General features: G+C 51.8%; 2 protein-coding genes across 6 annotated transcripts; one reads left to right on the top strand and one right to left on the bottom strand.

The window, feature by feature from the left end:
* Positions 1 to 21,872: 21,872 nt before the first annotated feature.
* Positions 21,873 to 29,918, bottom strand: Neurl3 (neuralized E3 ubiquitin protein ligase 3). Of its 2 annotated transcripts, none has more exons than XM_046420110.2 (5): positions 29,770 to 29,918; positions 28,452 to 28,701; positions 23,500 to 23,985; positions 23,291 to 23,362; positions 21,873 to 22,199 (listed from the first exon to the last, which is right to left on the bottom strand). In XM_046420110.2, the coding sequence occupies exons 2-5, from the start codon at positions 28,477 to 28,479 to the stop codon at positions 22,006 to 22,008; spliced, it is 780 nt and encodes a 259-aa protein (XP_046276066.1). In that variant the 5' UTR covers positions 28,480 to 28,701; positions 29,770 to 29,918; the 3' UTR covers positions 21,873 to 22,005. The 2 variants fall into 2 exon arrangements, with proteins under 2 accessions (XP_046276066.1, XP_046276067.1); XM_046420111.2 differs by having other exon boundaries at positions 28,452 to 28,571; positions 29,770 to 29,902.
* Positions 29,919 to 53,862: 23,944 nt separating this feature from the next.
* Arid5a (AT-rich interaction domain 5A) lies at positions 53,863 to 66,725 on the top strand. 4 transcript variants are annotated; one of them, XM_046420084.2, is made up of 7 exons: positions 53,863 to 53,982; positions 61,428 to 61,543; positions 62,258 to 62,378; positions 62,671 to 62,723; positions 63,156 to 63,253; positions 63,547 to 63,706; positions 64,081 to 66,725. In XM_046420084.2, exons 1-7 carry the CDS (start codon positions 53,979 to 53,981, stop codon positions 65,293 to 65,295), a joined length of 1,767 nt encoding a protein of 588 aa, XP_046276040.1. In that variant the 5' UTR covers positions 53,863 to 53,978; the 3' UTR covers positions 65,296 to 66,725. The 4 variants fall into 4 exon arrangements, with proteins under 4 accessions (XP_046276040.1, XP_058427375.1, XP_046276039.1 ...); XM_046420083.2 differs by having other exon boundaries at positions 53,866 to 53,982; positions 61,425 to 61,543; XM_058571392.1 differs by lacking the exons at positions 62,258 to 62,378; positions 62,671 to 62,723.
* The last annotated feature ends 3,052 nt before the right edge of the window (positions 66,726 to 69,777 follow it).

Here is a 69,777-nt window from a genome sequence, read left to right as displayed (position 1 = left end):
AAGAACAAAGCCTCCAAGGGGCTCCCATTAGACCCCACTTCTCAAAAATTCTGTCAGTTCCCAGGTTGTCACCATAATGGGGACCAAGCTCCCAAAGCATGGCCTCTTGGGAGACAAGCCCATCCAAGCCACAGCACCCTGCATGTCCTCAAGCGAGTCCCCCACAAATTCCCTTGTCCTTGTTAGCTTTATAACTTTAAAAGGTCCTTACTCCACCCGGAATGCAGCTTCTATATATGGTGTGAGACAGGAATTCAGTCTTTTTTCCTACAGAGCCAACGTCTCATCACCAAATGCCACAGTCAGTTCTAAGGGCTCCTACGAGCACTGTCTCTATATCTTGACGGGTGTTCTGTTTGACTTCTTGCTCCAACACCAACCTCTTGATGGGTGTGCATCTCACAGGGTGTTTAGCTGTTGGCGGACCTGTGGTCTCTCGGATGAACTTCAGAGTTGCTGTGTTAGTTTCCTAGGCTGCTGTGAAAAGTACCACAAAGGTACCGGCTGAAGTCCACAGGAACGTGTTCCGTGTCGGCCGGGCTGTGCTCCCTCCCAGGCTCTAAGGAAAGACTTCTTGCCTCCTCCTAGCTCTGGTGGCTGGTGACAATTCCTAGTCTTCCTTGGTTTGTAACTGTGTCTCTCCCATCTCTGCCCCCATGTCCCCACAGTCTCCTTCTCTGGGTGGCCTCATAGGGTCTCTTACAAGGACACCAGTTATGGGATCTTGTGCCTCCCAAACCCAACATGACCTCAACCGCTTACATTGGCAAAGACCCTATTTCCTAAAAAGGTCATTCTCTGAGGTTCTAGATGGACTTTTTTTTTTTTTTCATCAGGGTGGGAGGAAACTACCCATTTAGTTTTATCAAGCTCTTAAAGGATCCAACTGGATCTGGATCTGATGGCACACGCCTGTAATCCCAGCTGTTTGGGAGGCTGAGGCAGAAGGATTGCAAGTTTGAGACCAGCCTCAGCAACTTAGTAAAATCCTGTCTAAAATAAAAGGATCAGGATGTAGCCCAGTGGTAGAGCACCCCTGGGTTCAATTCCCAATACCAAAAAAAAAGAAGAAGAAGGCTGGGGATGTGGCTCAGTGGTAGAGCACCTGCTTAGCATGCACAAGGCCTGGGTTCAAGCCCCAGTATCAGGAGGAAAACATCAGCTGGAATTTGCATTGAATTTTATAGATTAATTTGTGAGAATTTTTGTTTCATGATTCTGGGGATGGAAAATGGGACCATGTACATACTAGACACCATACTACCAATGAGCTACGGCCCCAGCCAGTTTTTGAGGGCTGATGTTTTATAATATTAAACCATCCCATTCCAGAGGGGTGTATGTTTCTTCATTGATTCTGATCATCCTTACTATATGTCTTAGTACTGGGGTTAACCCAAGGTCCCTTCCACTGAGATACAAGGTCTGGCCTTGAACTTGCCATCCTCCTGCTCCATATGCCTTGTATTAAAACTCTAAAGTGGGCTGGGGATGTGGCTCAAGCGGTAGAGCGCTCGCCGGGCATGCGTGCGGCCCGGGTTCGACCCTCAGCACCACAAACAAACAAAGACGTTGTGTCCGCCGAAAACTAAAAAATAAATATTAAAAAAAAAAAAACTCTAAAGTATTTTCCATACACTTCCCCTCCCCCTTCTCATGATTCTGGGATCCTACCCGGGACCTTGTACACACTCTACCACTGAGCTACACCCATACCCCAAATTTTGTATGTTATTGATTAATTCTTTGATTGTTTATGACTTTGTGACTATTAATTATATTTGTGAAAATGACATCTTTTAGTTGACTATTGCCAATACAGGTTGACCTTGAATTCACCAGGTTTCATAATAGTTGCTAAAAAAAATTTTGTGAATCATTCTAGACTTGGACTTGAACTTGAACTTCTAGCCTCAGCTGTACCAACCTATGCAGCTATCATTGTGCCAATGCACAGCCTTGATGACTGTAGTTTTGTAATAAGTTTTGAAATCAGAAAGTGGGAGTTCCCCAGTTTATTTCTTCCTTTTTTTTTTTTTAGTTGTTGTTGGGTACCGGGGATTGAACTCAGGGGCACTTGACCACTGAGCCACATCCCCAGCCCTATTTTGTATTTTATTTAGAGACAGCGTCTCACTGAGCTGCCTCACTTTTATTGAGGCTGGCTTTGAACTTACGATCCTTCTTTCTCAGCCTCCCTAGCTGCTGGGATTAACAGGCGTGTGCCACCACACCTGGCTTTTGTTCTCCCTTTTAAGACAGTTACTGATGCCCTGTGTCCCCGGGATTTCTGTATGGATTTCAGAAATTAATTTATTGATTTCTGCAAGGATAGCCAGCTGGGACATTGATAGAAATCTGCTGAATCTGTAGATCATTTGAGAAGTATTGCCTTTGTAGCAATATTAAGTCTTCCAGTCCAAGAACAGGGCATCTCTCTCCATTTATTGAGGTCTTTTTTATTAAGTCTTTCAGTGATGTTTTGTGGTTTTCAAGTGTATAATTCTTGCATTCTTGCTACATTTATTCCTACGTATTTTATTTATTTTTATTGATTCTTTTTAGTTATATATAACATCAGGATAGATTTTGACAAATCACAAATGCATGGATTATGCTCTAATTCAATCCCTAGTATTTCCCCCAATTCCCCCTGCTCCCCTAGAATGTATTTATTTTTTTAAAAATTAGTGTCTAGTGGATATACTTGATGTCGAGGTTTGCTATGGTTTATTCCTGTATGCTCATATGAAAGTTCTATCAGATTCATTCCACTGGTCCTCCCTTATCCATTCCTCCTTCCTCTCCTTCAATCCTCTTCTTCTACGCTACTAATCTCTCCTCTCTTTTTATAGAATTCCCTCCCCCAGCCATGCATGGTGGCACACGCCTGTAATCCTAGCGGCTCCAGAGACTGAGGCAGGAGAATCACCAGCCTCAGCAAAAGCAAGGCACTAAGCAACTCAGTGAGACCCTGTCTCTAAATAAAGTACAAAATAGGGCTGGGGATATGGCTCAGTGGTCATGTGCCCCTGAGTTTAATCCCCTGTACCCTCCCCCCCAAAAAAAAAGGGAATTTCCCTCCCTTTTCCCCCCAGCCTGTTCCAAAAAAGTCAAAGGTCTTTATTTTATTTTTATGTGGTGCTGAGGATCGAACACAGTGCCCCACATATGCTAGGCGAGCACTCTACCACTGAGCCACAACCCCAGCCCCCCCAGAAGCTTTTTAATTCGATGCCATTCCATTTATTGATTCTTGGTTTTACTTCTTGCACTCTAAGAGTCTCTTCAGGGAAGTCACTTCCTGAGGTGACATGTTGGCCTGTTGGGCATATATTTTCTTGTAGCAGTTGCAGGGTCTCTAGCCTAATTCCTAGGTCTTTGATCCACTTTGTGTTGACTTTTTGCACAGAGTGAGAGAAGTCAAATTTCATTTTGCTCTCTATGGACTTCCAGTTTTCCCAGCACTGTTTGTTGAAGAGTCTCTTTTCTCCAATGTGTGTCTTTGGCGCCTTCGTCTAGTATCGGATCACTGTGTGTATGTGAGTTTGTCTCCAAGTCTTCTATTGTTTTCTTAATTTCATTTTCAGATAGTTCATTACTAATGTCTGTAAATGAATTTTATTTTTTGTATTTTTTTTGGTTGTAGATGGACATAATACCTTTATTTATTTATTTTTGGGCAGTGCTGGGGGTTGAACCTGGTGTGCCTCACACATGCTAGGCAAGTGCTCCACCACTGAACCACAACTGAAGCCCTAAATTTGCAAAACCACTTTGTTTAATTAACACATTTGTTTTAAGAGATTTTTTTAAATATTTTTTTTAGTTGTTGATAGAACTTTATTTTATTTATTTATATGTGGTGCTGAGAATTGAACCCAGTGCCTCACAACTGCGCTACTGCTGAGCCACAACCCCAGCCCTTAAGAGATTTTTTTTTTTTTTGGAGAGAGAGAGAATTTTGTTATTTATTTTTTGGTGGACACACACCTTTGTTTGTATGTGGTGGTGAGGATCGAACCCGGGCCGCACGCATGCCAGGTGAGCGCGCTACCGCTTGAGCCACATCCCCAGCCCCCCTTAAGAGATTTTTAAAAATAAACTTCTTAGGATTTTCTGAGGAAAAAAGACAGTTTTATTATTTCTTTCCAATAACATTGCCTCTTGTTTTTCTTTCTTTCTCTTTTTCCTTTCTTGCTTGTTTGGGTTCTTGCATGGGTTAGGACTCCCCCTAATGCAGACAATGTTGAATAGAAATGATCTCTCAGGCTATCATCATTCATTCTGAAGTTAGCTATAATTTTTCTCCGCAAAGATATCTCCTCTCAGATGGAAGTTTCTTTCTATTTCCAATTTTCTGGCAGTTTCTTTTTCATGAATACATATGGAGGTTTGTTAATTATATTTCTTTCTTTCTATCTTTTATTTTATTTTTTGGTTTTAGATGAACACTTTATTTTTTTATGTGGTGCCAAGAATTGAACCCAGTGCCTCACACATGCTAGGCAAGTGCTCTACCACTGAGACACAACCCCAGCCCCACGTTAATTATATTTTTATGCATTGCTTGAGTTCACCAGTACTGCTTTTGTGTGTGTGTGTGTGGTACTGGGAATTGAACCCAGAGTCAATTCTACCTTTGACCTACTTCCCCAATTCATCATTTTGGGGGTGTGGGGGTGTTACCAGGAATTGAACTCAGAGGCAGTCAACAACTGAGCCACATCCCCAGCCCTATTTTGTATTTTATTTGGAGACAGGGTCTCACTGAGTTGCTTGGGGCCTCACTGTTGCTGAGGCTGGCTTTGAACTCTCCATCCTCCGGTCTCAGCCTCCAGAGCCTCTGGGATTACAGGCCTGTGCTACCTTTTTGTTTTGGTAGTGGGTATTGAACCCAGGGACACTTCACCACTGAGTCAACTCCCCAGCCCTTTTCACTTTTTTATTTTGAGATAGTCTTGCTGAGTTGCCCAGGCTAGCCTGGAACTTGTGATCCTCTTGCCTTAGCCTCCTGAGTCTCTGGGATTACAGGTGTGCGCCACCATTCCTGATACCATTACTGCTTATTAATATGCTGATCTGGGTGGGCATCTGGAATCCTGTTTGTTCCGTAGGGAGATGGAAGTGGTGACCCAGGTTTGTTAACATAACTACTTAAAGAGGGAGGGACGTGGAGGTCACATGGATAGAAAAGCAGATGTGGACACTTGGAGCCCAAGGTATTAGAAGCACAGGAAGGAAACAGGTCCCCTAGGTGGCTGCACGGCTGAGCAGAAGGGATTTGGCTGCCGTGAGGCTGGGGCGAAGGGGTGCAGGACACTCTGGGACAGGTTCTGGCATCTTGCATGGGATGTGCATCTCTCACCCAAGCTTTAGGGATGGGCTCTTTCTAGAGCAATCTGGAAAAGCAACAAGTCCTACTGAAAAACCAGCATAGAATAAAAAGACAGGTTTCCTGAGGGAGTTACACAGAAACTGCACATCATACAGATGTGCATTTTGTCATTTAGGATAGTGACATTCCCCACGGTGCTTCCTCCTAGTCTTTGTTAATCAGAACCTGGTTAAGTTCGGATATGGAAATTCCTAGAAATAAGATCATCAAGCAAATAATGTTTTATTCAAAAAGAGCCCCTCAAATATCTGCAGTTCCAGAGTGAGCAAGCAGACCCAGGGGGCCTTAGGGAACGGCCGCTCTTCTTCTGGTCCCGACTTCCAATGCAGAGTGGGGTTAGATCAAGAAGGACCCAGTGAATGTGCCCAGGGAGCGCCCTGGGCCAGGTGACCAGCTTCTAGTCACTGGGCAGGAACCGGAGCCTCACTGGGAGCCAGCTGAGCTGGAGTCCAACCATGGCTCCTCCAGCTCCTGGTGGCCTTAGGATGACACCAGAGTGCTGGAGAAAGGGGCTGGCATGCAGGAGGGGCTGGGCTGCCATTTCTTCCCGCCTGCTGTCTCCAAGCTCAAGAACAGGCACATGTGATCCCCAGCCACAGGCAGCTGCACCCCCTGCCCTCCTCACGCAGAGATTCCCAAGAGCAAGATCTCAGCCCGAGAGGACACAATCTCTGACATCGATCTGACGGTGGGATTCACCACTTGGTTCCGCTCCCACCCAGACACCCTGTGCCTTCCGTGGCCTGTACTAGCTGCTGTGGCTTCAGAACACAGGGCATCCCTCAGAGGTCTGTATGTAAAGCTGGGGCTCAAGAATGGTGGTTTTGGGAGCTTTAGGAGATAGGGCCTTAGATTACCTGGACATGCCAGGATGAAGGGGATGATGTGACCCCGCTTCTCAGTCTCTCTCTGCTTCCTGGCTCATGGGATGAGCAGTTTGCTCTGTCACGTCCTCCCGCCATGATGTGCCATCCTCACCAGAGGCCCAAAGCTATAGGCTGGCTGATCTTGAACTAGAAACCCTCTAGAACCATGAGACCAAATCAGCATCTCTCTGTCGCTGTCTCTGTCTCTCTCTGGGCTGAGGATTAAGCACAGGACCTGTGCATGCCAGGCAGGCCTTCTACCACTGAGCTACACCCCCAGCACAACCTTTCCTCTTTATAAGTTAATGACTTCAGGTATTTCTTTACAGTATCACAAAGCTGACCAATACAACAGCTTGTGTTGACATGAAGGAACTCAGAGGCAGAGAAAACCACAAGAAATACAGACACCAAGACAATATCAATTAAATATCAAGGAGGAAATGTGACCTTCTAGGCAGGAAAACAGAATCAATCAGTAAATGCAAAGAAGGGTGACTGAAAAAAGCTAACGATGTGGTGGGCAAAATACTCACTGTTTTATACACATTCAGCTCACAGTATCCACTGGGGAAGGCATTGCTATCGACCCACTCCAGCCACACCCCATCCGCCTGAAGGCTCTCATAATCCAATCAATTCACCTCTAAAATGTCCTGCATTGTCTCACACATGAGCTCTTGCAGGGACACCTCAAATCCAAACCAGAACACAGATGAAATCCAGGCAAGGCAAAGTGATCGACCTCCATTTTTCTATCTGCAAAACGGACACCAACACTCTATTGGAGCGTTGGTGTGAGCATCAATGCACAGAAACCCTCAGGGCAGCTGGAGGGCTTATTTAAAAGCCAAACATCCTTCCGAAATGCACTTTTCCCAGTCACCTTGAGGTCTGTGAGATGTATGCGACACTCATTCACTGTGCGACCACGCTGTAGTCATCCATTCTCCTGCTGAGGGTCTGGGGGAGGCGGGTCCTCCCAGGTGCAGATACCAAGACACCATTAGACACCATGCTTGACACTGAGGGGAGGCGGGGGGGCATGGCCACGAAGGGTAAGGGGGAGAAATGGAGAAGGTGGGGGAGCCATCGGATGTTGGGGAAGGGAGAGAGGAAGGGAGGAGGGTCGGATGAGAAGAGGCCAGGATCCCAGGACAGTTCTAAGGAACGTCTGGACAGGTTGATGAGGGGTCCTCCAACCAAAGTCACCTTTCCAGCAGCCCCTCATCCCAAGGAAAGGGCTTGTCCCGGAACCCCTACATGAAAAGCTGGCTCTGCCAAGAACAAGATGGTGGGTGTGGAGGGGAGGCTGGGCTGTGGGTCAGCTGCACTCTCCACAGCAGAGGCCTGAGCAGGGTTAGGCCTGGGGGATGCTCCATGATCATCTCTGTTGCCTTTACCCTGAGGTGTGGTGGTGACCTGGGCGCCCTGCTGGGGTGGCAGCACCCAACGCCCATGACGGAACTGGATTTCTGTGCCACATAAATTCACTGAGGAGAAAAATTCAGCCTCGGGCCTCCCAGGGCTCAGCCCCCATCTGTCCCCCTAAGGGGACACATGCTCCCCACATGGGTGTGGGAAATCCTTCTCACAAACGTTAGAAGGCTCCTGTCTCCAGGTAACCAAGACCTGCTTTCCCAGGTTTAGCTGAGGTCCTGAGTCTTCAGTCTCCATCTGGGGAACCTCCAAGATAATTCTTGGTTCCCCCCTTTTAGGGAGCTCGGGGCTCTCCAAGTAATCAAGCTCTTGTCATCCCAGGACCACACCACTGTGAGGGGACAGGTGAGAAGCCATCATTTCTCCCATCTGCAGAATCCAGGAGGGCCAGAGAGGTCAGGAGGTTGTCCTGGAGAGGAAGGTGGTCGGCCATGCAGGGAGACCAGGAGGGCTCTCCACTTGGGGCCCCCCTTCCATCCGAATTTGTCTCCAAGTTGTCCCCTTTTAGTTGGAAATTCTATGGGGGCTGGGGACCATCCAGATGACCCATGTCCATGTCAAACCATGGCTCAACCGGAGACAAAAGAGTCTCTTGGATGGGGTTCAGGAATTCCAGATTTAGTAGCAGCAGACCACAGACGGCTGTGGGTCCTTGGGCATGTCAGACACAGCTTGAGGCCTCAGTTTTCCAGGCTGTCAAATGGGAACATGACAACCCCCCACCCCTGTTCTGTCCCCTTGCTTCATGCAGAGCTGAAAGGGACAGGCTGGTTGTACCGGAGGACCCCAGAGGCACCACTCTAGGCTCATGAGGGGATCCCCACCGCTCCCCTTCAAAAGAAGAGAGGTTGGGGAGCAGGGCAGCTGGAAGTGGGCACTGATCTGGCATCCAGGTCTGGGAGGTTGGCAGGGCCCAGCTCCCTGCCCTCAGCCACCAGGTTTAGGAATCATCCAGTTCTCTGTGGACTTCCTCCAAGTGGAATTGTCTAGACAGCTTCTGGGCAGCAGTCAGGGTCTCTCATGAAGTGCTGGTGGAGGGGGTAATCTCCCAGGCCCCACTGGACACAGTTTGGCCCTCTATGTGAACCCACATGTGTGCATGGGTGTGTGTGATGAGGGGCAGGTGACATGGTCCTGGGGGAAGGCCTGCTATTCCTCACACTGAGGTCTGGCCCCAGGTGGTTTCCAGGAAGGTCTGGAAGTCACCTGAGCAGGGAATTTCCCCGCCCCCCAGCCTCTCGGAAAGCCCCGGAGCAGGTCACTGGATCCCGCCCAGCTGGCTTCCTGAGGCCTTCTTGGTGACAGCTTTCCTTTCCTTTTACCCTGCACGTGGTGCCCTCGTGATACCGAGGAGTCGCCAGCTCTCCCAGTTTCCGCCTTCCATCACAGCGACCTAGAAACTGGGGATTCCAGGAAAGGGGCATTTGGCAGCCTGCCTGTCCCCTGTGCCTTCCAGGCAGGCGCAGCGCCCCGCGGCCGGGCTGGGGGACACCCTGAGTAGCTCTCGGTGGCGCGGCCAGCCCCTCCCTGCGACCCGCAGCCACCTCCCCCGCCCGGTCACTCCCTGCTGCTCACTGTCCCCCCAGCTGCCCTGCGCTCTGCCCCCGCCCACTGCCCTCCCCACCCAGCTGCCTTCCAAATAGCCCTGTGACCTTCGAGGCCAGTCCCAATGTCACCTGCCCTCCTCGTGCTTTTCCGACTCCCAGGGTTAATGTCGCTTTCCTTTCCCCCACGCCCACTAGCACGTCTTTATTCAGTGTTGTGAGGTTATTTTAATTTTGCTTTCTGTTTTGTTTTGATGATCTGTTGTTGTAGACATGTAATTCACATTCCTCCTCCTCCTCTTCCTCCTCCTCCTCACCCTCCTCCTCTTCATCCTCCTTTTGTACTGGGAATTGAAGCCAGGGTTGCTTCACCACTAAGCCACATCCCCAGCCCTTTTTATTTTTTATTTATAGATAGGGTCTTGCTGAGTTGATTAGGGCCTCCTTAAGTTACTGAGGCTGGCTTTGAATTTGAGATCCTCCTGCCTCAGCCTCCCGAGTCGCTGGGATTACAGGCATGTGCCTGGCTAATGTTCATCTTTTTGAAATGTGCTAATTTAGTGGGGTTTTTTTTGTTTGTTTGTTTTGTTTTGTTTTTGGTACTGGGGATTGAAGTACTGGGGCACTGGACCACTGAGCCACATCCCCAGCCCTATTTTGTATTTTATTTGGAGACAGGGTCTCACTGAGTTGCTTAGGGGCTTGCTTTTGCTGAGGCTGGCTTTAAACTCAGGATCCTCCTGTCTCAGCCTCCCAGAGCCACTTGGAGTACAAGTGTGTGCCACTACGCCCTGCTAATTCAGTGGGTGCTAGTATTTCACAAAGTTGCACAACCTTCAGCACAGTCAAGGTTAGAATATTTTCCTCCTCCTAATATGAAACCCACACTCCTGGGGCTGGGGTTGTGGCTCAGAGGTATTGTGTCCATCTACAACTAAAAATGTTACAAAAAAGAAAGAAAAAAGAAACCCACACTCCTTAGCTGTACTCTCCATTTCCCCCTCTTTCCAGCCCTGGCACCCACTAATCTACTTGCTGTCTCTGAATTTTCCTATTCTGGACATCTTATGTGAATGGAACCCTGCTGTGTGGCCTGTGTCACTGGCTCAGTCCTCTGGGCTCCCCCTGGTTGTGTGTATACTGCCCTTCATGCTTTTTAATGGCCCATAGTTTTCCACTCTGAGGAACACCACCTTCTGTTGCCTGTTCACCAGCTCACAGACACTGGGGTTGATTCTACTTTGGAGCTGTCACAGATAAGTCTCCCATGAACATTTGTGTACAGAATTTGTGCGGGTACATGGTTTCCTCTCTTGGGTATAATATGGGTAAGAGTGGAATGGCTGGGTCATATGGTAACTCTAAGTTTTTGATGAATCAGCAGACCGTTTTCCAAAGCAAATATTTTTTTTCTTAACCAATGTATAAATCCATTTTTATTACAAAAAAAAAGTTTAAACATTGCAGCACAATGTACATGTCCACTCCCCACTCCCTTTACCATTCCAGACGCCCAGCTGTGCACTTCCCAATGCGCCTGTGCACACACGCCGTTTTATGTATTGCGTGAACATGACATTTGGTGCGTATTACATCCTGTGTGTTAGAAGCATAGTGACAACTCATTCCTAATGACTGTGGCACAGTTGATGATTACCACTTACCTATTGAGGAGTATGGAGGGTTTGTTCCCAGACATTTTCCTGTCCCAAGGACAGCGGCTAGAACATTCTTGGGATACTCACTCAGACTTTCCACTCTTCCTCTGTAATCCAGCAACCTCCCATACCCCAGGAGGGACTTCCTAGCCACAATGAGTTGAGCACAGTGCTATTCACTTATATCCCAGCTACTTGGGAAGCTGAGGCAGGAGGACTGCAAGTTGGAGGACAGCAGGGGAACTTATCAAGACCCTGTCGCAAAATAAAATAAAAAGGGCTGGAGAATGTGGCTCAGTGGTAGAGCACTTGTCTAGCATGCACAAGCCCTGGGTTCAGACCTACAAACAAACAAACAAAACCACAATGAGATATCACCTCAAACCTGTAAGGATGGCTATTATCAAAAAAGTATTTGTGAGGGGGCTGGGGATGTGGCTCAAGCGGTATCGCGCTCACCTGGCATGCGTGCGGCCCGGGTTCGATCCTCAGCACTACATACAAACAAAGATGTTGTGTCCACCGAAAACTAAAAAATAAATAAATAAATATTAAAATTCTCTCTCTCTCCCTCTATCTCTCTCCTTCTCTCTTTAAAAAAAAAAGTATTTGTGAGGATGTGGAAAAAAAGAGAAGACTTACACTCTGTGGGTGGATGGAATCTGATACACGCCATTATGAAAAGAGTATGACGGTGTCTCAGAACATTAAAACTATTAGATGATCCTGCAGTTCTGCATCTGGATGTATCTCCAAAGTAAAACCAGGTTTTGAAGAGACATCTGCACTCCCGTGTTCATTGTAGCATTGTCACAATAGCCAAGACATGGAAACAACTTATGTATTCATTGACAGATGAATGAGTAAAGAAAAATGTAGTGGTGTTTGTGCACACAATGGAATATTATTGGACCTTTAAAAAGGGGGGATTCCTGGACTGGGGATGTGGCTCAAGTGGTAATGCGCTCACCTGGCATGCGCGGGGCACTGGGTTCAATCCTCAGCACCACATAAAAATAAAGATGTTGTGTCCACCAAAAAATAAATTTTTTTTTTTAAAAAGAAGGGATTCCTGCCATTGTCAGCTACAGGGATGAACCCAGAGGACATTATGCTAAGTGAAATAAACCAGATGCAAAAAGAAAAATATTGCAGGGTCTCACTTATACAGGGAATCTAAAAAAGTTGACATCATAGAAGCCCCTGAGTGACCAGTGGGGGGTGTCAGGGAGATGTTGGTCAAAGGGTAGCAACTTTCAGTTACAAGATGAACAAGTTCTTAATTAATGTACAGCCTGGGGACTGTAGTTAGTTATACGAGCAGATGGATGTTAATTAGATTGATTGTGGCTATCATTTCACAACATATTCATAGATTAAAGCATCACATTCTCCACCTTAAACATGTACGATTTGGGGGCTGGGGATGTGGCTCAAGCGGTAGCGCGCTCGCCTGGCATGCGTGCGGCCCGGGTTCGATCCTCAGCACCACATACCAACAAAGATGTTGTGTCCGCCGAAAACTAAAATAAATGTTAAAATTCTCTCTCTCTCTCTCTCTCTCTCTATATATATATATATATATATCTATCTTTAAAAAAAAAACATGTACGATTTTATATGTCAATTATAGTTAAGGCTGAAAACAAAATACACACATGTATTGTTTCAAAAAGTCAGGAGAATAAATTTGATGATATGCTAGTAAAAAAACTTTCTGTAAGACAAAAGAGGAAATAAAGAAGACTAAAACAGCAAGTTAACAGACAAGAAGTAGAAACTTTGAACATAGATAACAGGCAACGGAGTGGCACTGAATGTAGACAGCACTGACGCTTACAACCAATGCGAAATGCGCAGATGGCTCCCCAGGAAAGTGGCCAAGGTCTAAGGGCCCAGTAGACAGGTGACTAGGTGGTTGTGTTCACCAGAGCTGGGAAGATGCAGATTAAAGCAGCAATGAGCTATCAAAGGAATGGAAACAGATCCAAGGGCAAGCTGTGGTGACAGGGACCAGCCTTTGTTGCACTGAGGAACGAGCTTGGGGCTTTACCGCTGTTGGGCGGGATAGTTAGTTATAAATATACCATGAACTTGAAAATCGATGAGAGTAGATTTTGAATGTTCTCACCACACACACAACATGCAAGATAAATATGGGATATGTCCATTAGCTTGGTTAAATCTCTTTTAATTCACCTGACACATATGTAATATAAATGGTGTACTCCATAAATATCTTCAATAAATTTAAATTTTTTTAAATTTTTTTTTAGTTGTAGATGGACACAATCCCTTTATTTTATTTGTTTATTTATATGTGGTGTCAGGGATCGAACCCAGTGCCTCATACATGCTAGGCAAGTGCTCTACCACTGAGCCACAACCCCAACCCCTAAATTTAAAATTTTTAAAAACAAAAATAAAACCCTTGGGCAGCAATATCATATTAGATATATATACACACTGGGACATTTTCATCTGCATTTCCATGTTTCCCAAGTCCTTGTTTTCTGTTTTTTCTTTTTCTTTTTCATTCACAATAAAGACATTTCTTGAAACAAAGAAATTGATTGAGGGGCTGGGGTTGCGGCTCAGGGGTAGAGGGCTTGTCTAGCATGTGTGAGGCATGGGGCTCAATTCTCAGCACCGCATGTAAATACATTTAAAAAAATAAAGGTCCATTGACAACTAAATATACTTTAAAAAAAATGGATTGAGCAAAAAATCGGAAGCATTATCTACTCAAACACAAGCTATTCATACCTTTTCTCCATAGCCGTTATCGGGAGGGGTGAAGCAATTTTGATTTTTGATTCTTTGCATGTGACCTTTTCAATCTCTTTGGAATGAATGGTACAGGGTCTTTTCCTTGACCTCAGTTTTCTGGATTTCTGCACGGTCCCCAACTTATGATGGTTCAACTTATGATTTCTTGACTTTACGATGGCATAGAAGTGATACTCGTTCAGCAGAAACCCTGCGCTGAATGGATCCTTCCTGAGCTAGTGGCACTCTGTGTGGTCCTCTCGCTTCGTGCTGGGCAACAGCAGCTAGCGGGTCAGCCCTGGACCACAGGAAGCAACGATCTGCTGATCTGCTCCGGTGTGCTGCAGGGCTGAGCGGGGATGTGCGAGAGGTTGGGTGTGCTCAATGCACCTGGAACTCACGGTGTTTCCTATTGTTGATGGGTTACCAGGAGGTGCCCATGTCCCAAGTACAGGAGCGTCTGTGCGCACCGATGGGCCCTTTCACACTAGAATCGCAGGATCTTTGGTTTGGGTAAGAACTTCCTCCTCTGGTCTCTCTCTCTCTCTCTCTCTCTCTCTCTCTCTCTCTCTCTCTCTCTCTCTCTCTCCCTTCCTCCCTCCCTCCCTCCCTCCCTCTCTCTTTTATTTTTGGGCATCAGGGAACCTCTGAGTCATGCCCCAGCCCTTTTTTATTTTTTATTTACAGAAAGGGTCTTGCTGAGTGTCTTAGGGTCTTACTAAGTTGCTGAGGCTGGCTTTGAACTTGCAATCCTCCTGTCTCAGCCTCCCAAGTCTCTAGGATTTCAGGCGTGCTCCACCATGCTCAGCCCTATTTTTTTTTCCCAAACAGTGTCTCCTTGAATTCGGTGAAAATATTAAGAGCAATATTTTTTATTTTTCCTTTCAATTTTCTAGTCCTTTTTTTCTCCAAGTTACTCTTTCTTGTTTGTTGTTTGGGAATTTTTCCTGAGATGACTGGAAATTCTTAGATATATGCTCAAAGTTAAGGCTAGGATGCAAATAAGTCTTTTTGCTCCAAGCCCCAGGTGGCGCATGACAAGTGACCTCTGGGAAGACAGAGACGGTCATCTCATTGAAGAATGCCTGGATGTCAGTATTTTGAGGACTTTTCTCTGCTGAGAAATTCTAGAGAATTATTTTTCAAACTTCTGCTTGGAAATTGCAATTGTGGCCAGACTTCTGAGTCCTGAAGAGGGTGAGGGAGAGATGACTGTGTCTCAGCATTCAGCTGATAAATGTTCACTTGACGCTCCTGGTTTCTGTAGGTGTCCACTGCCCTGAACTGTGCCTGGAATCTTCCAGACCAAAGACCTGGCTTAGCGTCCTGGAAAGTACACTTCTCTAATCTTTCTTCTGTATTCTCTTTCCTACATTGTCCCTATTTTCTTCTGCAGTCCCTATTGGATGACATCTGTCCTTCTTATCCATATATTGGAACTCTTGGTAATTTTGCAGTGCATTCTGATCAATTTAGGTCATTGATCCTTTTGTTGGGAGGCGCGGGGAGGTACGGGGGATTGAACTCAGGGGCACTCAACCACTGAGCCACATCCCCAGCCCTCTTTTGAATTTTATTTGGAGACAGGGTCTCACTGAGTTGCTTAGTACTTCACTTTTGCTGAGGCTGGCTTTGAACTTGTGATCCTTCTGCCTCAGCCTCCCAAGCTGCGTGGGATTACAAGCCCAGCTCATTGATTTTTTTTTTCAATTACATCTTTTCTACTATTTACTCCATTTGATGAGTTTCTTATTTCAATGATCACGTTTATAATTCCCAAGGTATCTAGAGTTTTCAGTTTGATACGCTTCTGCTTCTAACAGTACTTAAATCTGAAAGCCTTTGTCTGTCTTCCCTATTTAACTCTCTCTCTCTCTCTCTCTCTCTCTCTTTCTTTTTTTTCCCTGGACATGAACATTGGGTCCCTTTTCTCCCATCACATCTGCTTTGCTCACACGTTTGGCTCTTGGCTGTGAACTTAACCTTTGAATCTAAGATTCCTTGCTAGGCTCTAGGCATTCTTGCAAGATGGGATGGGATGTGCAGCCATGACTTGGCCTAAATAGAATGAGGAAGGGCTGGGATGTGCTGCTGGGCTGGCTGAGCCAATAGTTAGCCTTCCAGACAAAGATGCTTCCTGTTCTGAAAGGCAGTCACTCTCTGGGCTTTGCCTTGCCTCACCAATACAGATACCCACCCTCAGAGCTTCTGTGTAACAGCTCCAAGGCTTACTGTCTGGCCTGAGGTTAGAATTCCTGGCTGTCCATTCCGACTCCAGCTCCCAGCTCCCAAGTTCTGGTCTGAATCATCCCTAGAGCTGCTCCCGCCTTTTGCCACAGTTCTCTTCTCTGATTTTGGCCTGTGGTTTCTACCTGCAATCTGATCCCATACATTTTCCATCTTTTATTATAGTGTTTGGTTCACTGGGTATTTTCTTTTACCTTGATTTTGGTTTGGGTATTTCTTCTCCTCCCACCCCCCCCCCAGCCCAAGGGCTGAGGACTAAACTCAGGGCCTTGCATGAGCTAGGCAAGTACTCTGTCACTTGTCACTGAGCTAAATCCCCAACCCCTGTTCACCGGGTATTTTCTATAATTTACTTAAGTCATTCTGAGTGATTTATAGACTTTGAATAAAGAGAAATAAAGAGAGAATAAAGAGAATAACTTGGTCTGCCATCTTGAACTAAAACTTGAAAAGCTCTTTGTGGAGACTATTTTAACACTTGCTGTATTGTACTATGATTATTTATTACCCATCTCTACTCCCAAAGACACAGATAAAGTTGTGCTTGTACTAAGATGCCTTCTAGTGCCTGGTGCTTTATTGTTTTTGGAATTAATTTGATGAGTGAATGAAGAAATAATTGCATCAGTGTGGTTCTAATAAGGATTCTAATTCATGTCTCATCATTAATAAGGGCCTTGTTGGCTCTCCATTTTTCTATCTATAAAATTGGAAGAAAGGTTAAAGATTGTTCCTCTCATTGTAGTCTGAAGATACCCCTGTAGCTATTTCATATACAGCAAGAGTACTAGCAGTGAATTCTCTGATTCTTTATCATAAATTTCTGAATTTCAGGCTGAGGATGTGATTTAAGCGGTAGCACGCTCGCCTGGCATGCGTGCAGCCCAGGTTCGATCCTCAGCACCACATACAAAGATGTTGTGTCCGCCGAAAACTAAAAAATAAATATTAAAAAAATTCTCTCTCTCTCTCTTTAAAAAAAATAAATAATAAATAAATAAATTTCTGGATTTCTTCTTCACTTTTGAAGGACAGTTTTTCTGGTTATAGAATTTTTATTCTTTTCCTTCAATTCTTCCAGTGTATCATCTGAAAAGCCAGCTTCTATTGAGTTTCCCTTGTATGTAATAAATTCTTGTTCTGTCTCTAGATCCTCTTTGTCTTTGATTTCCGACAATTGGACTGTAGTGTATCCCAGCATGGAACTCATCTATCCTCTTAAGGTGAAGGTGGAGTGGGGCATGAGAATGAAGATAACTTGCAAGTTTATCTACTTGCAGTTTGTTGAGCTTCTTGGATGTGTAGACTAATATCTTTCATTGAAATAAGATATCTTTGGACTTCTACAATTTTTTTTTCTTTTCCTTTATAATAATGTGGATATTAGATGTCCCACCAAAAGTTCTTATGTTGAAGGCTTGGTCTCCAATGCAGCAGTGTTCAGAGGTGGGACTTGTTTTGGGGTGGGGGGAGTGATTGAATCATAAGAGCATTAACCTCATGAATAGATTAACTCATGGATGGATTCATAGTTTAATGGACTATTGGGAGGCTGTGGGAATTTAGGGGGTAGAAACTTGTTGGAGAAATGTTATTGGGGATGTATTCTTTTTTTTAACTTTTTTTTTTTTTAGAGAGAGAACTTTTAATATTTATTTTTTAGTTTTCGGCAGACACAACATCTTTGTTTGTATGTGGTGCTGAGGATCGAACCCGGGCCGCACGCATGCCAGGCAAGCGCGCTACCGCTTGAGCCACATCCCCAGCCCCCGGGGATGTGTTCTTGAAGAAGATATTTTGTCCCTGGTGCCCTCCTCTCTATGCTAGCTGGCCACCACAAGATAAGCAGCCTCCTCTGCCACATTCTCCTGCTACCTTGATGTTCTGTCTCATGACAGACCCCAGAATGATGAAATCAAGTGACTGTGACTGAAACCTTTGAAACTTGTAAGCCAAAATGAACCTTTCCTCCTTTAAAGTTTTTTATCTCAGGTATTTTATCACAGCAGCTAAATGATGATTAACACACCTTTTATCTCCCTCTTCTCCTTCTGGTATTTTCCATGACTTGTATGAGAGTGGACGATGGTATCTCACAAGTCTCTGAGGCTTTGTTCCTTTTTCTTTCTATTCTTCAGACCAGATAATCTCTATCACCATATCTTCTAGTTCATTAATCCTTTCTTCTGCCAGCTCAAATGTGCTGCTGAGTCCCTTTAGTGGATTTTTTATTTCACATAATGTACTTTTCAACTCCAGAATTTCTATTTTTAAAAATATTTTCTATCTTTCTACTGATATTCTCTACTGATATTCTTACATCACTGACATACTTTTTAAAATTAAAAAAAAAATTGAGTTTAGGTGGACATAATGCCTCTATTTGTTGATTTTTATGTGGTGCTGAGTATCGAACTCAGTGCCTCACACATGTTAGGCAAGCGCTCTACCACTGAGCCCCAACTCAGCCCCAGTTTTTAAAATTCTTTACACATGGGCTGCGGATGTGGCTCAAATAGCCTGGCATGTACGGGGTGCTGGGTTTAATCCTCAGCACCACATAAAAATAGAATGAGGATATTGTGTCCACCGAAAACTGAAAAATAAATATTGAAAAAACTCTCTCTCTCTCTCTCTTTAAAAAAAAAATCTTTACACATGATTTCCTTTCATTTGTTAGTCTTGGGCATTGAACCCAGGAACTTTTACATGCTAAGCACATACCCTACTTCTGAACTACCAGCCTCCTTTAGTTCTTTGAACATATTTACAGTAGCTGAATTAAAGTCATTGTCTAGAAAATTCATCATCTTATTCTCTCAGAGACAGTTTCTAGTGACTAATTATGTGTGCAACTTTTCTGTTTCTTTATAGGTTTCATGCTTTAAAAAAAACTGTCCTTATTTTTTTAAAAAAATTTTTAGTTGTATATGGACTCAATGCCTTTATTTGTTTTTATGTGGTGCTAGGATCGAACCCAGTGCCTCACACTTGGGAGGCAAGTGCTCTACCACTGAGCTACAACTCCAGCCCCACACGGTCCTTTTTTAATAATATAATTTAGCAGCCCCGAAAAATAAAAAATTCTCCCCTCCAAGGTTTGTTGTTGTTGTTGCTGCTGTTTGTTTAGTGACATTCCTGGGCTAATTCTGTAAAGTCTATATTTCCTGTAACATGCAGCCAATTGAAGTCTTTCTTCAGTTAGTTCAGTGATTCACTTTAATGCTTGGACCAAGAATTCCTTAACCGCCTTGACCTAGCAAACTTCCACTGATTGTCAGGAGCTCTGTCTGTGGGTTGAGGTGAACCCTCAGTCCCTTGGCGGTTTCCAACTCTGTCTTGGACTTCACTTCCTGCCTATCCAAAGCCTCAAGATCAGCCAAAGATTGGGAACCTCCTAGGTCTTTCTGGAGAATATGCATAGCTTTTCAGATCCCTAGGAATCTATTAGAGCTTCTCAAAGTTCTCCTTGGACATCTCATTTCCCTAATCTTCCTTTTAAATTTATGGCAACTCTGTTTGCCTCCACGCGGGCATCACCGTATTAGGCAGCGGTGACGTTAAGCAATTAAAGCTTATTAAAACTGACAAATGTCCCGGACATAGGAATTTTCCCATGCAGAGAGCCCCAAAGGGGATTAGTAATGTCCTGGGGGTGGGAGCTTTTCCATGGAGAGAGCTCCGTGTTGGGTTTAATGATAACATACTGTAAATGACGTTTTACCAAGGAACTGTAGCACAGGTCAGATGATGACAATATTTTTTTTTTTCTTTTTGGTACTGGGGATGGAACCCAAGGGCATTTTACCACTGAGCTAATCCCTGTCCATTTTTACTTTTTATTTTGAGATAAGATCTCACTAAGTTGCTTAGGGCTTTGATAGGTTGCTGAGGCTTGTCTTGAGCTTGTAATCCTCCTGCTTCAGCCCCCCAAGTTGTGATTACAGCTGTGTGTCATGGAGCTCAACTAGGGACAATATTTAGGGAGATGGAGCTGTCCAAGGAATTCACACCCCAATATGTTCTTCCCACCCCTGGTGTGTGTATGTGTGTGTATGGGGGGGGGTGTTTCTTTCTTTTCTTTTTTCTTTGGATAATGGGGCTTGAATCCAGGATACTACCAGTGATCTAAATACTCAGGCCTTCACACACACAGACACACACACACACAGGAGTCCTTAGGAATCCTCCCAGTTGGAGAGGTATGGGGGGCCTTTGAAAAAGACAGTGGGAAGCCAGGATCCACCCCTGGACCCTGGTGCCTGGCTTACTGTTCCCTTGGCCCTTCCCCAGGGAGATGGCATATTTTGAGTACTTTGTAGCTAGAAGTTGCATATTCATGATCCTCACAACTTACCAAAAAGAAAATTATCTTATTTCCACTTTACAGATAAACAGAAGCTCACAGAGGTCAAGTCACATTGCCGCAGTCTGGCTGGGCACAAATGCCGCAGTCTGGCTGGGCACACAATCACGAGCCACCACACAGCTTGTAGATTCAAACAGCAACTCTTTATTCCCGCACTCACACCAGCCTTCTACAATCACGTTCTGGGGAAATCCACGTTCTCTTCCCAAATCCACCTCCACTGGGCTTCTATCTCCAAAATATACTGTCTGAATCCCGTGAGAACTCAAGGGGAACTCAGGCAGCAGGATATGCCCTATTCCCAGCAGGAATAATCTTAAACCTTAAACCTGGAACCTAAACTGGGAACGCCCTAAACACGATTATCTTAAAACCAGGAACACCCTAATCTGCCTTGGTCCTTGAGCAAGGTCACCTACATTCAATGTCACTGCAACATGTCAGCAACATGGGGTACGCTGGCAAGGAAATTGTCATACCTACTTGGCTAATGGCTCCCAGCATCACATGCTGAAAGTTAGAGCACTATGTGTGGCAGAGAGGGATCCTTCTTCAGAATGTTGGGTATCACCCAACCCATCATCCTGGCCCTCAGGCTGGTGAAGAGGCTGCAGAGATGCCTCTGATGGAGGTGTCCATCATGAAAACTTTTCAGCATCAGTGATACAGCGCTTGCCTAGCACATGTGAGGCACTGGGTTCAATCCTCAGTACCATGTAAAAATAAATAAAATAAAGGTATGGTGTCCATCTGAAAAAAAATTAGCATAATAGATTTGAACCCCCTCTTTTAGACACCCAGGAAATGTCCCTTTACAGGCAGTCACAGAGCAGAGAACAATAGTAAAGTAATAGATGTGGCTTCCCCTGCCACTCACACCTGCTGAGGCAGCTCCCAGGTTAGCTTCTGCCTTGTCAGGGCCAGAGCTTCCGGGCCATGCACCAAAACCCAGTGTAGCTACGTTAAGGTCTGGCTGGGACTTGAGGGCTCTGGGAGAATTGGACCATCTGCTGCACATGCTCAGCTTCATAGAGCCCATGGCCTGGGTACCCGGAGCCCAACCAGACCACTGCAAGTCTAGAGTGGGCAGAATGGCAGGGTGGTAGGTTACCGAATGTCCTGCATCGTGACTAGAGCTTCACCCCCTCCCACTGAGCACACACAAAAAGGGGGGACACAGTTATTATCCAAAAAATTCATACAAAACAAACTTTATTGTGGTATTTCAGAAATGTTGAGGAAATCATAACTACGGTGCACTTTCAAGTGCTGGGTGGTCTTTAGTCACACAATCTCATCACAACCTCACAAGCACCCTGAGAGACAACTACAGACCCCTTTGTGGGGGACTTGAGGGAGATAACCCAGTAAGTTCCACTGACATGCCTCCCTGTTCCAGGTCTTCAACACGCTGGGACCTCAGGACAGATACAGCAGCCTTGGTTACAGAAACGAGGAATCAACTACCCACTCTGCACACAGCACCCCGAAAGGGAACACCCTGGTGTGGGCAGAGAGGTTTCTCTTTGCTACACTGGCCCCAGCCCAACTTTCCCTTGGGGAAAGAGTAGTACAATGACCACCAGCTCCCTGCCTCCCTCTCTGTCCTGCCTGCTGCTGGCCAGGCCCCCTGACCCCAGGCCAGGATGAGGGCAGGGCTGCGCCTGCTCCCTCTGCAGAGATAGGTCCAACCTGCTACACCTGGGAGCCTCTCTCATGAGCCTTCCCCAGTCCTCGGTGACCACACTGTGGCTATTGCCTTGATCTGCCAGCGACACACAGGACACGTGGCGGTATCTCTGAAGATCCGCTGGGCACAGGAGCTGCAGAAGTGTGAGTGGCCACAGGGGTCAAGATAGGTGTCGGCAGCATGGTGGAAGCAGATGATGCACTCGTTGTCTGGTGTGACTGGAAAGAAGAGAACACAGGTTGGGGTCACGTGGGGCAAGGGGTGGGCCACTTCTCATGATCTGATCCCAGGACAGAGAAAGGTGCTATCTTCTGAACATGACCTCACGTGACAACACTCCTGATGTGATCAAGGGAAGAAGACGGACACACAGACAGTCGTCCGCCCTTGGTCTAGGTTTTGTATCTCATGGTTACCTGTGGTCTGAAAATATTAAATTTTTTTGTGTGGAAAATTCCAGAAATAAAATTCATGAATTTTAAATGATTGCTATTACACTACCGAATAATCCTGTTTTATCACTCGTTATTGTTGGGAATGTCTTACTATACTTAATTCATAAATTCAACTTCTTCATAGGCATGTATAGGAAAAGCCAAGTATATAGGGCTACCCACGGCTTCAGGATTCAGAGGACCATCATGAAACATGCCTCCTCGGGGATAAAGAGGGGACGTGGATTATGAAATTCCAATTTTGAAAAAAGAGAAAACAAAGTCCAACACTTGTCCATCTGCGCCTGCATGCACACCTATGATAAAAATACTGGAAGAAATCCATCCAAGAGGTCCGGGTGGTTTTAAAAATTTTCTTCTTGGCCTGGTACTATGACTGTAATCCCAGTGGCTCAGGAGGCTGAGGCAGGGGGATTGCAAGTTCAAAGCCAGCCTCAGCAACTTAGAGAGGCCCTAAGCAACCTAGCGAAACCCTGTCACAAAATAAAAAGGAAAAACGGTCTGGAGATGTGGCTTAGTGGTTAACTGCCCCTGGGGGATCAATCTCTGGTACCATTAAAAAAACAAAAAACAAAAAAAACCTTTATCCCTTAATCTTATTTCTATTTGGCAAAATCTTACAATGAATATGGATTACTTTTCTACAGCAAAGGCATAGCATTATGTGCTCGTGATGATGCTCTAACAAGAACACTGTCACTTGTAAAGCCAGCCGTTGCTCTAGAACGCAGAACTTTAAAGTCTCCATCCCCGGCTCTGGGAATGGAGAGACTTGAGGCTGTCGGCGACCCGCCCCACGTCATCGGGCTTCCTCCCACTCCGCAGGGGCTTCTGGAGGTTGGGGGTCTACTCACCTTCCTGCTCAGGCAAAGCCTCCTCCCTGCGGACGGCCGGCACGGCGGTGGGACCCAGGCTGGCTGTGGGGTCTGAGACAGAGAGGGGGTCAGGACCAGGGGAACAGCCCCGGGCGCTCCAGCCCACCTGTCCCTGCGGCAAAGCCTGCTGTCCCTCTCCCCTGCCCCACCCCTCCGCGGCCTGCACTCGGGTCCCCCCATTGTCTCACCCAGCAGCTGGATGGCTTTGGTGGTGCCATACACGTCCATCACCGCCCAGAGCGGCGCGCCCAGGAGCACGTCTTTCCGCAGAAGGAGCCGGCGGCCCGCGTTGACCTTGGCAAAGAGCCGGCCCCGGCGGTCCACCCAGAAGCAGACCACATTCCCGGGGAGCACGCTGCCTTCGGGCAGCACCGCTGCCCATGTCGGGCTCAGCTCCTCCAGGTCCGGGCACACGAAGGGCGGCAGGCTGGGCGCGGACACGTGCGCAGGGTCCAGTCGCGTGAAGCCCACGCGGAGGCCACCGCACCAGCCGCCCTCATGCTGCAGCACGCGCAGTGCCACACGCTCTCCAGGGGGCACCGGCCGCTGGCTGAACACGATGCCATCGTAGAAGGTGGCGCGCCTGCACGCCGTGCTAGCCAGCGCGTCCAGATGCACCTGCGCGCCCTTGGTGTCCTCGTGGAAGCGCAGCGCCTCTCGGGGAGCCTCGGTGGCTGTGGGGCAGGGTGGGAACATGGAGCAAGTCAATGTGAGCCCGACGCGGACCCACTGGCTCTTTGAGGGAACTCCCAGCACCCCAGGATCCCCAGCACTCTGGGCCACCTTCACATCCCCTGGAGGGTCATGTCGACCTTGCCCAGCTCCCTTGACAGCAGCACCTTTCCTGAACAGACTCTCACCCCTCACCCCAGGGACTCCAGGAGATCTGCTCAGAGCCTGGTGGGAGCCCACACTGACTTCTGGATCTGATTTCCTCAGCAAACCTACTAAATGCTCCTTCTCCCCAAGGAGGACAAGAAAATGAAAGGCACCAATGCCACTGCCAGCCTCTAAACCCCATCTGCCCAAAGGTACTGCCGTGTTCAGTGGGCACAGCAGGCCCACGTATTTATGTTTATTATGTCCATTTATTCTCACTCCGGGGCCCAGCCCAGGAGTAGCTGGGCCCACATGCCAACGGGGGAATTCTCTGGCAGATGGCGGTTCTTTTCTGTCTGCTTCTTTGACCTTGACATTTCCCCACAGGGAACCTGCTTTGCTGGTGGAGGCCCTGCCCCACCCTGGAAGGTGTCTCCTCATCCTGGGAATCAAGGGACTCTGCAGCTCCCGACCAGGTAGGGGTGCAGACTGGAGAAGGCCAGGGTCATCTCTTGGGTATCCAGAGGTTGTCTTAACCAAGCCCGTATTGGGCTTTGCAACCAGGGGACTTCCCAGAGGACGCCACTCGGCCTCCTGGAAGGGAAAGTTCCCTGTTGGCTGGTCCTTGTGGATCTGAAGCCTGGAGGAAGCTGGTGGAGCTTCCTGCCCCAGGACTGCACCTCCCACCCCTGGGCCCCTCCTCCTTCAGGGCTGCAAGGCTGTGGCCCTGCTGTTCCAGGGCTGGGCTTGGAAGCTGGCTACTGCTTTGCAGTTAAAAATAAAAAGAGCCCGGCTGGTGGGCTGGGGTTGTAGCTCAGTGGTAGAGCGCTTCCTAGCATATATAAGGCACTGGGTTTGATTCTCAGCACCACATGTAAACAAATAAAGTAAAAATTCATTGACAACTAATAAAATATTAAGAGAGAGAGAGAGCGCGAGCCAGCGCCAGGCACGGTGGCGCACCCTGTAATCCCAGCAGCTCGGGAGGCTGAGGCAGGAGGATTGCAAGTTCAAAGCCAGCCTCAGCAATGGCAAGGTACTAAGCAACTCAGTGAGACCCTGTCTCTAAATAATACAAAATAGGGCTGGGGATGTGGCTCAGGGGTCGAGTTCCCCTGAGTTCAATCCTTAGTACCTCCTAAAAATAAAAAGAGGTAAACTTATTCAGAACTTGAGCCAGAACCCAGCCAAGGCCACGTCCCCCAATTGGGGGGGGGGACGCTTTCCCCTGGTCTGCCCTGACCCTACACAAGCCAGCCTCATCCCAGCAGGGGCCAGGGAGGGGAGACTCCATCTGGTCAGGCACAAGGGACACCTTTGAGACCACAGTGATCCACTCTTGACCTACTGAAATATCCTTCCCCAAGGCATAGGGACAAGTGCCTTGTGACCTATGAACAGGCCTCCGCAGAGCCCTGGGTGTCCACACTTGCCCACCTCACGCGTGCTTCTGTCCCCAATGTCACCCTTTCCCATGATGACCTCATTCTCCCTTTCATCTGATGGGTGTGCCAGATCCCTTCTTCTCAAGCTTGTACCTAAGCAAGGGGGAGCCTCTGGGTCAGCACATCTGGACTAGAACCAGAACACAAGGCCCTGACATCAGGGAGCCTGCCCTGCACCCACCCCTGAGTTGCCAGCGCAGGCGGGGCGTCATGTTTGCCCCCTGGATTCTGGTCCTGCCCTGTTGCTGAGCGAGGCTGCTCCCTGCTGCCTGGGGCTCAGTCTCCTTAGCCATAGACTGGAACCCTCACCTGACAAGGCCCGGAGTCTCTGATCACCTGCCCAGAGACCCTGAACATGAAGCATTCATTGCCCAGCTGGGCCGGGGGTCGGGGCAGGTAGGAGCTCCTGGGGTAACCAGCTCAGACCAGAAAGGGCAGGCCACCCCCCACACACACTCGACTGGATCAGCGCCTGCCCCTGGAGAGACCAGTCCTGTCACCATTGAGAGGCAGGAAAGACTGTTCCTGAGAGTCCCCCATAGCCACTGGGAACAAAACTAAAGGGCAAATAGGAGTTGTCCCAGCCTTGCCCAGTATACACCCTGCAGGAAAGTGGTCCCTGTCCCTGTTGGAACAGAAACTAGAGACTGGCTACACTCAGCTCCTGGGGCCTAACGGGTGACCTACAGAGAAGAGGTCACCTGGCTCTGGCTCTGATTGGAGTTTCCACCCACTTTGTCCCCACCCCCAGCCCCATGCCCTAGACAGCTGGGACAGAGACTCAGGCCAGCCTGACCCCTGGCAGGATCTACTCTAGGGGCAGGGATGGGACAGAGGGAAGGTTCATTGTCCCATGCACATCCTGGAAGGAAGCCAGGGCACTGGCTGGCTGGGTCCAGGCCAGGGAGCAGGGGAAACTCCCTGGGAAGGTCCTCAGTGAGTACAGAAGTCCCTCGGCAGGACAGGGAGGCCTTGGGGACGCCAGGAGAAGCAGGCCTTGACCTGAATAGGAACGTGACAGTCTGCAGAGCTCCGCCCAGCTCAGGAGCCTTCCCAGCAAGTGACTGGGAGCTCTGTGTTCATGTCATCTAAGTTAGAGGGACTGAGGGGACACACTGGAGGTGTCCTCCCTAGGCGGCCAGGACGTGTGAGCACCCTTCTCTCAGTGGCCCACTTGGGATACTGTTCCTACTTCAGACAGGCAGCCCCTTATCAACAGCCTCCTGAGCATGACGCTGCAAGGTGCTACCACAGCAGGACAACACAGAGCTCTTTGGGGCTTAGTCTCTCTGCACTTACTCTCCTGTAGGGTTGTTTTGGTTGTTCACTGCACAAGGCCCAGGTTGAGTGGGGCTGAAGCCACCCTGGTCCATGCAGCCCAGCAAGGGCCTACAAGACACCACCCACAGGGTCCCCTTCCCTTCCTTTGCAGAGGGCTCTGCCACCTGAACTTGGAGCTGGGTCACAGGGGCATGAAAAGGGTGGACACCTACTTCCATTCTGCCTGGTTCCTCCCCTAGAGCCTTGCAAGTCACCCTGGTGACACAGGCAACCCAGTGTGGGGAATGGAAGAGGTGGGCAGGGGCCAAAAGTGGCTCTCCAGGCAGGTCTGTCCTACTGGCTGGGCTGACACAGGTTCAGAGAACCCAGGTGCCCTAGCACCCTCACACCCAGAGGTGGCTGTTATTTGGGGCCCCATTTTCAGGCAGGATCCCGAGGCTTGGTAGAGCAGTGGGACTCACCCATGGCTGCCGTGGAGGGACAAGGGCTGCGCGCTGGGCTGGACAGGGACCCACCCTGGCAGCAGGAAGTTCAGGAAGCACTAACCACATGCTTTGGAATGTCTCCACCCCTGGACAGGTAGAGTCAAATTACAGAATCCCTGCAGCTAGGGTCTCAAAATTTAAGTGACACAGGGTCAGTGCCTGCTCCACTAGGGCCTCCGGATCATCATTGTCTTCGTTGCCACCCCTCAGCCATCAAGACTTTGAGGGTACCAGGCGCCCACTCAGCTATCTGCAGCCTCTGCCTCTCCTCTCCCCATCCTGCAGGGGACACACTCAGAGATTGGGGAAGCTAGGTGACACCACATTCTGCCAGCCAGAAGCAGGGGATCCCAGGTCCAAGGCCCAGGTCCCAGCCACACTCAATAGGAGGCCGCCTCCTCTATAGCGCTGTCATTGTCCTGCCTGGAATGCAAACCAGATTGTCACAGCAGTGGTGGGTCTGGGAGCTGGTATGTGAGCCTTCTGTGCCCACCAGGGAGCCCTGAGCAGTGGCTTTGGCTCTTTGCCTAGGAGGGCACGTCCAGAGACACACCGTCCTGGTTGCCTTTGAGGTTGAAGGACCTGGTTTTCCTTCTTCTGCCCGCCAGAGGCCTTTCTACTAAGGAACACCTGTGGCCTCAGATGAGGCTCCCAGAGGGACTTCCTGCCTGATCACTCTATAGATTTGTGCCTTCTGGCCGTCCTGTGAAGCCAGTAGGATGGGTCGCATTGTCCCCTGCCTATAGATGAGGAAACAGAGGTATAGGGACAAAGCAACCTGCTCAGGAGCCCCAGTTCTTGAGAATTCACGGTTCTCTACAGGACCCCTAAACTCCCTCCTGTGGCCCACACGGGTCGCTACTCCCTCTGCCCACCAGGAACCGAGAAGCATCACTGTGGCCATCCTGGACCCAGATCACCCAGGTTCTGTTGGACTTCTGCAGAGACAGGAAACTCACCATGGCACGGGGAGCCAAATGGTGCCAGATGCCTCTCCTGAGCCACGAAGACACTGCCTGCATCTCTACCCCACAGACTCCCACTGCCCTCTCCACTTCTCACACCCCTGGCCCAGGAACCCAACTCAGGGGATGCAGGAGGTATACTCACAGGCATTGGAGCAGAGGTGGGCGCCCATCAGCCTGGGGTCCTTGGGCACAGGTCCCTGGGTCTGGAGGGAGTTGTCTGGTGAAGGCCAGTGGTCAGGTTTGCAAAGACTCAACAGGTTCCCTTTTTTATGAGCCAGAGATCATGTTACAGAGTTGATGATTAATTGGATTGGCTGTCAAGCATTACAATATCCTGGGGATTTCCTGGTAAGTTCTCCTGGCTTGCAGCAAACTTGCTGCAGCTAACCAACCTGAGAAAAGGAAACAGGAACTGGGGACGTGGTCTGGGTAGGGCTAGGATAGCCTTCTGTCTGACTTCTGACCGATCTCAACCCGGCTGTGCATTAGAATTGCCCAAGTCATGTTAATAAGCACCTGGGTCCAGACTTGCCCACAGAGACGCTGGTTCCATTGATCAGGGTGGGACCTGGACAGAGGGATTTTAAAAAGGACCCCTGGTGCCGGGTGCAGTGGTGCAAGCCTATAATCCCAGAGACTTGAGAGGCTGAGGCAGGAGGATCGCAAGTTCAAAGCCAGCCTCAGCAACTTAGTAAGGGCTAAGCAGCTCAGCAAGACCCAGTCTCAAAATAAAAGATAAAAAGGGTTGGGGATGTGGCTCAGTGGTTAAGTGCCCCTAGGCCACTGCTTCAGACCCTGAAGGTGCTCAATGTTGCTGAAATGGAATTCAACTGAATGAGTGGCATCTCAGAATGTGTGCAGTGGTGTCTGCCCTGGGTCTCCAGCACAGAGGAGGGGGCTCGGCAGACAGAAGGGGAGATGGGGAGGTGGTTCCCCCAGACCTGCTGGAGCTGAAATTCTACTCTGCAGAATTTGCCACCCAACAGAAATGGCCCGGCAGAGGTCACACCAAAGGCCTGCTGGCTCCTGATCTGTTAGCTCTGGCAAAGAAGTCAGAGTGATCTTCTGTCCCTTTGATTGCTCACAAGGAAACTGAGGCTCCCAGAGGAAGGAGCTTTCTCTTGCCCAGTGTTTTTTATGGGGCAAAGAATCTTCTGTGCATCTTGTTAAAAACAGATTGCCTCAGAAGGTCTGGGACCTGCAGGGATTCTGTGTTCCTAACTTCAGGTGCCAAGGCCTTATTGTGGTGCAGGCCTGAAGTACCCTGGCCCTTCACCCCCAGGGTGAGCCAGTCCCAAGATCCCAGAGCAAGGTCACCTTCAGCCCTTGTTCAGAACTCTTCATAGGATGAATAGCCCCTGGGCATGTCCCTGGGGGAACAGAGGATGCAAGTAGGCTGGGGAGGTGACAGGGCAGGAGAGGGTGGAGAGTTTGGAGACAGGTTATGCTCCTGGTATTACCTTGAGTGGCTCCCTTGCTCTCCCTGGGCCCTGGGGTTTCCAGGTATAAAACAGAAAGTCACAATGAGCTGGCCTGGGGGTCCCTTCCAGCCTAACAGGCAACATGCTGTGGCTGTGGACTTGGAGAGAGGAAGTTGACAGCAGCCTGGCCCTGGTTACCTGGAAAGACACTGCCGCAAGCCTGGACCGCCTTTCTTAGGCCACACCCGCCAGGCTCCTGGTTTTTTGCATGAGAAGCAGTTTTGCAGAGGCCAAGGGCAACTGGGAAGGAGTCAATGCCAATCACAGCGAGCCCAAGGTTGATAATTCTTGGTGGTAATAGCTGGCCCTGTCCCCTGGTTTATTGTCCTGGCTGGCCCAGCTGAGGGAGCGAGGCTAGGGCAACCCCTAGTGCCCTCTGGCAACCTCCCCAGTCTCTGGGCGGGGCTGCTCCCTCCTCCCCCTCCCAGGCTCCACCTGTAGGCCCACTGCCTGGAGCACCCTGCCAATAAACCACATTCCCACAGAGAGATGTGTGCACCATCTTATCAGGGAAACCAGGACTGGGGATTCAGCCTGTCTGGAAAAATACTGGGCCAGTTGTGGCCTGCAGGCTACCTGCAGCCCGCAGGGGGACTGGCTGGGTTTGCAGGACCTCGGTGCGGGTGGACATTCCAAGATAGTGAAGCCTCCTCAGGCCCAATGTCCAGGGGACAGGAGTGCCAGGTGAGCCCTTGACTCACTCCCACGTGACCTTATTTAACAAACTGACAGGTTCAGTCCATGCCCCTCTAAAATATGGCGCCTCGCCTTTGGGAAAACAGCAGAAGGGGGAAGGCAAGAGCGGCCTTGCCTTTCTGCCCTGAAGCAGATGGTCACAGACCCTCAGTGGCTTCCTTACCTTTGAAGACAGGGACGGAAAAGAATCTGGACAAACCGGCCTGGCTGAGCTCCCCCTGGCTTCTAACCTCCAGTTCCTGCCCCTCCATCCAGCCAAGCTTCGGCACAAACAGCCACACTTCATCACGCTGGGCGTAAAAACACACAGATTTCCCTGTTTCTTCAGGCCTTCACTTCTGAGGGCCCTGGGTCCCATATTAAATAAGCCTCTCTCTTATTAATGTGTCTTTTCTGAAATCTTGTCTTAATCTGTAATTGGGGTCTTAACCACGAGCCTACCAGCAGGTAAGCAAAGATGGAACTTCTCCCTTTAAGATACTGTTGTCCTGAGTCCATACTAGATCAACTTGGTACTCCTCTCGGAAACTCCTCAGGTCCTAATTATTGCAACCATTCCCATTTTATACACAGGGAAACTGAGGCACAAAGTGGTCAAGCAACTTGTTCCAAGATCGGGAGGCAGGATTCGGTCCTTGCATTGTGGCTGAAGAGCTGGTGCCTTAACCGCCCATTAGTCCCTCTGGGGTTCCTCACTCAGGGTACTTGGCACCTGGTGAGTATTTTGTTGTTGTTAGTTAACATTCTGGTGCTGGACTGTACTGACGCATAGTAGAAGCCTTATAAGGTAGTTGCTGATTGCTTGCCTCAGTGTGTGTGTGTGGAAACCGCCCCGCGATGGAGACTGGACCCTTCCCTTTCCTTTAGTGCCACTGGCAAGGCAGAGCTGGCCTCTGGCAAGTCGTCATAACTGCTCTGAAGAGTGACCGGCCCTGGAAACAGGGGAGCCTTTGACAGAGATTGGAGCGGCCCCTGCTGGCTGTATTCGGTACTGCCGGATGCGCAGAGGCCCCGTGAACCCTCAAAGCCGGGGTAGGGAGATGAGAGGGTCTGAGGCTTCTGAGGACTCAGCACCCCCTCCATGCACCCTGCAGCTCCCCACACCCTTTCTCTCCCCAGGGTAATTTTGTCACCTCATTGGGACCCTCAGTGATAGCCAGCCCTCAATTTGCCCAGGGTCCTATCATTAAAAGTACTTTTGTGCTGGGTACCGTGGTGCACGCCTGTAATCTCAGCGACTCAGGAGGCTGAGGCAGGAGGACCGAGAATTCAAAGCCAGCCTCAGCAACTTAGCAAGACCTTATCTCAACATTTCAAAAAAAATTTTTAAAGGGCTGGAGATGTGGCTCAGTGGTTAAGCACCCCTGAGTTCAATTCCCCACTTCAATATACACACACATGTAATGCTTATATATGAAAATCACATCTGTATCAAACACGCACAGGCCTTTTTTCCCTGTCATTGTTCCCGAAGCAATTCAGCCAAACAACCAGGTGCATTGCACTAGATAGCACAAGTGATCTAGAGGTGATTTCTAACTTACACAAATGGAAGATCCTTATGTAGAAGAGATTTTATAGAAGTGGATTTTGGCATCCTGAAAGTTCTGGAACCAGTCCCCATGGATGCTGGGGCAAGACTCCACTGTTACTCAAGTCATTGGTGAACCTCGGGGCTGCCGTGTTGATAAGAGAAGATTCAAAGAGCCCCCCTGCATGGACGCATCCTATGGAGCTCAGGCAGAAGCCAGGAGGGGCTTCCCTTTGGGAGTTGGTGATGGGGAGGAGCACCAGGCCCTTGGGATGCCGGTCCCTCAGGTGGTCCTTACCTGATCACACAGGTGTGCATATGCACAGAAAACCCACCCGACGGACCCTCAGTTGCCATGGCATCTACCTTGGCTAAATTCCCTCCCTGCCCTAAAATTCTCATTCTGAAGACGCTGGTGAAGGTGGAGTCTCCCTGGGCTTGGCCAGCACTGCCACCTGGTGGAGAGAAAGGCACTGACTGTCCCCATACCTGAAGGGACACAGTGGGCCACACAGGCGGCTGGCCAACCCACTCTGCGCCAGTGTCCCCGGACACTCAGTCTTGGTCACCCAGTCTTTTTTTTTGTGTGTGTGTGTCTTTTAGCCACTCCATGCAGGCCATGGTGTACCTGCTACCAGAGAGGCACACAGGCCTGGGACACTGGGGGAACCATGGCAGATTATGTCCAGGGAATGGGCAAAGGTTTGTGAAGGAGCAGATATCTCAAATCAAGCCCTGACAGGAGGATCACAAAAGTAAGTTGGAGGTAGGCAGTCCTCCAGGGTGGCAGTGACAGCTCTGTGGTCCAGCGACCCAGACTCTCCTCCTGTCTGTCCTGCCATTCCACCACTGGCTTCCATACTCTGGTCACTTTGTGGCCCAGAAGGGCTGCTGGAGCTCTGGCTGGCACATCAGAGTTCCATGAAACAAAGCAGCAGCAAGGCCCCAAAGGGCATTCTTTCCACTAAGCAGCTGCCTGTCAAGCAGGGCTGGGCACACTTTCCTTCACAGGTCATTGGCCTGAACTCTGTCACAGCCACAACTAGCTGCAAGTAGATCTGAAAACAAGTATTTATCCAGCTGAGGGACATGCTGCTCCTCCCACGTCCCTCCAATCTATTCCTCCATCTCTAACACCCTCTCCTTGGGTATTCTAAGTTCTAAAGAGAGCCCTCTGATAGCGCTTATCTAAAAGGAAGATGCAGATGCTGGTCCTACAGGTCCTGGCTCCTTCTGATGTGATACTGGGGCTCCAGGGACTTACCTGTGAAACTCCCGTCTTTTGTCCTAAGGCACCCTGGCCTCTCCTAAAAGCTTTTGGGAGAAAGAACCTTCGAAACCATCAAGTTCATTATTTATTCCTTTGAATAAAACCATTTTCCTACCAACTTGAGTATTTTGCTTGAGCAGCAAGCATATGGCCTCACCTCTCCCTCCCGGGTGTTAGAGGTACCTGGCAACAAGACCAGCTAAAACAGGGGTCCTGTTACTAAGGAGGAAGGGGTAAATGGATGCTGGATAGGCACATGGCACTGACGAGTCCAGTGACAGAGTGAAGCACCGGTCCTTCCGTTTGTGGGAGAGGAGACAGCAAGGCCCTAGTTTGCAAAGGCCATGCTGAGGAAAGTCTAGGCTCTATTTTGTAGAAAACAGGAACTTGCTGAAGGTTTCTGAGCAGAAGCTGAGGACCAAGGGACCTGAAAGCAATCTGGTATTGGGAAAGAGCCATTGGACATGTATTAGTGAGTTTTCTGTTACTGTAACAAATACCTGAGATAAATCAACTTAAGAAGAGGAGAGGCTTATTTTGATTCACCGTTTGGGAGCTTTCAGTACATGGCTGATTGGACCCATTGCTTCGGGCCTGTGACTGTACAGCACATCATGACAGGAGCATGTGGGAGAAGAGGCCCAAACACCTCGCAGTGCCCAGGTGCCAAAGAAGAGAGACCGGTGTTCCAAGGTCCCCTTCAAGGGCCTACTAACTCCAGTGACAAAAAATCTCCCCCCAGACCCCTCCCCCAAAACACAAACCTCTTAAAGCTTCTGCCACCTTTCAACAGTGGTGAGCTGGGGACCAGGCCTTTCCCACGGGGCTCTATGGGGGACATTCAGGTATAAACTACAGCAAAACAGAGAGGTGATGTTAGGAGGTGATGAGGGAACGAGAGAGAAACAGTGAGAGGGTGGGGACAGTGGCCGTGACTCTGGTACCAGGGGAGGGACACAGGCCCAATATTACAATGCGCTCTGGGTGTTTGTGTTGGGACAGCTACAGGTCGTCAGATGGCTTGAAGTCACCTGGGAACCCAGATGCTTAGCCCGGAGGACAGGGCTGGGGAGGCAGATGCTCAAGTGACCAGTCATATGGGGGTGGATGAGATCAGCCAGGCGGGGCCAGAGGACCGAGATGGACCCAGCAGAGCTACCAGGGAAGGGAGATAAAGGAGTACTACGCCCGCGTCTCGGAGCCAGATGGAGCTGGCTGGCGTTCTGAACTCCCCACCTGATGACCGCACCCCGACGGCTGGTTGTCCTCTCTAAGCCTCAACTTACTCACCTGCAACATGGGAGTAACGAAGCTGACCTTGAGGGCCGGCGGGAGGACTGAGATGCCTAACACATTTCCTCTGGGACCCTGAAAACTGGGCAGTCCAGCTCTTACCAGTGGGCTAGCAGCCGTCCCCTTACCAAGGGGGTCATCGGTGTGTCCCACAGTCCTCCTGCTGAGGGGTGGGGCCCTGGAGCCCTGCGTGGGCTCACTCGGGAGTGAATCCTGAGCCCTATGCATGTCCAGGGTCCAGAGCAGCCAGGGCAGCCCCGGCTCCTCCAAACACCCGGGGCAGGGGCATCAGCAACCCCAGCTGGGGGTCAGGAGCCCACGGGAGGAAGCGAGGCCATGTAGGACGTGGCAGCCCTTCCCTGAAAGGCACAGCCAAGAAGGTCACACGGTACCCAAAGTTCAGCTCGCATCCCACTGGCCAATGCTTAGGCACGTGACCACAACCGGCGGCAGTGGCCTGGGAAAGGTGGGCCGCCCTGTAGCCTGCTGGAAACCCGGGTGTCCCAGTGTTAGGAGAGAAGGGATAGCGGAGGGACGCACAGCCCAGGCGTGCAGGGAGGGCATGGCCGCGAAGGGCGTGAGGCCAAGGAAGGCTGGCCCCCCAGGCCATGTGCGCATGGGGTTCAGGGCAAGGAGTGACCGTTGTGTAGATCTCCTGGGGCTCCGTCCATCATGGCAGAATTAGGACTCCAAATGTCCCCCGCTGGAGCGGATTTCAGCCCATTCTCTCCCCATGGGAGCCTCTTCTGTGTCCACTGAGCTTTAAGAAGCTGGAGAAGGGCCTGGGGTTGTGGCTCAGGGGTACAGCGCTTGCCTAGCACGCCGAGGCACTCGGTTCATTTCCCAGCACCACATAAGAACAAACAAACAAAAGGAAGGTATCCTGTCCATCTACAACTAAAACAAACAAACAAAAATTAAAAATGGAAAACTAGGAATGGAACCACCATTTGACCCAACTATCCCGCTCCTCGGTCTATACCCAAAGGACTTAAAAACAGCATACTACAGGGATGCAGCCACACCAATGTTTACAGCAGCACAATTCACAATAGCTAAACTGTGGAGCCAACCTAGATGCTCTTCAGTAGAAAGTGGATAAAGAAACTGTGGCATATATACACAATGGAATATTACTCAGCAATAAAAGAGAATAAAATCATGGCATTTGCAGGTACATGGATGGTGCAGGAGAAGATAATGCGAAGTGAAGTGAGCCAATCCCCAAAAAACAAATGCCAAGTGTTTTCTCTGATATAAGGATAGTGGGGTAGGGAGGGGGAGCATGGGGGGAATAGACAAACTCTAGATAGGGTGGAGGGGAAGGAGGGGGCAGGGGGTTAGCAATGATGGTGGATTGAGATGGACATCACTACCCCAAGTACATGCATGAAGACACGAATGATGTGACTATACTTTGTACAACCAGAGACATGAAAAATGGTGCTCTATATGTGTGATATGAGCTGTAATGCAGTCCGCTGTCATATAGAACACATTGGAATAAAAAGTAAATTAATCAATTAAGAAAAAAAAGCAGCTGGAGAAGGGGGTTGGGGCGTGACTCGGTGGTAGAGTGCGCATGCGCCAGGCCCTGGCCTGGGTTCAGTCACCAGCGCTGCAAACAGAGGAGGAGCAGGAGAAATGGAGAGCTGGGGTCTGAATCTCCCTTGGGGCTGGACGTGACTAGGCCGTAGGCCATCGATGGCCTTTGTGCATTTCATTCCTGCCACTCCTGAGTGGACACGTATTTTCTCCGGGGATTGAACCCAGGGTCGCCTAACCACTGAGCCTCGCCTCCATTATTTGGAGACAGGGTTTCGCTAAGTTGCTTCGGGGCTCGCTAAATAGCTGAGGCTGACTTGGAACTCCTGATCCTCCTGCCTCAGCCTCCCGAGCCTCTGGGATGACAGACGTGTGTCCGTCTGTGTAACTGTGCTGGTCCCCTTGTTGATTCGTGCAGTCACTGAGCCCGCAGGCATGGACCGGTGGCTCACGGTGTGTCCCTCCTGTGCTAGGAATCACAGCATAGACTAGTGCCCTTGGCCGCTCGCTGCCCCCTCTGCCACTGCTGAGAACCCTACAGATGGGGAAACTGAGGCTCTGAAAGACTGAGTGACTAGGACTGATTCCAGTGGGAGGTGGTTAGGTCACTAGAGGTGCTGCCCATGAAGGCATTAATTGTAGTTCTTGTGGGATCCTGGTCGTTTCCTGAGGGAGCAGCTTATTGTAAAAAAAAAAAAATCAAGCCTGGTCCCTGAATCTCTCTAGCTTCCTGTCTCACCATGTAATCTCTCCCTCTTGCATGTACTCCCACCATGATGCTGTCTGCCATATTGTGATGTAGCCAGAAGGCCCAGAGCAGGTGCTGGTGTCGTGCTCTGAAATCTCCAGAGCTGTGAACTAAATGAGCCTCTTTCTTTATAAAGTATCCAGCCTTGTGTGTCTTGTTATAGCAACAGAAAACAGACAGTGACTTTTACTGAAGGTTTAGGGCCATGCAGTGTGTGAGCATGGAGGGAGGGTTTACAGTGCAGCTTAACCCAGAGGACAGAGATCAGTTGCATCTCAGCCAATCACTCTTTTCCAGGGTCTTACGATGTTCATGACGCCAGAATTTCTCACTGTTCATTCATTATGAGCCACAAACCTTCCTCCATCCTCCCAGGTCCTCTATTCTTCCTCTTTGTCAGTGTCAGATCCAATCTCCTCACCCCCTCATCCCTGCTTATGTCTTATGCAGAGCAGTCCAGCTCCCCAATATTATCTCCAGGCCTGACTTTGCATGCCCCCCAATCTCCCTGGGTGCCCGGCCACACGTCAAGACCATACTTTCAGATTCAGGCAGCATCACGAGCTACACTGATCCAGATGCCACTTCCCCTGCAGATACTGAGAAGTTCAGAATGAAATAGAACCGAAAGATGTGAAAACCACACTAGAACTTGGGAGAGGGAGGAGGAACACCAAGGCGTCTGGTGCACTGTGAAACCACAGAGCCCAGCTGGGTTTCAACTAGGTGAGCCAGTGAGGAATGGGAACTTGATATGGGGGAGGGGATTCAACACCTACCTACAAACAAGAGGTGTGGCCTTCAGGAGAAGTGAAACTGAGTCCCACTGTAAAGCTAGAACCCTGGAGGGCTCCTCCCTCCAGGAAGAATCTATTTACAAAACCGGGGAAGTGACAGTGAATCTTGCATCTTATCTGAGCTTAGGGCTTTGGGTGGGAGAAAAGTTTCTTGGAAAAAAAAAAAAAATCAAACCTTAAAACCCAAACTATTTAGGATAGCATTTAAATTTATGATATCCATATGGCAACACGTCCCCAAACAGAAAATCTAACATAATAATATTGCCCCAGACACAAGGAGTCCTACAGAATAAAACAGCCCTCTAGAGGTGAGCTCACAGGCAGTAGCTATGAAAATCACACGAAGAAACCATCTATCAGCCAGCACAGTAGTGCACGCTATAATCCCAGCAGCTTCAGAGGCTGAGACAGGAGGATCACAAATTCAAAGCCAGCCTCAGCAATTGAGCAAGTCCCTAAGCCACTCAGTGAGACCCTGTCTAAAAATGAAAAAATAAAAAATAAAAAGAGCTGGGGATGTGGCTCAGTGATTAAGCACCCCTGGGTTCAATCTCCAGTGAAAAGGGACAGGTTTTTAAAGGAACCAAGGAAGTAAAATGTATTGTCATTGCATTTGTAATCATGACAGGCAAGCCAGCAGATTAGATACAGCTGAATTGAAAATATTTAGACTGGAGGGCAGATCTGCAGAAATTCATCAGGATACAACAATCTGTCAAAGAGAATATTGAAAAAAAAGAGTTAAAGATAGGTGATGTAATAAGATCCAACATAGCATTACTAGTAGTTCCAAAAGAAAAACTCAAAATGAATGGGAGACAGATAATATTGGCAACATAGTAGTAAGAAACAATGGAGGGGCTGGGGATGTGGCTCAAGCGGTAGCACGCTCTCCTGGCATGCGTGCGGCCCGGGTTCGATCCTCAGTACCACATATAAACAAAGATGTGTCTGCCGAAAACAAAAAAATAAGTAAATAAATATTAAAACTCTCTCTCTCTTTAAAAAAGAAAAAAAAAAAGAAACAATGGATGAAATATTTTTAAATTGTTTTTAGATGTTGATGGACCTTTCTTTTATTCATTTATTTATATGTGGTGCTGAGAATTGAACCCAGTGCCTCACACATGCTAAGCAAGCGCTATACCACTGAGCCACAACCCCAGACCTGAAATTTTTTTAGAATGAGAAATTGGCATGAATTTTCAGATTAAAGAGGCATATGGAGTCCTGGACAAGCTAAATAAAAATAAATCCATAAATGGACATTGAAGAACACCAAAAATAAATTTAAAAGCAACCGGTCTGTAATCCCAGTGACTTGGGAGGCTGAGGCAAGAGGATTGCAAGTTCAAAGCCAGTCAGTCTCAGCCACTTAGCAAGGCCCTAAGCAACTTAGCGAGAACCTGTCTCTAAAAGAAGTATTTAAAAAAAAGGGCTAGGGACGTGGTTCAGTGGTTAAGCACCCTGGATTCAACCTCCAGTATCACACCCCCAAAATAAGAGAGAAAATACAGCTTATTTTAAAAGGAGTTTGTTAGGGGCTGGGGCTGGGGCTCAGTGGCAGAGCACTTGCCTAGCATGTGTGAAGTACTGGGTTTGATCCTCAGCACTGCATAAAAAAAAATAATAATAATAAAATAAAACAAAGACATACTGTCCATCTACAACTACAAAAAAAAAAAAGATTTCAAAAAAAGAGGAGTTTGTCAGACAGTTTTCCATCACTGTAACAAATCCCTGAGATAATCAGTTTACAAGGAGTAAGGTGTCTTTTGGCTCACCCTCTCCTAGGTTTCGGTCCAGGGTAATTGGCCCCGACCGAGGCTTCGGGGAAAGCTACACATCAATGGTAGAGGATGTGGTGAGCAGAATCACTCACCATAGGGGTGGGAAGTGAAAAAGACATCCACACTATGGCAGGACAATTATAAATTTTATTTTATTTTATTTTATTTTAGAGAGAGAGAGAGAAAGAGAATTTTAATATTTATTTTTTAGTTTTCGGCGGACACAACATCTTTGTTTGTATGTGGTGCTGAGGATCGAACCCAGGCCACACGCACGCCAGGCGAGTGCGCTACCGCTTGAGCCACATCCCCAGCCCCATAAATTTTATTAACTATACTGTTTTATTAACTATAATGTTCCACAATAATAGAGGCCATAAAACAATAAACACAAATATCTCCAATATGCTAAGGGAAAGTAACCATCAAATTTGAATTCTAGATCCATGAACATTGTTATTCAAGAGTAAAGGGGGCCGTGAAGGGTGAGGTGGCCCACACCTGTGATCCTAGCGGCTCAGGAGGCTGAGGCAGGAGGATGGCAAGTTCAAAGCCAGCCTCAACAACAGCGAGGCCCCAAGCAACTCAGTGAGATCCTGTCTCTAAATAAAACAGAGGGCTGGGGATGTGGCTCAGTGGTTTTGCTTGTCTTTGTTCCCTAAGCAATACAGCATTCCCTCAGCCCTGCCATTGTATTGGGTATTGTAAGTCATTTAGAGATTATTTAAAGCAGACGGGAGGACATGCACAGGTTCTATGCAAATACTATGCCATTTTACATAAGGGACTTATGTGGGGTTTGGTATGTGGAACCAGTCCCCCGTGGATACCAAGAGACAACTCTGTTTCCACTTTACTGATAAGTAGGCCCAGAGAGGTATGTCCTATGTTGTAGGCCCAGGGCCACACAGGAAGGGACAGTGTTGGCAATTGCTCTGGCTGGGAACCAGGTGCCCTTTCACTGAGGAGGAGAAGGTACCTCTGACTCATGGCCCAGCAGGCACCTGGCCTCATCCCTGCAGTTGCCTAGTGCTGGCACGACCTGGCCCGGGGGCTCCAGCCAGGAGGCAGGTGTCCTGCAAAGCAGGGTGACCGAGGGCCGCACTCCCCGGGGATAGCTGCCTCTCCTCCCTCCACAGTCAGCGAAATTTCACTGAAACTTTCAGTGAAAGGTCTCATGGGCTCCCCACCTCAGGGAAGCCTCTCGATTCCTCATCCTGGGCAGTCCAGGGGCAACCAGAGCAGGAGTGAGCACCTGTAGTCCAGCTACTCGGGAGACTGAGGCAGGAGGACCACTTGCATCCAGAAATTCAAGACCAGCAACACAGCAAGGCCCGCCATCAAGGGAAGGCAAGGGAAGGATCTGAAATGTACCAGGCCAAGACCCAGATTCCTCCCCAGCCCTCCCAAGCCCCGTGGCTGGGGACCCAGAGCCTACCCAGCTTTCTCCCTGGACCGATGCTCTACCAGCCTTTCCTGTACTTGGGTGTCCCCTTCCCCTTTCGTGGGAAGAGTGGATCCTGGGCTGTACAGAGGGCATGCAAGGATGGGATGGGATGGGATGAAATATCAAGAAAGCAGAGCCAAGCCCTGCCCTTCTTTGGTGGACCTTGACCCCAAGGAGGCATGAAAAACTCACATTTTTTTTTTTTAAAGTGCCTGGCTGGGTGAGGTGGTACACGCCTGTACTCCCAGAAGTTCAGGAGGCTGAGGCAGGAGGATTACAAATTCAAATCCAGCCTCAGCAACTTAGTGAGGCCCTAGGCAATTGAGCAAGACCCTTTCACAAAATAAAAAATAAAAAGGGCTGGGGATGTGGCTCAGTGATTAAGAGCCCTGGGATCTATCCCTGGTACCAAAAAAGAAAAAAGAAAGAAAGCCAGGAAAGAATACCTGGACTCTACACCCAGGATCCTTGGTTCATCATGTGCAACTGCACCAGCTTTTATAAGAAGCAACAAATCAAAGAAATATATATATACAATCTTCTTTCAAGGACTTAATTGGGGCAGAAACTACAGGCTGATGCATATTCTGCCCAGTCTGCAGGTGGACTGAATGAGCATTGGTGTCCAAACTGTAATCCCGAATCCCTGCAAAGAAACTCAGTGGGTTCTCCACTTCTAGGACTCGCTGGCGACAGAGATGACAGGTGGAAACAGCTCTGCTTTTGAAACTGGCACTGCCCACTGAGCTCAGCTCTCTTCCAGTTCCTCTCACAGCCTAGAGAGTTATCACTGTGCACATTTTACAGATAAGGAAACTGAGGTTATTGAGGTTAGGTAACCTGACCAAGGTCACATATTTAGAAAGTGGTGGAACTTTTCAAAATACTAAGTTGGGGAAATGCTCATCATTTGTAGAAAGGTTTTCAATAAGGAATAAGAACATAGGTTTCCAGTTAACCCTCAGTTACCCAGAAAAGTGAATTCCCCAGAACATTCTGCATGACACACAGGCCTGCGTGTGTGCATGCTCTTGATATTCTGATTAACCAGAGCTCTTGGTAAACAGGCCAGACCACAAGAAGAAAAAAATGTACAGAAATCAGTAATAGCATTCTCTGAATTCACTGTGTGCTTGGAGATTCCCCAAGCAAAAGGTAGCAAACAAATATACTTTCGAAGCAAGTGGCCAGGGACAGGGCATGCATTCACCAACACCAGGGGCACAAGCATCCACTGGGTTCCTTCCCCAACCTCTAGCTTTCATGGGGAGCTGACCCATGGCTCTCTCTGCTGCTGGCCATGCTGAAAAAAAAAAAAAAAGGGAGCCCAAGACCGTGCTCAGCCCTGGGCTGGCCTTCCTCCTCCTCTTAAACTTAGTGTCCCCCTGTGAAATCCGGGGACATCAGACTGCAAAGGGCTCTGAAGGAAATCTCACAGGTTTAGTGGATGACCCCAGGACTGCTGCTCCTTGGGAGGTGGAGGGAGGAGTCTTGAACCTTGGGATCATTCCTGGGAAGCAGGAAGCAGCCCCTGAAGAGCCCTGAAGAGCCCTGAAGAGTCCTGGGGAGTCAGGAGCCTTCGGGCTCCCTCCACCAGGAGGCTGAAGGCTGAGGGCGGAGCTCGCCACCAGGTACTTTCAGCCACCCTGTTTCCCTTGGTTCCCTCCCTTTAATAGGGAGCTCATTTGAGACTGACTGCTAAGCAAAGAGGAAGGGTGCTCTCCTGCGCAGAGTGAGGCCAGTTCATGGGGCATTGTGTGCCCTTCTGCCTGGGGCTCTAAGGGGAGCTGAGGGACCCTTGGGCACCGACCTTTTGGGCTAGGTCTAAGGCAGCCCTTGCCACCCTTCAGGCAGATCCGTGCCTGTGCACCAGGCTTTCCAGAAGGTACCATGACAAGGCATCACCACCTCTGCCCCTGCCCTGCCTTGGAGCCCTCCTCAGTGTCTTAAAAGAGATGCTCCCTGTTGTCTCCTGAGAGCCCAAGGAGGTGTCCCTGGGGATGAATGGGTGCCTCCCCGCATGCACCTCCAGACTACGCATCATAATATTGAACATACTTTGGTAGCAGTATTAGGGCTGTTCCAAGCCCTCAAAGTTGCCCCCCACGGGCCGCCTCCGTGCACACCCCCTTTCAGACTTCCCAACACTATAACAAGAACAGGTGGCTCTGGCCAAGTCTTCTGATAGGTCAGCGGCCATGTCCACCCAGCCCTGCCCACCCCACCCCGCCATCCCTTCGTGTTACCCTGGCACCCAGGATTGGGGATGGGGATGGGGTTGCAGACAGGGGTACTCCTCACACGCTCAGCTGACTCTACCTGGCCCTGACCTTGGCCATTTCCGGCGCTTGTCCTTGTGTGTGCCATGCATCATCCTGGACTTGCGTCCAGCCCTAGGAGTCTGTGGGAGGGCAGCTGCGTGCTGCTCGCCTGGGATCTCAGGACGGTCTGGCGACAGGGCCACAGTTTTGTGCTGAGGCAGCAGCTGGGCCCTGGCGGCAGTGCAGCAGGCCTGGGCCAGATGCTCTGGGCGGCCAGGGAGCCGAGCCAGCAGCAACCTCCCGCCCACACCTGTCCTGAGGTCAAGAGGAACGGAGGCCAGCAGGTCCCCACGCCAGAGAGAGCTTCTGAGTCTGCAGAGCCCAGGCCACCCCCTCAAGACAGGGCAGCATGCAGCTGAGCCAGGATCCAGAGGGACCAGGATCCACATGGGTGACCTTGAGATGGGACAAGCTGGTGACAGGAGTCCCTGGCGCTGCCTGACCTACTCCATTCTGGCAGTTCAGCCCTAAAAGATGATTTGTTGAAATAAATAAATAAAAGATAGATCGATAGGTCCGTGTTTCTGTCCAGGTGAACCTCGGCTCAGTAAAGCGCTGTTAATTGGGGCTTTGCCGTGGCCACTAGGATGCTAGCCCGAGGGCAAGAGCCGCCAGCCAGCGGGCCTGGACATGCAGTTGGGGAGGTAGGGGGATGGGCAGGTGTCCTGAGCCGAACCTTGGGCGGTCCTTTTCAAGGTGGCTTCTAGCTGGTTTCTATAAAGGGTGCCTGAAGTTGTAAGGATGGGTACAACCTCCAGCAGGGCCAGCCTGGACTTCTAGAAAGCTTCTGCCCAGGGCGTGTGTGGGCCTTCGCAAGCTGCTGAGAGGCTAGAAGCCTGTAGGATGGTCTGAGATAGGTCATGGTGCAGCAGGGCCCCTGGGATAGGTAGAGGGTGACCTCTGTGGGAGGGGTGTGAGGACCCTGGGCGCCCAGGGGAGGGCAGGAGTCCACCTCCCCTACAGGTCTCTTCCGACCTTGGCCCTTCCTGGCCCCTTTTCCGGGTGGAAAGAGGAACTGTGCAGGAGGCTGGGGCTTTCAGCGAGGCCCGAGGGGCCAGCGAGTCTCTGGCTCTGGAGCTCCCTGCCTGGCACTCGTCTGGGCCCCAGAGAAACATCGGTGGCCATGGCTAACCGAATTGTTCTTTCGGTTTGAGCCAGCACCCCTTTTTGACTCAGATCCGGGTGAGCAAGGAAAGCGCTTCTTCTTGGGACCGGAGGAGCTGCAAGATCGAGCATCGGTGGGGAGCAAGCACATGCTCGGCACCAAAATAGGAAAAGAAAAATGCTTGGAAAGAATTTGCTGTTTCCCAGCGACTGTGGACTCGCACTGTCCAAGTCAAAGCCTTGGGGGACCTCCTTGTTGTGTCTCCACTCACATCAGGGGTGGGCATGGGCATGGGGACCTTTTGCGGGTTTAGTGCCCTCCCCACCCCCAACAATCTCTGGGGCCCACCACCTCTGAGCCTCCCCAGGACTGTTTCAAATCCCTGGGGTCACGGGGCTCCACAGCTGTTTGCAGACTTTTTCTTGCAGCGGATCTGCAGTTCTGCTTATTGCTCCTCCAAGTGACTCACAAGGGGACGTGGGGATTTCTGAGCTGTTTCAAAACTTACCCAGAATATCAGGGTTTTCATGCAGCCCTGGTTTAATTAAAAAAAAAAAAGAAAGAAAGAGAAAAAGCCCCAAAGCTAACAACATGTGACACATAGGTGCAGAAGTGGGAGGGGGCCTTTCAGGACCCAATGGCCTCTGTGCTATGCTGGAGCTGGATTTGGGACCTAGTTTTCCCGCTCCCTCCCCCAGGCCTGGTAGACCTCTGCCTTCTATGTGGCCCTGGGGCCCTGGTCGTGCATGAGCACTGGGAGAGTTTATGAGGGGCTCCTTCTGGGGGCAACAGGGCTAAGGCCTTTAGAGGAAATAACTCACCTAGTGCATGACACTGCTCTAGGAGGTGTGAGGGCAGCTATTATGCTATCCCCATTTTATAGATGAGGACACTGAGCACGGGTAGCCAAACAGATCTGGGGCACTTGGTTCTCATCAGGAGAAGGATGCTTGTCATTTCTCTGCTCTGCCAAGGCAGATCCTACCCAGCCACAGGCAGGACCCAGACTCTCCAGAGGAAGGTTCCCTTTTGCAGAGCAAGCAGAAGCAGGGTACCCTGAGCGCCTCAGGGAGCTGAGGTCCTAAGCAGAGCTCAAGGTCAAGATTCAGTTCACCCTCTTCTACCAGGGGTCAGCAGCAGCAGAGAGGGCTGCAAAGGGGATCTCTCCCTAGCTGGCAGCCTAAGGCTAAAGGGATGGAGTGACCCGCCAGGCCTGCAGGTCACCAGCCTTGGGACTCCAGTGAGACTGGAGCATGTGGGAAGTCAAGACCCCAGTATCATGAATACCTTGTCCTTAGCAATCTGGAGGTACTGGCCAGCGGGGAGGGCTGCATGGTCCCAGGTGGTGGAGTGGAGGCAGGGGGTGGGTGGCAGGAGCCTCTTCCTCCACCCCCCTTCTAGGAATCATCATGGAGCACCTCCTCTTCCTTCTGAATTCCTTATTTACCAACCCTAAGATCACCTGAAGCCCCTGTGAGCTCTCAGACAGGTCCCCCTCAGAACCTCAGTTTCTTCTTCTGGAAGACTGTAGCCTGCATGCTGCGGCCCTGACTGATAGGAAGGGCTGTTGCTAGCCGGGGAGACAGCCTCAAAAGCTGCTGGCCTGTCACAATGTCATGAGACTGTCCATAGGAGCCTGGTGTTGTTACCGCTGTTTACTAGTGACGAGTCCTTGCTTCCCTGAATGCTGAAGTATAACACCAGCTAAGCAGGCCCAGGCGAGCATAGAGTGGACAGTGAAAGGTTTTATTAAAGGACAGAAGAAAAGACTTCTCCCCAGAGGAAGAAGGGGACCCAAAAGGTGGAATCCGTGGAAGGGAGAGGTCTTCCCTCTTTTAGTCTTCCCACATTCCTGTCCTTTGTTTTCCTCTCTCCTGCAGAGACAGAATGCAGGTGGGAAGGCCAAAAGGTGGGAGATGGGGGGGGGGCGCTGGAGGAGTAATCTGGACTGGAGGGCCTGGGGTGATTTGATTTGCACCTCCCAGTTTGCTGGGTGCTGCTTCATTAGCAGTTCTTTAGGATGGGTTCCTGCCCTTGGGGACATTAACATTTCAATTTCCCCAGGTGCTGCTCTGGTTTCCTGGACTCCATTCTCGTTAAGGTCTCCATTTTCTTTATTGTACTGGATATTACCGGATTCATCCAACTACACTAACTACCTACCTTTGTCAGGGAGGGGTGTGCACCCAGCCACCCCCAGGCCCAGTGTTGTCCTCAGCCCAGGCCCAAAGCCCAGAGAAGCCCCTTCCTTGCAGCCCTCCGCCTTCAGCTGTGACCAGTGCCACTCAGGACTGAAGCCAAGGTGGGGCCAGAAAGTAGTTCTAACAAAGCAGAGGCCTCTGGGCCAGCCCTGTGGGTGAAGATCCCAGGGCAAAGGTGGGCACCTGGAGAGGAAGGGGTGGTGCCCTGACCTGGGGACAAAATCCTCAGAGGCTTGCCGGCTTGCCAGTGCGTTACAGTGAGGACGGACGTGTTTGCGTGAGGCTCTGTGCGAGCCGTGGTCTCCTCTGTGTGCAAGATGCATGCGCTCCCGCACAGACGTGTGAACGCAGGTTAATGCCCGTACTGCTGGGTGTGCAGCATGTACCAGAGATTGCGCACTCCTGGTCGGCAGAGTGGGAAGGGAGGAGTGTCTGCAGTGCAGACAGGAGCACTTAGACCTCGGTTCACCAGGAGTTCTCCCTGGCGGGTGCTGTTCCCCCAAAACACCCCATATCTGCAAGGCAGGCAGGTCCCACCTGTGACAGTCGCCAGGTGTGTAGCTGCAAGGCAGTGAATGAAAGCAGAGGCCTGTAGCCAAAGGCTCAGGAGTTCTTGGGGCCGGTGGACCCCAGACCACCCTGAGCCTGGCCGCTTCAGCTTCATATTTGCAAACTCTCATTGAAGCCAGATTTGCAGATAGGTAGTTAGTGTAGTTAGGTAAATCTATCGAATAAAATAAAGAAAATGGAGGCCATTATAGAGAATGGAGTCCTGGAGAGCAGAGCAGCACCTAATTGAAATGTTAATGTCCCCAAGGCCCGAACCCATCCTAAGGAACTGCTAATGAAGCAGCTGCCAGCAAACAGGGAGGTGCTAATCCAAAAGCCACCCCAGGCCCTCCCTGCCCAGATTACTCCTCCAGCCCACCTGTCCCCCACCCTTTGGGCCTTCCCACCCGCATTCCATCACTGCAGGACAGAGGGAAACAAAGTCTGGAGTGTGGAAAGCTGAAAGAAGACCTTAGCTATAAAAAAGGGAAGACCTGCCCCTTCCATAGATTCCACCTCTTGGATCCCTTTCTTCCTCCGGGGAGAAGTCTTTTCTGCTGTCCTTTAATAAAGCTTCCACTGTCCACTCTATGCTTGCCTCGGCTGCTTCTCTAATGTTATACTTCAGCATTGGGGAAGCAAGGACTCACCTGTAAACAGCGGTAATACCATGAGTTTATTTGGTGAGCAGGAGTTTGAGCAGCCTCTGTCCCCAAAACCTGGGCTTCCAGGACTGAAGGGATTCATGGGGACTACTCAGGCTGGAGATGAGTCACTTACCTTCATCTCAATTCTTCCCTGCATTTGGGCATCTTGGCCAGACCCTGGAACCCCACCAGGACACTTAGGTCCTTGAAGCTACTACCTGAAACCTCATTAGGTTAGAACTTCAGAGCCCAGCCCCATGAGGCCAAGGCCAGGACTTGGGGGCTACTCAGTCTGGGACTTCCCTTGGGTAGACAGATGACAGTGCTGAGCAGAGGGACCAGTATGTGGCCAGGGATAGGCCCTCTTGGGTGTAGGGAAGAGGCCTGTTGAGTTGGGGGGGTTATGTATTATTTCTTTCACAAGCTCAGAAGCACACTGCTGTGGTTTGAATATAGTGTGTGTCCCCAAGGGTGCATATGTAGACACTGAATCTCACTGTGAGGAATCAAAGGAATGGAACTATAATCTATGGTGTCTAGAGGTGGGGCCTTGGGGATGCGATTAGGATTAGATAAAGTCACCAGAGTGGGACCTCATGATTGAATCTTGGTGGTTTTATAAGAAGAGGTAGAGGGCTGGGGATGTGGCTCAAGCTGTAGCGCGCTTGCCTGGCATGCGTGCGGCCTGGGTTCGATCCTCAGCACCACATACAAACAAAGATGTTGTGTCCGCCAAATACTAAAAAAAAATAAATATTAAAATTCTCTCTCTCTAAGAAGAGGTAGAGACCAGAAGACAGTCTCTCTCTCTCTCTTTCTCTCTCTCTCTCTCTCTCTCACACACACACACACACACACACACACACACACACACGTGTTCTCTCTCTCTCTCTCTTGCTATGTGATGCCCTGCATGACCTGGGGACTCTGTCAGCAAAAAGGCTATCACCAGATGTGGCTCCTCAACTTGGACCTCCAGAACCATGGGCCAAAATCAACCTCCATTTTACTTTTTCTTTTTATGTAACTCACCCAGAGCCTGGGAGGATTCTGTTCTGTTCTGGTGACAGGCGGAAAGGACAGCCTCTTTGGTAAAGAGATTTTTTAAAAGAGCCTAACTCACTTCAGACCCTGCTGTGTCTGCCTCAAAGCATTTTGTGGTCTGCTTGAAACTGGCTAGGAGGCCGGGAAAGGCTTGAGGCCTCTGCGGCCAGATCTACCTAGGACCCAGGTGAGGGCCACCAAGGGCAGCTTCTTGATCAGCCACCCTCCCAGGTTCATCCTAGTCCTGCCCCTCAGGATGTCAAAAGCAGCGCTAGCAGCCACCCTCCCCCACCCCCCAAGCCTGGGTGTGCCCTAGTCCATGTCCTCCTAATACAGGACAACCAAAGAGAAAAAGCGACAAATGGAAACTGAGGAACACCCCGCCTCCCCATCCCCCGCACAGTGACTTTCCTGGAAGTCAGAGGCAAACTGGAACCTCCGCAGAGAGCGCGGATCCTCACTTCCCATCCCCATGTCCCCAGTCCTTCTTTTGGGGGGCTGGCGTGAAGCTACTCGGATGTCAACTGCAACTGGGGGCGGGCAGGAGGATCGTTGAAGAAAGGGGAACCCCAGAAATCTGTCGGGTCCAATCCCTTTCCTCATTCCTCTCGCAGGGCCGCCACCACGAGGGCCACCAGTCGCTTTGACAGGAGACAGCCCCAGACTGAGCAGAGGGACCAGTCTATGGCTAGGAATAAGCCCTAGGTGACAGGGTAAACTGAGCCCCGGCCCCCGCTGCCCGGCCCCAGCTGGCTGGCCCAGCAGCGCCCGGCACCCCGCAGCCGCGCCCGGGAGGGGCAGCGCCGCGCAGCCGCGCCCGCTCTGGCCGCGCTGGCCGGGCCCTGCAGCCCGCCTCCCGCCTCTGATGTAAGCTGATATTTTAATTCTCTTACAAGGAATGGTGTTTAGAGAAATGACTTAACCCGATTACTCATCGTCTATAGTGACTTGGCCCGACTCCGAGGCTATTCCTAGACGTGACGCTCGAGGCTTTGATTCTTTCTCTCTTTACTTTTGCTCCCCGCCACCCCCCCCCTCGTGGTTTTTTTTTTTTTTTTTAAATCCAAGAAATTACATTCTGACTACGCGGCGGCTCCGCCCCCTACTCGTCCCCCTTGCACGGCATCCTGGGAGGTGTAGTTCCCTCCGAGGCCCCAGGTGCGCTGCAGTTGCTCGGCCCTCCACCAACAGCCCCAGAGGAGCGTCGGGGTGCGGGGGCCGGCGGGACAGAGGTCACATAACCGCTGCATGCCTCCGTTTACCTATCTGTCAAAGGAAAGGGACAGCCACACAACATAGGGTTGAAGGGCCAGCTGAGATCTCGTTCTATGCAAAAGTGCTACACAGACCCCTTTATTAAGAATTCGTAGTCCTGTGTATTTTGTGCTGATCTCCAGCCTACATAACCACTTGGTGACATAGAGTGACTCTAGTTATCCTGATCCTGAGACCTGGCACCTGCACCTGGCACACAGTCAGCCTTCTTCTTCCAGTTTGTGGTGGAGCCTGTGAACTTGTACAGTAGTGTCTGTCCCTCAGTGTCCTCAAGGGCACTCTGAGGACAAATATATCGATCACTTCTAGGGACGAGGGTGATATGCAGGCGAGATGCAGGTGCAGCGTTGGCTGGAGTAAACCTGGTCACCCCTCCCAGCACCAGGCCTCATGAGGCTCAGTGACTGAAGGAGCGACCAATTCTCCAGGGTCCATGTTGCAGGAAGTTAGGGACTTTGTTCTGATTGTAGCTATGTCCCGGTGTCTAGGTCAGTGTGGCAAAGAGTAGGACCACAAAACACATGTTGGCTGAATGATTAGATGAAGGGTTGATTCCCTGCTTCCAGATGAGGGACCTGAGCTCCTGAGCTCCGAGGGGAGAGGGGAAGAAAACCCCAAATTCCTCTCCTGGCCCTGCTTTCCCCTGCCCCCCAGGGGGGTACTATTCAGGGCTCTGGCTCAGGAAGTGCGGGCTCCCAGGTTTCTCCCTGCTGGGGCTCGTGGGGTGAAGTGATTGGGTCACGGAGGGGCCCTCAGCCCAGCCCTAACCCAACTAGGGAAGCTGCTCCGGATTCTGGGGGAGGCAGGAGGGAGCTTGGGGCAGGTACATCCGCGGCTCCCTGTGGAGGGCTGCGGGAAGCCAGCATTCACAAACCCTGGAGACCATGCCCAGCCTCTTTCAGTCAGGAAGCTAGCCCTGTTGATTGGGGACTCAGCCCTATCCCAGCAACACCCCCTCCCTTATCCCCAAAGGCCAAAAGCTATTCTTGTCTTTTTCTAAAAGAGGCATTTGAAACCATGAGCCAATTTTTTCCATTCCTGAGCTTGGGTATCGTCTATTTCGGGCGTTTGTTGTTTTCCGTGAGTTGCAAATGCCACCGTGAAGCCGGCCTTTCCTGGACAGCTAGCCTGGGAGGGCAGCAAGGCAGCGCCAGCGTTAAAAATACTTCCCGCTTCATTTCTCCTTTGAAAACAAAGCCCTAGGGGCCTTTTGCAACTGCTGAGCCTGGGAACAGAGCTTCTCAGGGCAGAGAACTGGCTGGGTTTCTGTTCTCTTAGTGCAGTGAATGGCTTTGCAGGTTTCAGAAGAAGCAACAGCACTGACTTTGCTCTGTGACCTTGGGCTATTTGCTTAACCTCTCTGGGCCTGGTGACCAGATGATCTTGAATCATCTGAGAGTTTCAGGGTGAGAACACCCCCAGGGTCAGTTTCTCTTCTTAGAAACGGCCAACAAGGGTGTTAGAAGTCAGCTTCAGCTCAAAGTGTCTGGGAACACTTTGGGAGTGCCTGGGCTTGGAAAGTGTTGTAAGGGGGTCTAGAATGTTCTCAGCAAGATTCTTGTACTTGACAAAAAGATTAAGTGTCATTAAGAGGAGAATAAATACACTATGATAAAGCCCTGTGAAGGCACAGCAGCTACTAGAGAGATGCTAATCTGTGTTGTAACTAGAAAGTTCCCCAAGATCTGGAGATTATTGAAAAATCAAGTGTGGGATGGAACAATCAGAATTGTATCATTTTGGGGCTGGGGATGTGGCTCAAGCAGTAGCACGCTCGCCTGGCATGTGTGCGGCCCCGGTTGGATCCTCAGCACCACATACAAACAAAGATGTTGTGTCCGCCGAAAACTAAAAAAATAAATAAATATTAAAGTTCTCTCTCTCCCTCTCTCTTTAAAAAAAAAAAGAATTGTATCATTTACTTAAAACACACACACACACAAAAATAAAGATACATATTTTACTATACACCATGGATATGTGTATTTATGAAAATACATAGGGAACATTCTAGAAGATTTTATCCAATCTGATAATGGGGAAGGAAGGGAACTAGATTTGGAATAGTGCCAAAGAAGACTGACTTATTTGTAATGTTTTTACAGGAAGAATGTGTTTATTTGTGATGGTTTGTTTTTCTTCTGGAGACATTGAGGGGCTAGGTAACCCCCTCAGGCTATCCTGGGCTGAAATCCTGTGGTTGCAGGAGGAAGTGGCTGCAGGCTAGAGGTGGAGGTGTGTGAGATAGAAGCTTGAGAAATGGAAATGTTTATGCTTTTAGGGAGGCAAATAGAGATATGGTTCCTCTGCAGGATTTATTGGTGTTGTAAATTACTTTCTATTGCAAATAATTGCCTTAGGATACAATTACACTTAGATCATATTGTTCTCAGGTTGGTCAGGCAGGTGTTGACTTGCTGGGCCTCTGCTCAACAGGCCCTGACTGTGAGAGTGTGCCCCGCTGCCTGAATAGCAGAATAACCTGCCTGTGGTGTGATGCGTTCCTGCTCTGGAAAGGAAGTGAGTTCTGCATCTATCAGGGCATCCAATCCAGGAGAGAGGCTGGCCTAGACTGTGGTACTGCCTGCTTCAGTGGTGGGGCTAGAAGCCTGTTAAGCTTCCCCATGGCATCCCATGATAGTGTCTCTGTCACAGCCTTAGCTCTCTTGGAGGGAACAGTGACTTGTAATCTTGAAAGTAGGAGGCACTGTTAAAATCACCATTCTAGTGATTATTCTGGGCCATTAATAAATATTGACAATGATGTGTCTGTACCAAATCTGCAGATGGTATCTCTTACAGACCAACCTATGAGGAGGTGGACAAGGGGTTTATCCTACAGAGCCCACAGTGCTGTCTGCTCTGGGCTGAGTTCTGTCATCCCAGGGCCAAAGGGTAACAGCCAAGGTATTGGGGTCACCACACTGTGGCCTGGTCCATTAATTTAGAGGAGCACTGGTGTGCTCATGGGCAGCGAGGAGTTCAGACAGGTTGGAGTGCAGATAGGGCTGGGGGCCTCTGTTCTGTTCTGGGCCCTAATGACTGGGTTTAGCTCAAGCTCCACCACCTTCGCTGTGTAACTTGAGTTAATTAATCTCCCAGACCTTCCCTTCCTTTTACCCTATAAAATGAGGATGATGATTGTGTGAACTGCAAAGAGCTATTATGAGTGTTAATCAATGAAACTTCTGTGTACCTACTATGTGCTGGAACAGATTTCAAGTCCAACACGGTATTTGCTGATACTTGACGCTCCTACAATCCAAGCAGGTCCAAGTGACTGCTATGCTGGCTCCACATCTCTCCTTGCCTCAACTCACCCTCAGCCTCACCAATATCTCCTTCAGCAGGGGCGCTCCCCACTCTGCACTGCTCAGCCTGTAGCTGCCACACTGCACGACATATGTGGACACTGGCTATTAAGGTCGGGCTGGAGACATCAGGCATTATGGAATCCCACAGAGGCTAGGTCTGGCCCCTATGAGGCTAACACTAACCACTTGGCCCAGGACCACTTTAAGTCAAAAAGTCAAAAGCACTTTGCTTACCCCACTCAGTCCTCAGTGTATTGCTAACAGCGAGGAGGACTTTTCCAAAACTCTAGTTTTACCCTTAGGGGGACAGGTACAAGGCCGCCGCGGTCTGGATTCCCGGTGATCCTCCTCCCTTTCTAGGTTGCGAGGCGGGGAGCGGGGCGCACACTACAACTCCCAGACTTCCCCGGGCTCATGGGGCGGACCCTGACCCCTCCCGAAAGAACTGGGCTGCCAATGGGAGCCCAGGCGGGGCGGGGCTGCGCCCGGGCGGGGCGGGGCTGCGGGAGGCGGCTGAGAGCCGTGCCGCGAGTCAGTCGCGCCCGGAGCGCGGGTCTGGTCAGCGTCTCCGGTGCAGTGTCTCCGGGCGGCGACGCGGGACCTCGAAGCGCCATGGGTAAGCGTCTCGGTGGCCCGGGACGGGGCTCGGGGGCCCGCGGGGAGGGCGAGAGCGGCGGCGCGGGACTCCTCGTGCCCTCGCGGCGGCCGGTGCGGCTGTGCGGGGCGGACCGGGCGGGAGCGGGTTCGGGGACTCGGGCGCGCGGAGCGAGCCGGGACCCCGGCGTCCACACCCCGGCCCAGCGCCGGAGGGCGAGGCTGGGCGTCCGCGCGCGCTCTTCGAAAAAAGGAAAGACAAAAAGTTTTGGCGGCCAGGGGCTTCCCGGGCGTTTATTTCGAAACTCTTTTCGCCGTCTCTTGCCTGAAATTTACCAAGCCCTGTAGGGTTCTGTCATCCCACTTCCTGCTGCGGTTTCAATCTCGAGCTGGTCTCAGCTAATTTGTTGTGACAGCTGTCAGCAGCAGTTTCTCTGCCCCCGTCCCCTCCCGCCCCGTGACAGCCCCGCGGTTCTCAGAACCCGCCGCGCCGCCGAGAAGAGGCGCCGGGTCCGCGGTGCGCGGCGCTTCCCACCGCGGCCGCGTTTCCTGAAAGTGACTGCGCGGGTTTTGAAGAACTTGCTCAATGCGCTTTGAAGAATCCACTGTTCCGCTTTCGGCGGAGGGGTGTGTGGATCGTCTGGCGGTTGCCGGCCGCCGGCCCTCTGTCCCTGCTCTTTCCCTTTTCCCTTCTGTCCCCTCGCCTCCCCCTTTCCTGTCTCTTGCCCATCCTCTCAACCCGGGGCAGAGAAGAAGTAGCTTCCCTTTGCTCTCCTCTTGTTCTTCTGCCTTTACCCTTCTCTTCCCTCGGCACTCCAGCAGGCACAGGGTGCTGGCCAGGACAGTGAATGGGGAGAAAGGGCAAAATGCAGGTAGTGAGCGTGCAGGGAAAGTTTCGTTTCGCTCTCAGCAGGAGCTGGGGGCGCAACCTGGGCGCCACATCTCCAGCGCTGCGCGGTGTCCAGGGGTAACTGCCTGGCTGGGGTCACACAGCCTTCCGCCCGTGCTCCCTCCAGCGCAGTGGGTCAAGCCGCACCTAGGGACCCCGAGGCTTAGTGAGGTTCTTGGTCGATGTGCTTTCTGGTCCCAGCATCTGTTTGTTTGTAGAGTCTTGGACTAGCAGGGAGGGGCCCAGGGGCCCAAGGAGAGTAACAAGTGCTTTACGCCCCCACTCTTACGAACTGATGCATCCGAAGAGTCTCTGCTCCTGCTGGTGGTGCTAAGGCACAGGCGAGTGGGAGATGGTGGCTGGGAGGTACCACCTCCACAGCAGAGTTACAGAGTGTAGTCTGGACCCACCTGGGGCCTCCAACTGGACATGGCAGAGGTAGAAAGGGCTTTAGAATAAGCTCCTCACCTTTGATTTATAGTAAGAGAAGCAGAGGCATTGACCAGCTCAGCTTTGGCACTGGGAGGGACAGGCCTCCAAGACTCTTTGCTCTTTCTGCATTCCCTAGGGTCTCTTTTTTTGGTTGGAAACTAAGCTGGAATGGCCCACCTTCCCTTGAAGGCCGGTGCCCCAGGAGGGGATCTGCCTCACAGCTTGGACAAGTCAATTGCCCCCACATCCTGTTTCTCCATAGGTGGGGTGAGAAACAGGAAGCCATCCACAGAAGGAGCTCTTCAGGTTACCATCCAGCATCTCCCAGACACTGGGCTGGGAGAGGCAGTGCAGATTCAGCTTCATCCTGGGATGGGTTCTTTTAGGACATTCCAGAACTGAGTAAAGAGGGGCAGGGTGCTCCAGGGAGGCTCAGGAGTTGGCAGTGTCCCATTCTGGTGCCCCCATGCCCTCCTGCCTTTCTGTACCTCGCAATGCTCTTGGCTTGACCCCAGCTGCTCCCAGACCCTGTTCCTCTCCCCTTTGCCCAGCTTAGGTAGTGAGCTGGGCTCTGGTGAGTGCTGCACCCTGAGTGAGTTCTCAGGTCCCCTGCCGAGCCCCTTTGTCCTCAGTGCTGGCTGTTGGCAGGTCTCCCCGCCCCACAGGTCTCACTGCCCACTGGAGCAAGCTCCATGCCGAAACTCTGCCAGCAGCTTGCTCCTGGGCCCCTAGTGGACTGGCTGCTTCAAAGGCTGTCTTTGTTTGGGCTTCAGCTTTCCCTAAGAGAAATGGAAGCCAACAACCCCAGGCAAGGGGGTGGGGCGGTGTCTGCTGGTTGCTATTCGGGCTGCTGTTGCCATTATTTTCGTAATTGACACAGTGTTCCTAGTCATGACTTTTTATGAAAGGAAGTGTCACTTCCTTCCCATCACACCAATAGTGAGTGGGGCGTAATACTCAGTTAGCAGGCCCCCACCTCCAGGCTGTGTGGCCTCTAACTAGTCACAGCCCCTCTCTGGGCATCAAGGCTATTTGAGATCAAGGTTCTCCTCCCACAGGCACAAGCTGATATTCCTGTAGTGCAGTGAGATGCGATGGGGATGGGGAGGACAGGTGTGGCTCTCATTCAGAGGTGTGCACACACACGCCTTGTGGTTTGTGGGGGGAACCTCATTTCTCATTTTCTTTTCTCTTGTAATCCTTTTTATTTTTATGTGGTGCTTAGGATCGAACCCAGGGCCCCACATGAGCTAGGCGAGCGTACTCTACCACTGAGCCACAACCCCAGCCCCTCATTTCTCATTTTCTTCCACTTAAAACATTGGCCCATCGAGTGTAGCACACTCATAGATGGAGAAACTGAGGCACGGAGTCAGTGACTGAATTGGTCAAAGATGCAGCTGTGTGGGGCCCCAGCCCCCTGGCCAGCTCTGCTTTGCTCTGCTCTCTTCTGATGCCATTGTTTGGCAGGGGAGGGGTGGGCTCACAGGGCCACCAACTTCCCCTCACCCACCCACCTACTTTCCCTAAGTCCCAGTGAGACTATTTGAGTCTCTATGCCTTTACCTTCTGCCCTTTGCAGGGACCCCTGCCTCCCACTCCAGTAGACAGCCCTAGCCAGGGGCCCACCCCCTACTCTCTGTGGCAATAGGTGGCAGTCTCTTAAAGGAATATCAGTGGATGACAACAGTTTTCCTTCCTTCCTCAAGATGTGAACACAACAGTCCTTATTCAAAGATGGCGGGGGCTGGGGATGTGGCTCAAGCGGTAGCGCGCTCGCCTGGCATGCGTGCGGCCCGGGTTCGATCCTCAGCACCACATACAAACAAAGATGTTGTGTCTGCCGAGAACTGAAAAATAAATATTGAAATTTTCTCTTTCTCTCTCTCTCTCTCTGTCTCTTTCTTCAAAAAAAAAAGCTTAAAAAATTTATTTAAAAAAAAAAAAAGCAAAGATGGCGGGGTTTCTGGGGGGCCTCTGAAGCCGGGGGATTGACGCACACAGTAGATGTTCTTTCTGCCCAGGCCTGAAGCCTGTTGACCTGCCCCTCTTGTCCACACAGACCAGCTGTTAGGGGAGTGTCAGGGTCATGTGATGCAGAGTTGGTGGGGAGAGTGGGCAAATCTGCACCCTCTGAGCAGAGATAAGGAAACTGGGGTCTCCCCAGTCCCATTAAGACAACCTAAAATACTCTGCGCTCAGGGTTGAGTGACTTGGAGCAGTCAGACTGCTCTGGTTCTGAATCCCAGCTCTGTCACTGGAAAGCTGTGTGACCTGAGGCACCAGGTATGACAGCTGTTAAAGGGGGAACTAGTGATACCCCCAGTGAGGCTGGGAGGAGTCAGTAAGGCAGGTGCAGGGCACCAAGCCCAAGCTGGCCAGAGCTCTGATTTGAGTTGGTAGAGCATCAGGTGCAGAAAGGGAGTTAGGGGCTGGGTGCGGTGGTGTGCACGGTGATCCCAGGAGGCTGAGGCAAATGAAAAGGACTGAGGAACCACCCCTGGGTTCAATCCCTAATAACAAAAATTAAAAAAAACTTAAAAAAAAAGGGAGTTGGAGAAGGGCGTGAGAACACACACTCAGGGAGCACACTGTCTTGGGAGCGAGTGACCCAGCTAAGCTCCTCACCACCACAGTTTAGGATCTGGTAGTTGAGCTTGACTCTCACTTGAGCCTTGGAATGGAACAGAAATCAGATTCCTAACCCACGAGGATCCTTGGGCAGAACTCCTGCCTCACATGCTGCTAGTGAGGGCCTAGGGCACAGGGACCCTGGCTCATCTCCTGGCCCCACCACCCACCCTCCTGGGGACCTCTGCCAGCAAGAAGTGAGCAAATCAAAGGGGACTTGTAAAGTCCTGCCCTCAATGATCAGGACTTCCCTAGCCCCATGGCCAAACTGCATAGAACTCAAGGAAACCAGGAATAAACTCACTGTCAAGGGCACAAGGGCTTTAAACAAGGAGCCTCAGAGCTGCAGGGGGAACCTAGCACGAGAGGCACCTGGTCCCGGAAAGACAGATAGACATCAGATGGGTGATTTCTCCTCTGAGTAGTTTCTAAATGGGTATGCAATTCAGAGTACCATTGGTATTTGGTTTTTTTATCTTTTTATTTTTGTGTGTTTTTGTTTAGAGAATGTGACCAAATTTTCCTAATATTTAGATGGAATCTTCCCCCCCCCCCCGCCATGGACCTTTATTTTATCTATTTATATGCAGTGCTGAGAATTGAACCCAGTGCCTCACGCATGCCAGGCAAGCGCTCTGCCACTGAGCCATCACTCCAGCTCTCAGACGGAGTCTTTTTAAAAGAGGAGTACTGATGTCTTGCCCTGTGGATAGATAGCACAGTCTCACCAAGCTACAAAAATTAAAAGTGCACCTAGGCCAGTGTTCCACCATGAACAGAATAGAGTAGAAAGACAGTGAATGGAACAGAATAGAAAGCCCCAAAATAGCCCCAGATGTGTTCCTTAAAAGCATTGAGATTATGGAGAGGGTGGCATTTCAGCCACGGGGGGTGAGGGGGGTGGGGGGGAGGGCAGGGTCACCCAGTCAGTACTGGCAGCACTAACCCCCAGGAGGCAGGGTTGGGGAAGAGCATGGTGATCCCTGTATCCCACCTCACGCCACAGCCTCCAGATGTGTCATCACCGTCACTGTTGTTTCCTAGACAGAGAAGGTCACGTCTGAATGACATTTGTGTAGAGAGCAAGGGTTTCTTTTTGAAGCTTGATCCACCTTCCCCCCTCACAGATCGACTCAGGGCAGTGGCAGTTATGAAGGGGTGGGTGGGGTAAAGCTAGGAGACCAGGGTCCCCACTCCAAGAACTCCTTCCCTCCCGTGCAGAACTAGGCAGGCAGGCAGGGCCCGCCCCACGTCTGTGGAAGTGGGTTTCCAACTTATTTTTCATTGCAGACAGAACCCTTTTTCCCAATGAAGATTTGCCTGGAATCCCAGTCTATAGATCATCAGAGGTGTGAGGGATTAGGGTGGCCAGGGACAGGACAGGGGGCACCTGGATCAGGAGAGAGGGGCTCTTCTGGCTCTCTCACTAAAACTGGAATTGGGCGCCCAGAAGGCGCCAGGACAGATGGAAAGCGCTTGAAGCGCTTGGGAGAGAATGGAGACCAAGTTCATTTGGGGACTCAGTAGGACACAGAGATCGAGAGTGCCTCCCTTTGTGGCTCCAGGCAGGAGCTCTGGTCCTGTCCCATCTGGGTGTCAGTGGCTCTGACTGGTGACCTCCTTTCCAGGTAACCCTAGTGCCCAGCTCCACGTTTTCCCTGAGCAGGGCCCAGGCAGAGCTACAGGTTCCAGAACCAGAATCATCAGAAGGGACTAGAGGTCCTCCAGTCCACCTGGCCACCTGCTGGGGTGCCCCACATAGGATCAGACTTAGAAATGCTCCCCCAGGTGATTCTGATGGTCCAACCACCATCAGGTGGTTGTTGTTGTTTTGTTTTGTTCCTGAGATGGGTCTTACTGTGTTGCCTAGGCTGGCCTCAAAGTCCTGGGCTCAAGCAATTCTTCCCCAGCCTCCCACCGAGTAGCTGGGACTGCAGGCATGTGACCCTGTGCCTGGCTTAGCCAACTCATTTTTCTGAAGTCCAGGGGTGGTAACATGACCCGTGAGAAACCAGGTCACACTCAGAAATGGAGAGAGTCCTTTGGTGCCCATGCCCAGGATCTGAGGCAGCAGGCAGGCAGGGAGAGGAGGAGGGCCAGCCTGGAGAGGGCCTCTTACGGCCCGGAAGCTTCTGGAATTCAGAGAGTTAGCAAAGGATTTGAGCCTTTCTCCCATTTCACAGAAGGAATGACCAAGCCACATAGTCACAAGAACTTGGTTGTAAGGGTATTGCTCTGGTGGGTCAGTTGTTAGCCTCCTGGGTTCCTGGAGACTGGCTGGGTCTTGAATTTCGGAAGCCATCAAGCGGGTGGCCTGGGTGTCTCTCTCTCTGATCAGCCTTAGGTTGTTCCCTCCAGATTTGTTGACTCTTTATCAGGGCTTTGCACAGGTGGATGATGACCCTGGTTCTTTCTGGTTCCCGCAGCCCTGGGTCCTGGTGGTACCAGCTCGCTGTTCCAGGGGAGTCTTCCTGTCTGGGATGAGGGAACCCCACAGGTTTCTGACAGTACAAATACCCGGAGCTGGAGCAAACTGGGAATATGAGCCCTTTCATTCCAAAATAACAAGAAAGGGCTATCATCTGATGTGGGTTCCTGGTCTAGGGATGCTGCCAGCCTGCCTTCTGGCCCAGGTGGTCTCCAGTGGTTGTGTTTTTGTAGCTGCAGGCACACGGCTGGCTGCCCTTAGCAACATGGACCCTGTGTCTATGAATGGTTGTCATGAGCCTTGCTGGTTCCTGTTGACCTGGCACCTCTGTGTGTGGGGGCTGGAGGCCTCCCTGAGGTATCAGGGTTACATTGGTGACAAGCAGTTTTGCTAGGATGACTGTGAGCAACTACGACAATGAGAGGGACGTGCTGGGGCTGGCTGGGGCCAGGGAAGGCCACCCAGGGAAGGGACTTGCAGAGACCTGTAGGGCCCTCAGGACCCTTGCTAGTAAGGGCAGTTTGAGGCCTAAGGAGGGGCAGTTAGAAGGCTGCATGTGCTTGGGGACAGGCCAGATGGGTCACAAATGGGCACTCGTCTCTTCTGCATGATCCCTGGAAGAGCACCTGTCCTGGCTCCAGGGGTAGCTTTGGGAACCACACACATGGGAGCCTTGGTAGCATCCCTGATTTGACCAAGTTGTTGTGAAACTTCCTTCTGGATGTGGGCAGGTTTGGGGGTCTTACCCGCCTCCTGACTTGCCCCTGAGAAGGCTTTGGGCTGGGCTTCTTCAGAGACTCGGGGAGATGGCTGGAAGTGAAGGGAAAAAGGGGGCGTGTGCAGAGGGGAGGGCCAGGGAGGGGAGGGGCTGCCTGTCCAGGGTGAGTCCTGGGAGTGTGTGCTTGCGGTTTAGAGGGACAGCCTTAGAGGGACAGCCGAAGGCAGCCACGGGACGGGTGGGCAGGGGATGCTGTGGGAAGAAGGCAAGGACACCTCTGGGAGTGGGGGGATGGCCCGCGGCCCCTGTTCTCTGCATCTCACAGGCTCTCCTTCCTTTCCCTCTCCTTTCCTCCCTCTCTCCCAGCAGCACCCCCTGTCAGAGGGAAAAGAAAACAGTCAGAGGAGGGCGAAGCCTTGGAGCCCCCTGCGTCCCCTAAACCGGATGGTGCGCAGAGCAGGAGCCAGAGCCCCATCCAGCTGGAGGTGAGTTCCGCAACTCCCCAGGGCCACTTTCCTGCCACCCTCAGCCTTGGGGGACTTGGAGCCTCCTCAGCTCTCAGGAGGGATCCTGGGCCCTTTGCCAGCGGTGAGTTCTGGACAGACCGGGGCTCACCTTCAAAGGAAGATGGTCAGGATGCTGACCGTGAACCAGGCAAACGCACTATTCTCTCATGTAAACCTGCATTTCCACCCACCCACCATTCAAGTTGGCATCGAGCTGGCGCACGGGGGTAGGGGATGCTGTCAGCCCTCACAGCAGAGGCCTAGTGGACGTCGCCTGAGGAACAGCCCACGGTGCCTAGAAGCCCTGGGCACCCCAGGGGCCTGGAGTCACCTTCCAGGGACTCAGTCTGATGCAGGCGCTAAGAGGAAGATTAGCAAATCAGGGGCACGATGAGGAAGTGACCCTGTCCAGGAGAAGGCAGGGCTGCCCCTATGGCTGCCTCCAGAGCCTCTGAAGCTCCTGGACCCTGGGCACTAAGAGCTGGCTCCATGCCAGCATGACCCAAAAACTCTAGTCCTTGAGCCCATCCTGCCTGGAGCCCTGTCCTCTTCTGGTGCCCTTGCAGGTGACTGTGCAGCCCAGGGCAGGGGCTTGGGGCCAGCGCCTTGTTCCTCCCCACAGACAGAGGTCTCTGGTGTGCCTAGCCACCCACCAGCTGGGACCTGTGCCCACGCCGCCCGTTCTTTCCCCAGGACGCCCCCGAGGCAGGCAGGGAGCGGGAGGAGGAGCAGGCCTTCCTGGTCAGCCTCTACAAGTTCATGAAGGAGCGGCACACACCCATCGAGAGGGTGCCCCATCTCGGCTTCAAGCAGAGTGCGTCCTGGGGGAGCAGGCAGGGAGGGGGGCCCAGCAGGGGATCCCACCCAGGCAGACTGTCAGGGCAGGCCCCTTGCTCTGGTGACCCCAGACACTGCCAGCCCACAGGGGTTCCGAATAGAAAGGATGCCTCCCGGCAGGTTCAAGATCAGCAGAGGTGGACTCCATCCACTGACCACTGGGCTGGAAGTACGCAGGGCCCAAGTAGTGGCCCTGTCCGGGTGTGTGCAGGGTGCAGGCTCCCCTCTCCTGCAGAGCCTGACAACGGCCCTGCCCCTCTTCCCTCCAGTTAACCTCTGGAAGATCCACAAGGCGGTGGAGAAGCTGGGGGCCTACGAGCTGGTAAGCTGAAGGCCCCCGAGTCCTCGCCATGCTGCATGACCCTACACATCCCTGCTGCACCCCAGGAGGGCCGCGGCAGGGGCCAGCCAGCAGGGCTGTCCTTGCTGCGGATGGACAGGAAGAGCCAGGATCCTCAGCGCAGCCCTGCTGGCTGCAGGGCAGAGGAGGGGTGCGCCTGGGGTACTTTGCTGTTCTAAGCAGGTTTCCCTCTCTCCCCATCTGTTCTGCCTCCTGTGCTCCAGAACCTGCTTGGGCCAGCAGTCAGGGGCCCTGGGAGGAGAGCTGGCCGGCCGCACAGCCCTCTCCAGCCTCCCGTCCCCGCCTGTGGCTGGAGGAGTCTCTTGCCCCCATCCCTGCGAGGGTACCTGGTGCTGCTGGGACCCCACTGCCAGGGGGCACCCATGACCCTGCCCTGACACAGTGTCCTTGCAGGTGACAGGCCGCCGCCTGTGGAAGAACGTGTACGATGAGCTGGGGGGGAGCCCAGGCAGCACGAGTGCAGCCACGTGCACGCGCCGCCACTATGAGAGGTACGCGGGGATGGCCACCTCGTGGCCCTGGGCCCAGGACACCAGAGGCTTCCCTCCTAGGGCCCGGGCAGAGCGCGGCTGGGAGCGGGAGCCTGTAGGCCAACGGATGCTCTGTGCACATGCCCTCTGACCTCATGGGGCCCGGAGTCGTAAGGTGGCAGGACAGAGCTGGCAGCTTTGGGGTCAGAATGGAGGGAAGTCCTGGTGGGGGAGGTGGAGTGGAAAGGTAGCCAGGCGGAGGCCAGCAGTGTGGTGGCCTCTGGCCTCCTACTGACACACCCGCTCCTCCCCAGGCTGGTCCTCCCGTACGTCCGGCACCTGAAGGGAGAGGACGACAAGCCGTTGCCCCCCTCCAAGCCCAGGAAACAGTACAAGGTGGCCAAGGAGCCCCGGGGGGATGACGGGGCCACCGAGAGGCCAAAGAAGGCCAAGGAGGAGAGGCAGGTGGACCAGGTGAGCCCCAGGTGGTGGAGCCTCCCCATCCCCTGTCCCTTGCACCCCCCTCTGGGGCCCTCCTGCCCATCCTGACTGCTGCAGAGCCTCCGCTGTGGAGGACCCAGACTGACTGAGGGCAGGACCCGGGGGCTGCAGGTCCTCTGTGATGGTCATGCCTGGGCTCTGAAGTCCAGCTCACCCCTTCACCCAGCCCTGTGTCCTGCTGAGACACCATGTCCACTCAGAGGACTGGACGCCTTGAGAAAATATTCCCCAAAGTGCTGCAGAGGCCCACAGTGGCCCCTGGACACCCCTGAGCCCTGCTGCTGCAGTTCCCCGGGTCGGAGGCATGGCCTGCACCAGCCCTGAAGCGTGGCCTTTTCTCCTTCTAGACGGTGCCAGGAAAGACCGAGACGGGCACAGACCTGGCACAGCTGCCCAGCCAGGAGCCCCCTAAGGACAGCACAGAACAGCAGGGCCCAGTGCCCGGGACCTCTCTGCCCCTTGTGGGTGCCGGCAGCTGCCCTGAGGCTTATAAGCGGCTCCTGTCCAGCTTCTGCAAAGGGACACATGGCATCATGTCACCACTGGCCAAAAAGAAGCTCCTGGCCCACGTCAGCAAGGCAGAGGCCTTGCAGTGCCAGGAGGAGGGCTGTCTCCACGGAGCGGGTGGCCCCAGCAGGGAGCCCCCGGAGCGCCCCCGGAGCCCCGAGAGGCTGGCTGAGAGTTCCAGGCCCCAGCTGCCCCCTCAGGGACCACAGGCCCTCGGTGGTACCCCCAGGGTGGAGGCCCTGGCGGAGGCCCAGGCGGGCCCCAGCCCACCAGCCCCCGTTTTCACAGGCTGTTTCCGTGCCTGCCGCACTGAGGTGCTGAAGCCCGTCAGCCGGCACCCCCGGGACTTCTTCTCCAGCCTGAAGGACAGGGTGCTGTCGGAGCCTCCTGGCAAAGAAGAGGGGCCTTCGGCCAAAGAGCCCCCACTGATGTGGGGTGGGGACGCCAGCCGTCCCTCTGCGTTCCATAGAGGTGGCTCCAGAAAAAGCAGCTTCTACCCCAAGCCCAAAGCCTGCTGGGTGTCCCCCATGGCCAAAGTCCCTGCTGAGAGCCCAGGGGCCCCACCCCTGCTCCCCGGCAGCCCAGGCCTGGGCAACAAGCGCACCTGGGAAGAAGAGGGCTTTGCCCACAGCAGCAAAAAACTTCGGGCAGTGTCTCCCTTCCTTAAGGAGACAGATGCCAAGGAGGGCAGGACCAAGCCCACAGCACCTGGCCTGGCTGTCTCGTGCCTGCTGGGCCCAGGGCTGGGGCCTGCCCCGCTGGACGCCCACAGGGGTCCCATGCTACAGTGCCCACTCAACTTCGCTAGCACCTCAGACCCTTTAAAGGGTCAGGCTGCTCTCCCTTTCAGCCCCCTGGTCGTCCCTGCCTTCCCGGCCCACTTCCTGGCCACTACAGGCCCTGCACCCATGGCCGCTGGCCTGATGCACTTCCCCCCCACCTCCTTTGACAGCACCCTCCGCCACAGACTTGGCCCGGCGTCATCAGTCTGGCACGTGCCACCCATGGCAGCCTACGCAGCACCCCACTTCCTGCACCTCAGCACCAAGCTGTAGGTCAGAAGGCCGGTGGCTCTGCTGCGGCCTGCGCTGGGTGGCCTGGCCCAGGCAAAGAGGGAGGCAGTGGGAACTGGCTGGTCTCAGGAAGCAGCCCAAGGCCTTGGAAGGTTGGGGCAGGGTGGGCAACTCCCTCTTGGCCCCCCAGAACAGAGCCCAGGAGCAGGGGAGGGGCCGAGGAGCTGGACAGCAGACGGAGGCGTCCAGGTCTCCCACAGAAAGTCTAATAAAAACCCCAGTGTGATTGCTGCCAGCCCTAAGGTGTGTACAGTGGGACCTTTGCAAGGACAGACAAGGTGGACACAGGCCTGTGGGTGGGACCACCAGTGCAGGAGCCACCCTGGGATCTGGAGGCCACCAGTCCACTGAAGAGCAGGCCCACAGCAAAACATGGCCTCGTGAGCTCATCCCAGCAGGCCTGGGGCTTGTCCTGGGCCTTCCACCCATTTCCCTGACTCAGCCTGGGGCTACTGGGAGTCACAACAGGCAGGGGACAGGCTCTGGCAGGCCAGGTCTGGGCCACACAGTGCAGCCAGCCCTGGTGACTCCAGCAGAGGAGGACTTTGTTTCTTGCTGCCCCAGGCTGGTCTCTCCTGGGCTCAGTGGGACTCCGAGGCTGCCCTCTGGTGCCTGCGGGGCAGTGTTGAGCCAGTAAGCCTGAGCCCCAGGCTGGGCTGCCCTCATGGCGGACGCTTCACAAGGGCTCCTGGGAGGCAGTGCTGCTGTGGGCCAGGCCAGCAGGTGGCCTTGGGTCTGCACCATCAGTGCCCGTTCTGCCTGCTGGAGCCATGGCGGTAGGGAGCTCCGGCTGCAGACTGGAGAGCACAGGTGGGGCAGCTGATGACAGAACCCAGGACATGCCTGGCACTGGGAACTGGGTGGCCAGGGAAGGAGGCGGGTGCCTCCCAAGCAGGGTGTCGGTCACCACTGTTGTGGGTACTTAGACTCTGCAGGGGCATCTCCTGGTTCCTCACCTCTTTCCTAAGGGGCACCAAGATGCCAGCTTAACCGTGTGTGACCTACCCATATCATATGTGTCCACATGCTGCCATCTTTCCAAGCCTGTGGACGCCCAGTGGGTGACAAGGCAGAGGAACTGAGTCCTGCCCATGCTCCTCCACAGGTCATGGGGAGTCATCCCCTGGATGAGAGGAGGTGAGGCATCCTGCCTGGGATGGGGAGGGATCTGCAGGGTCCCCTTCACCTGCAGAGCAACACTGGCTTCACCTGGTACAGTGGTGGCCTTGTGGCCCAGGCAGGGCTTGGGTACAGATCTCATCACCGTGGTCATGGCGCCCTCTGGAGGCAGGTGTGGGGAATGCGCACCTGTCCTAAGTGTACAGATGGATGCACGAGCTGGCAGGCTGCGGGGAGGTGGAAGGCCAGCAAATAAATAAAACAGCATATGGAAATGGTGCTTCCGAGGAAAAGGGCTGAGTGCGTGTGCAGTTTTGTTTGCTTTGAAACTTACATGTTTGCCACTTAAGCCTTTCTTAAGGGTACATTTTAGTGGTATGGAGTGTGTCTTCACAGTGCTAGGCAGCTATCACCGCCACCCGTTTCTGCATGCACACGTTCAAATAGAGGGACCAGGGAGGGTCCCGCTAGAATATGGCATTGAGCAGTGGTTGAGAGGGGACAGAGGGAGCTGTGTGTGTGGAGCTGGAGAAGCAGAACAGGGAGCATCCGGTCCCCAAGGTAGCAGCAGGTAAGTGGGTCTCAAGAGCTAAAAGGCCTGGGAGTTTGGAGCAGAGGGAGCAGGTTGTGACCCAGGCTAGGGAAACAGTCTTTCAGGCCAATGCTGCAGGCGCTCCTCACCCGGGCTACACCAGCCTTGGTCTCCTGCTTTACCAAAGCCCCGTGGCTTCTGGGTCTTTTGGGTGGGGCTTGGTGCCCCTGGGACAAGGGCAGATGGGAGCCCATTCTCAGAGACAAGGGAAGGGTGTCTGGGTGCAAGTCCGGGGTACCTGGGGCTGTGGACCTGTCTGGCCAGTGCTTCCGCTGGTCAGTGGGCAACTTGGCTAGGAAGGGGGTTTGGAGGAGAACCGTGATCTCAGGAGCAGACAGTAGCTTGGAAGGCCCCAGACTGCATCTGGGTGAGTTTCAGTGGAACCAGGCCACCGGCTGGGTGCAAAGCTTGGTGGGGGAGAGGTTATCCCGCGGGAGTTGGGGGTTGGGTGGTTGCGGGGAGCCCTGGTGCTGGAGGGCCAGGGCTGAAGCTGCCGAGGTGGAGCAGAGGGTGGGTGGTGGCACCGCAGACTGCAGACTTAAACCCCAGTAACTGGGCACGCAAGGCTGGGGCGATACAGGGCCACGGAAATGGCAGTCAGGAGTGTCCTCAGGGGTGCATGCAGAGGCAGCCGAGATCTCAGAGAGCCTGGATGTGGGGAGCCTTGAAACTACCACAAAGTGGTACTGTGCAAGCACAGTGGACCAGCGCTAGGCCCACAGGGGACTAGGGTCCACAGCAAGGGCACCGTCCAACTACAACTAAAGAATAAATATTAAATGTGTGTATGGGAGGTGAGGATTTACCTTGGGGCAGTTTTACACATTGAGCTATATCCCTGTTTTTATTTTTATTTTGAGCCAGGATCTCACTAAGGCTGACTTGCAGTCCTCCTACCTTGGCCTCCCACATCTTTGGGATTATGGTGTGTGCTTCTGCGCCTGGCTAAACATTTTTTAAAAAATACAGTTGACCACCCTTAAAAATCAAATTTCATGGCTCAGGGGACTGAGGCAGGAGGATTGAAAGTTCAAAGCCAGTTTCAGCAACATGGCAAGGCCCTAAGCAATTTGGTGAGACCCTGTCTCAAAATTAAAAAAAAAAAAAAAAAAGATATATGGAAAGGGTTGCCTCACATGCACAAAGCCCTGGACTCAATCTTCAGCACTACAAAAAAAAAAGGGCGAGTGACAGAGAGAGAAAAGGAAAGGACTGGGGATGTGACCACGTGGAAGCACCTCCTGTTGCTGAGCAATGCTCCCCATTGTCCTCTCCCATGGCCCCAGCCAGCCCTGCCACCTGCGGGCCATTCAAGCCGAGCTCTGCCGATGCTCAGCCACTAGGGGGCAGCTTCGGTTCTTTGCTTTTGGAAGATCAGCTTCCTAATTGAAAGGACTCCTGCCTTCATGCTCAACACTCCCAGGGGTTCCAGGTAGGAGTGCAGGACAGTCGCTGCGCTCCAGCAGGGGTGGGGCAGGGGCAGTGAGGTGGACGGGACCGGGCCCTGGCTCCCATCCTCCTTGATCTTGAAGTTTCAGTGACCTCCCCCATGCCCTGGCCCTCATTTGCACATCCATACAGTGACCTCCGTCATTTGTGTGTTCCCTGATCCAGAATGAGGCACAACCAGGTCTAGAGGCTGGCAAAGGGCAGGTGGGCCCTGAACACGCTCCTGGCCCGCCAAGGGCAGCTCTGTCTTCCCAGGTCCCCTGCACCCTTGCCAGTCCTGGACACTGCATCACCTGCCCACAACAAGGGTTTCTCCAGCCACTGCCCCTGGGTGTGGGGCCCCACAGAGAGACAAGGAGCTGGGGTGCTGGAGGGAGAGCTGGGGTCTTAGAAGAGGGCTGGCCTCCTCACCTCTGGGCCTCCCCACCTCTGGGCCTCCCTCACTCATCTCTGGGGTTTTGGCTTTGTGCCTGGTCAGCGGGTGGAGAGGCGAGGTCAGAGAACTGAGAGGCAGCCAACCAGGCTCAGTGGCACATGCCTACAAATCCCCGCATGTTGGGAGGCTGAGGCAGGAGGATCTCAAGGTTGGGGCCAGCCTCAACAACTTAGTGAGACCCTGTCTCAAAACAAAATAAAAAGGATTGAGATGCACTCAGTGGTAGAGTGCTTGTCTACAAGTGCAAGGCCTTGGAATCACCCTGGGGGAAAAAAATAGAAAAGAGCTGGACACAGGTCCCAGACCTGACTTCCCACAGATCAGGCTGTTCTCAGGCCCCACACCAGCAGCAGTAGGAAAAAAGCCTAGCATAGGCAGGAGGGGGCCTGAGTGGCCACTGAGTGTAGAGAGAGCCCAGCACCAGGCCATGGCGGGTGGGGGCATCTGGCAGAGTCTCAGCTCCAGGGTGAACGTCAGGAGAGGAGCTGATCCCGGGGGTCCTGTTCCTGAGCTCAGAGGCTGTTTGTGCAGAAGCGTGTGTCCAGGTGCAGCAAAACCCTGGTGACACCCACCTGCTCTGGGCCTTGTGCTTCCTGGCCTGTGGGATGGAAGTGAGTCACACCGACCTCAAAAGCGAGGCTGCCTAGTGAGAGTGCCCTGGGGACTCAAGTTCTGAGGACCGGAGTCATCCTCTCCTTCTGCAGGGAGGTTCTGCTAAGGCACCCTGACCCCCGCCCGCTTTTGCGATTCCTGTGTGTTCTGACCACTATCCTCCTCCCTGGCTTCTGACTCAGCCACCCTGACCTTGGGATCCTGTCTGTGTCTGGGTCAAGAATGGCAAGCCAGTTCCCCCCAGTCCCCATGCCCA

Source organism: Marmota monax, unplaced genomic scaffold (assembly GCF_021218885.2).
Source record: "Marmota monax isolate L192 unplaced genomic scaffold, Marmota_monax_Labrador192_F-V1.1 WCK01_AAM20220418_F8-fsc00178, whole genome shotgun sequence".
In the NCBI taxonomy this organism is placed as follows: Eukaryota; Metazoa; Chordata; class Mammalia; order Rodentia; family Sciuridae; genus Marmota; species Marmota monax.
This window is presented reverse-complemented; position numbering and strand designations above follow the sequence as displayed.

Coding starts and splice junctions, on each gene's coding strand:
- Neurl3 (XM_046420110.2), bottom strand. CDS start 28,479: ATGGGCGCCCACCTCTGCTCCAATGCCT. Junction 23,986..28,451: donor CCACCTCTGCTCCAATGCCT/GTGAGTATACCT, acceptor CCTGCCCCACAG/CCACCGAGGCTCCCCGAGAG. Junction 22,200..23,290: donor GGCTTTGCCTGAGCAGGAAG/GTGAGTAGACCC, acceptor TCTTCTTTCCAG/TCACACCAGACAACGAGTGC.
- Arid5a (XM_046420083.2), top strand. Junction 63,254..63,546: donor ACGCGCCGCCACTATGAGAG/GTACGCGGGGAT, acceptor GCTCCTCCCCAG/GCTGGTCCTCCCGTACGTCC. Junction 63,707..64,080: donor AGGAGAGGCAGGTGGACCAG/GTGAGCCCCAGG, acceptor TTCTCCTTCTAG/ACGGTGCCAGGAAAGACCGA.